Raw genomic sequence first — 71,557 nt, forward strand, 5'->3', positions numbered from 1 at the left:
TAACCTAGTCCCCAGGCTATAATCTAACCTCATCCCCAGGCTATAATCTAACCTCATCCCCAGGCTATAATCTAACCTCATCCCCAGGCTATAATCTAACCTCGTCCCCAGGCTATAATCTAACCTCGTCCCCAGGCTATAATCTAGCCTACATACATCTGATGTGTTGTGTATTGAAGTCCACAAGCGAAGGGAAAAGGTGAGAGGAGGAGAGCGCATAGATGGGAGAAGGAATACAACGTGGCTGCTGTGAAATTCATGTAATCATTCCGCCGATTCTGTTAAAAAAAGTTTCTTAAACGGAAGCAAATGGAACAAAACATACCTGCATTTTTCCAATAGAAACTCTTGTTTGCAACTGTTGGACTAATGATTACACCCTATTTCAGATAGCTGCAAGGCGGTATTGAATGTGTCACTGTCTGTCATCTCAAATTTTTCTCTCGACCTGTGTACACCTACATTATAAACTTTCATTCAAAGACTAGGTTGTAGCAACCTCATGATGGGTACAGGGAACATTCTAGTATCATGTAGTAACCTAAACCCATCACTGTTACATTGAACTGGGTGAAGGACAGTATCCTAAACCCATCACTGTTACATTGAACTGGGTGAATATGAAGGACAGTATCCTAAACCCATCACTGTTACATTGAACTGGGTGAATATGAAGGACAGTATCCTAAACCCATCACTGTTACATTGAACTGGGTGAATATGAAGGACAGTATCCTAAACCATCACTGTTACATTGAACTGGGTGAAGGACAGTATCCTAAACCCATCACTGTTACATTGAACTGGGTGAATGGAATATGAATGACAGTAAAATTATTGTCCTCACTCATCTTAAACGGCACTGACCGCCACTGGTGTGTGTGTGTGTGTTTTTGTTTGTATAATAATAATAAAATCATAATTTGGTGGGTGCTTGTATTTGTCCTTTTCACACATGTTCAAGTATGTATTAATATTCATGTGAGAATTGGATTTTTTATTTTTTGTTGCATGTGTGTGTTTTACTGTGACTCTGTGTCTGATTCTAGTCTGCTTAAAAGAACCGGTGGATTGAATGAGGATGTGGACTGGACCTGGTAAGAAACAAGATGGCAACTATGTTCTGTTTGCTGAGTCCATCTGTCTCTCTGTGTCTTTCTCTCTGTTTCTCTCTCTCTTTCTTCTACTTCTCTCTCTCTTTGCAGCTATGATGTTCTGTTTGCAGGGGAGATGCAGAGGCTTTGCTTTGCCCGACTCTTCTACCTGCAGCCTAAATACGCAGGTCTGTACCCTACCGATATTAGCTTCAATGCTACGCTAACCATAGGATCTAATACAACAATGCTAACCATACATGTCTCTAACCGTCCTGTCCCAGTGTTGGACGAGGCGACCAGTGCGTTGACGGGCAGAGGGGCAGAGGCTGTAAGCAGCTGGGAATGACCCTGGTCAGCCTGGGAATGACCCTGGTCAGCCTGGAGAAGGTACACAAGTTGACATAAGCTTTTTGGGGAGGTTATGAATGTGCTATAAAGAGTTATGAATGTGGTATGAAGAGTTATGAATGTGTTATGTAGTACTTGGGAATGTGATACGTTATGGGTTATGCATGTGTTATGTTCTGCTATGAATGTCTAATGTAAGGGTTACTTAATCATTATAATAAATATTTTAATTGTATGAATATGTTTTGTAAGGGTTATGTATGGGTTATGAATGTGTTATGTATGTGCTGTGAAGTGTTTTTAATGTGTTATGTATGTGTTATGAAGGGTTATGAATGTGTAATGTAGTATTATGAAGGATTATTAATTTGTTATGAAGGGTTATGAATGTATAATGTAGTATTATGAAGGATTATTAATGTGTTATGAATGTGTTATGAATTCCCCCCCCTCTGTGTTCCCCCCTTTTGAGACTGTGTGGAGGAGGGCGTTGGGAGCTTGCTACAAGCTTCACTCTGTCGATAGGCTGAGAGAGGACTGACCACTGCCAGTAACTTTACACACACATACATTGTAATATTGTTGTATAGGGGTATTATACATTTTGTGTTGTGGATATGTGGTGGTGTGACAGTGTTATATGATGTATTGTTGTATATGTTGTTTTATGTGTAATGTAAGTGTCTTAATGTGTTTGGACCCCAGGAAGAGTAGCTGCTGCCTTGGCAGGAACTAATGGACCCCAGGAAGAGTAGCTGCTGCCTTGGCAGGAACTAATGGACAACAGGAAGAGTAGCTGCTTCCTTGGCAGGAACTAATGGACACCAGAAAGAGTAGCTGCTGCTTTGGCAGGAACTAATGGACCCCAGGAAGAGTAGCTGCTGCCTTGGCAGGAACTAACATGTGTCTCTGATTAGGAATCACATCACATCAGCTCTCGTAAATGCATTTCTATCTGGAGCAGTCCTAACCTGTTGCCGAAACATGGTCCTGGTAGTAGTGTTGCTTCTGATAGAAACATAGCCCAGATGGTAGTGTTGCTTCTGATAGAAACATGGTCCAGGTAGTAGTGTTGCTTCTGATAGAAACATAGCCCAGATGGTAGTGCTGCTTCTGATAGAAACATGACCCAGGTTGTAGTGTTGCTTCTGATAGAAACATGGCCCAGATGGTAGTGTTGCTTCTGATAGAAACATGGTCCAGGTAGTAGTGTTGCTTCTGATAGAAACATGGCCCAGATGGTAGTGTTGCTTCTGATAGAAACATGGCCCAAGTGGTAGTGTTGCTTCTGATAGAAACATGGCCCAAGTGGTAGTGTTGCTTCTGATAGAAACATGGCCCAAGTGGTAGTATTGCTTCTGATAGAAACATGGCCTGAACATGGTTGCCATATTCTCAGAATATCAGAAATGTGTTTATTTACAGTAGCATGTCTGTATGTTCTCACATTTGCCATTTAAATCAATGATGATGCCAGTCATACCAACAACAACAAAAATACCCAACACACAGAGTCCCATCTTCAGTTCCAACTTTTAATGTGGAAAAATAGACAAATTGCAACAGAATCACTTGGGACCAGTGTTGGGGTGATATATTACAGTAATAACTTTTATTAGTAACGGAGTAATATAATGACTTACTGTTTTCAAATATTGTAATATTACTACAGCTATTTTGTGAAGTATCCTGTATATTACCTTTAGAAGAAAATCTTTACCGCCATGTTGTGTATATATATATATATTTTAAAGCCTCGTCTCATGCTAACTGAATTTATGCTGTAGGCTAACTCTTTTCCAATAGGCTATTGTAAAGCTGAAAAAAATCTAAGAAAGATGGCAGCTGTGTTGTTACCCCACTCAAAACATTTTCCTTGTTTAATTTTTTTCTCTCCATTATTTAGAATTCATCGAGGAGAAAGAGAACAGCATTGATCTCTTGGTCCAGAAACACCACATCAAACCTGGAATAGCATCTGTAGTTTTATATATATTTAATTTTTTTAACCTTTATTTAACCAGGCAAGTCAGTTAAGAACAAATTCTTATTTTCAATGACGGCCTACCGGGGAACAGTGGGTTAACTGCCTTGTTCAGGGGCAGAAAGACAGATTTTTACCTCGTCGGCTCGGGGGATTCGATCGGTTACAAGTCCAACGCTCTAACCACTAGGCTACCTGCCGCCCCCTATAGGTTGGTGCTGAAAGGCTCCAACCTGGTAACCAAAATATCAGCAAAACGGGAAGAGGAGAAATCTATACACATTATGATCATAATGATAATAATACATAATATTTCCAAGTGATATAACAACGTTTCCATATTAACAATCGAAATGTCTGATAAATGTAATTCAAAACAGCAATAATGACATTATTAGCAAGATTATTAATAAACTCAAATCTCTAGCCACTTTAATAAATGGATTTAATAAAAGGTATCACTAGTCACTTTAAATAACGCCACTTTATATAATGTTTACATATCCTACATTACTCATCTCATATGTATATACTGTATCTTGCCTATGCCACAAGGCCATCGCTCGTCCATATGTACATATTCTTATTAATCCCTTTACATTTGTGTGTATAAGGTAGTCGTTGTGAATTTGTTAGATTACTTGTTAGATATTACTGCACTGTCGGAACTAGAAGCACAAGCATTTCGCTACACCCCAATTAACATCTGCTAACCATGTGTATGTGACCAATACAATTGGATTTGATTTGATTAACATACTGTATATTGTTAAGAATATGAGAGCAAGGTTTCAAACCAAGGCCACCAGCATCAATGGTGAACGCCCCAAACACTGTCAAATCAAATCAAATTGTGTTTGTCACCATGCGCCGAATACAACAGGTGTAGACATGTACACCTGATAGACCTGATAGAATGTTCCCCTAACTAACGGAAAACTGCACACTCATAAGGGGAACATTATTGGGGGAACATAATTGTTAGCTGGGCCAGTGGAGGGAGAGAGGTGAGAGGGAACGAAAGGGGAAGAGAGGAAGAAAGGAGAGAGGAAAAGAGCAGAGAGAGGAAGGGAGGAGAGAGAGAGGAAGGGAGGAGAGAGAGAGGGAGAGAGAGAGAGAGGAAGGGAGGAGAGAGAGAGGAAGGGAGGAGAGAGGAAGGGAGGAGAGAGGAAGAGAGAGAGGAAGAGAGAGAGGAAGAGAGGAGAGAGGAAGAGAGGAGAGAGGAAGAGAGGAGAGAGGAAGAGAGAGAGGAAGAGAGGAGAGAGAGAGGAAGGGAGGAGAGAGAGAGGAAGGGAGGAGAGAGGAAGGGAGGAGAGAGGAAGAGAGAGAGGAAGAGAGGAGAGAGAGAGGAAGGGAGGAGAGAGGAAGAGAGGAGAGAGGAAGAGAGGAGAGAGGAAGAGAGGAGAGAGGAAGAGAGAGAGGAAGAGAGGAGAGAGAGAGGAAGGGAGGAGAGAGAGAGGAAGGGAGGAGAGAGAGAGGAAGGGAGGAGAGAGAGAGGAAGGGAGAGAGAGAGGAAGGGAGGAGAGAGGAAGAGAGAGAGGAAGAGAGAGGAAGAGAGGGAAAGAGTGGGGCGGGGGTCAGAGCAGTACTAAAACTCATGCCTCACACCCTCAACCAATCACTGCTTTGATCTGTTTCCAACACTGTGGGAATGGGAATAACCCTCTCATTCCCATTCCCTATAATATTGTACTATAAATGTCTTTATTAAATGCTTTAGGTTAAAATAATTAGTCTTTGACGATTTTTGAAACACGCTTTGTTGTCTCCGTACAATCAGCGCCTATACTGTGGGTCTCCCATACTCCTCAATTTTTAAAGTCACTAGCCTCCACTGGTTTACACAGATGACTGTCTTCAGCCATGTGAAAAACCTTCCATAGTAAAATCTACCTAGCTAGCAAGCTTCTCATCCAACTGGTGTAAGCTAGCTAGATACTGCTGCTAGCTAGATACTGCTGCTAGCTAGATACTGCTGCTAGCTAGATACTGCTGCTAGCTAGATACTGCTGCTAGCTGAGATTCGGCTGAAAGATGTTAGCATTGTCAGAAATGCTACAAAAAGGTAGCACATCGTTGGTTTAAATTAGTCAGAAATGTGCACGTGAGAGCGATAAAATTGTGAATTTAATCAAAACTGACCGGTGCGACTACAATCTCTCTCTCTCTCTCTCTCTCGCTCTGTGAGAACCTAGTCCCAACAACACTTACTCATCCACATGACTCCCACCAGCGTCCCCAACATCAGTATGTTCTGACTGGACCATGATGGGAAGAGAAGCCTCTGGATGCTGCAGAACCTCTGGACAAACCTCCAGTCTAGTTTGGGCCTGTGTGACCGGTAAAATAAACATATACCATATCAATAAACTGAGGAGGAGAATCTATTCATTTCAAAAAGTTGTTCCATTTTATTTACATTTTAAAATTCAAATCACTTAATGAATTGAGGGTCTTCAATTCTAATTGACCCCAACCCTGATACACACATATTAGGATGAAACATTTCTTAGCCTAATCGGTGTCTGGGAAACAACACAATCACATTGGTCTTTTGATGCTGTCAAAGATTAGGCTATTAGCTACGAGATAGCACCTTTGAGACTAATTGAATACTGGTAGGCAAACATTTCTCCATTTATAAATCTCACTCCTTTCACACCCCTCATAGGCAATGGTGGCATTTTCAGAAAATCACTTGTAAAAAAATACATATTTTTTTAATCACTTGTAGTTGATCAAATGTGCTCTATGGAAGATGGAATTGGCAGAAGAGAAGATAATATGTAGTACTCCATCCATGCATCTTTCTAGAGAGAGATGGCAACCCTAGAGATGTCGTATGTCCTTTTTCTTGCCTGGAATATCTGGTTTTCCTTTCAATGCGAACGGTGTAACGAGGAAATACCTTGTGCACAGTACACAGTATTTAGCCAGAGAGCAGTGTCCTGTATTCAGGTGACAGAAGCAGAAGGCCTCACCCTGTCAGTGTTTCACTGTCACTATATCATTTGTGATTTAACTCCTGTAAAAAAAAATTATAATAATAATTGCTATATAAAATGTCAGTATATAGGACTAGGCCCTAATATACAATATGTCTCCCCTTCCATAGCCTTCCCTGTAGCTCAGTTGGTAGAGCATGGTGTTTACAACACCAGGGTTGTGGGTTCGATTCCCACGGGGGGGCCAGCACAGGAAAAAAAAAAAAAAAAGTGTATGAAATTGTATGAAATGTATGCATTCACTACTGTAAGTCACTCTGGATAAGAGTGTCTGCTAAATGATTAAAAATGTAAAAATGAAAAAATGATGCGCTTTCTTGTGCTACGGCCACATTAATTTGAATATTCTAAACACAGGCTTGTCTGTTTAGATCTAACATGGAACCACCAGAGCTTATTACATTTACACATTTCCCCACAACCAATAAACTGTCTTCAAATGGTTTTCAAACATTTGTTATTTAATCAACATATTGTGTCAGAAATGTATATTGTAATAGTGTTGCAAAAGGTTAAGAGGAATTAATAAAGAAAAACTTCATATGAAATTGTGACAATTCGTCAGGCTATCCCCATTGAGCACAGATGTCAGTTCCATGTCTAGTTTTGATTGACATTTTCAACTAACGTGAATTCAACAAAGAAAAGTCACCGTATCATTGGATATAGGTTAAAAAAAAAAATTTAAATGTGTGGAAAAATACTAAATTCCCTTACGTTGAAGACTTTTTTTTTTCAAATACAATTAGATTTTTCACATTGATTCAACATCATCACATTGAATTTTTTTGTTGTTGAAATGACGTGGAAAAAACTTTCATTCAACCAGTTTTTTGTCGAGGAGATCATTCATCGGATGGTTTCCAAAACACACTAAGACTATCAGGCCAACTGGGCTAATAGGATATTTAAATCAATATTTTATATTGAACATGTTTTTTAGTCTAGTAAAAGGCTCAAGGTCACCTTTATGGTCTGTGTCTAGGAAACCGCCCTTAGATGTGTAATTTACATGTTTCCAGTAGCTGTGATAGCAGGTAATGGTTTTGCATATCCGTGGCACAGTGTAAACTGAGGTCAGTGACTGTCATAAAGTCCCAGAGACTTGGGAGAACATTGCACAGCACATTCCTAAAGACAAGGTTAGGAGGGTCAATTCAATTTAAACCCAATCAATTCAGGAAGTAAACTGAAAGTCCGATTCCAGTTTTACTAAATTTCCACTCTTAATTTCAGTTTGAAAAATTACTGAATTGATTTGGATATTAACACAAAAAAAAGTAGGCTACAGTACTTCACCTCGCAATTTAGGATTTCCTGAATTGCCAGACCTAAAATGGACCTGGGCCAATATTTATAAAGCATCTCAGAGTAGGGCGGCTGATCTAGGATCTGGTCTGCCTAATGAATGGACGGGGCGGCCGATCTAGGATCTGGTCTGCCTAATGGATGGACAGCGGCAGCTGATCTAGGATCTGGTCTGCATAATGAATGGACAGGGGGTGGCTAATCTAGGATCTGGTCTGCCTAATGAATGGACAGCGGCAGCTGATCTAGGATCTGGTCTGCCAAATGAATGGACAGCGGCAGCTGATCTAGGATCTGGTCTGCCTAATGAATGGACAGCGGCAGCTGATCTAGGGTCTGGTCTGCCTAATGGATGGGGGGGCTGATCTAGGATCTGGTCTGCCTAATGGATGGGGGGGCTGATCTAGGATCTGGTCTGCCTAATGGATGGGGGGGCTGATCTAATGAATGGGGGGGGGGGGGGGGGCTGATCCTAGATCAGCACTCCTACTCTAGGAGGCTTCATAGAAACATGCCCTGGAATAGACTTCAAGCCGAGCTCCTCATTTTTAAAATTTAATTTAACCTTTATTTAACTAGGCAAGTCAGTTAAGAACAAATTCTTATTTACAATGATGGCTTACCGGGGAACAGTGGGTTAAACTGCCTTGTTCAGGGGCAGAACGACAGATTTTTTTCCCTTGTCAGCTCAGGGATTCAATCCAGCAACCCAACGCTCTAACCACTAGGCTACCTGCCCCCCACCCCCATTAATATGTTTATTCATGTGAAAACCAACAGCAGAATTATAACCCCGGTACAGGTTTGTCCTGCTTACCAAATGATGCAGGGTACAATACACTGTATAACTCATTATTTGATCAGACATCATAAGCGTCCCAAAATGGCATCCCTAATCCCTATATAGTGCACTACATATGACCAGAACCCTATGAGCTCTGGTTGAAAGTAATGCACTATAAAGGGAACAGGGAGCTATTTGGGACACTTCCATAGTCTTCTCCATGTTTTTTTGTATCCTTTGCATAATGACCGACAAACAAAGAAGTGCCTGTTGGCTTGTGTACTGACCACTGTGCGAGTTTTGCAAGGGAAATATGACCCTCCGGGTTGGCATGCAAACTCACGGTCACGTTTAGATGTACACTTTCATGTGGGCATCATCGTGGAGGATGAGTCAGAGAACATAGTTTTCATTCTTTGACGGTTGGGCAGAACGTGTGCCGCTGTTTCCCGTGACCGTGGCTATAGGTGTTACAGCGAGAAACAGGTAAGGCTTCATCTCCTGTTACTTCAATAGTACATCTGTTATCTACATCCGACTGTATATCTGAATTCAATCAGCATAACGTGGCATCATGGGGCTGCATTGTTTGTAACATGCTATATTTTGTGGGGGGAAAAAATAGAGTTTTTGTGCCACAAAAATGCAAACATGGTAATATTTTGTGTCCATTACCAAATGAATCATTTTTAGTAAATAACAATTGAGGGTAAAAAGTTCATAACTATGAAAATCACTGAAAGGTTTTGATGAGAACGTCTAGTCAACAGCCACAGTAACGTCCAGTCAATGTGCACGACAGAGCCTGTGATGGATGCTAATGTATAATAACTGCTCACTTTTAAATGTTGTAGTGAACTACCAATTCGGTTTTTCATCTGAACACCAAGTGTTACCACATCCAAGGTTTATTTTTTTGTTGTAGCCGAAACAAACACCATGGAGCTGAAGAGTTGGGTGGCTCTGGGCTTCCTGGTCATTCTTCTCTGGAGTCCTACTTGTGAGTAGAAAACTAACTTAGCCTACTTAGAAAACTAACTTAGCCTTCTTAGAAAACTAACTTAAACTAACTCAGCGTAAATGTACTGTAGGTGTCATGTGTATTACTATCAGGGTTGGGGTCAGTACAAATTAAAGTCACTCAATTCAAGAAGTGATTTGAATTTAACATTTTAAAACTAGAACAACTTTTGAAATAAATAGCTTCTCCTCTTTAGTTGTTAATAAAAACATTTTTTTTAATCAAAATTTAATTAATTTCCTAAATTGACTGAATTCAATTCGAATTGACCCCAAACCTGATTACTGTATTACAATATCAAAAGGTATTGCTTGGCCTTCCTTTCAATGGGAAAGCAATCCAACAAGATCATGCATTGTAATTAATACAATGGTTTGAAAAAAGGTTCTATCTAGAACCTATAAAGGGGTTTTCAGTTTTTTTATCCAGGAACCCAAAAGAGTTGTACCTGGCTGGGACCCAAAATCAATCAATGAAATGCATTTATAAATCCCTTTTTACATCAGCAGATGTCACAAAGTGCTATACAGAAACCCAGGCTAAAACCCCAAAGAGCAAACAATGCAGATGTAGAAGCACGTGACTAGGAAAAACTCCCTAGAAAGAAACCTAGAGAGGAACCAGGCTCTGAGGGGTGGCCAGTCCTCTTCTGGCTGTGCCGGGTGGAGATTATAACAGTACATGGCCATTAAGGCTAGATTGTTCTTCAAGATGTTCAAACGTTCATAGATGACCAACAGGGTCAAATAATAATCACAATGGTTGTAGAGGGTGACACAGGTCAGTACCTCAGGAGTAAATGTCAGTTGGCTTTTCATAGACAAGCATTCAGCGGTCGAGACAAGAGAGGGAGGGTGTAACGGCGCTCATCAGAATGAGTGGACCAAAGCGCATTGTGGTAAGTGTTCATGATTTTATTCTCAAACAAAATAACATACGGGAAAAACGAAAGCATAAAGTTCTGTCAGGTACAGATAACAAAACAGAAAACAACCTCCCACAAACACAGGAAGAAAACAGGCTGCCTAAGTATGATTCCCAATCAGAGACAACGATAGACAGCTGCCTCTGATTGGGAACCACACTCGCCCAAAAACAAAGAAAGAGAAAACATAGATTATCCCACCCGAGTCACACCCTGACCTAACCAAACATAGAGAATAATGATCTCTATGGTCAGGGCGTGACAGAGGGAGAGAGAGATTGCTTTGTAAACATATTTCCCATGCCAATAAAGCCCATTGAATTTAATTGATTTGAGATAGAGTTCTCCAAAATGTCCTCCCATGGGGAACCCTTTTGGAATGCTTTTTTTTTTTTGTATTTGTGTATCTGTGTCTTATGTGTTCTTTTTTACAGGCCCAGGAAAAAATAAACAACCATCAGGTGACATCATGGATTGTCTGAATAAGGATAAGAATAGTTTGATAGTTGACGCTGGCTTCACAGGTACCCTGAAAAAATGTTGTGGTGAGTTTCATTACAGCTTGTGACGTATGGGATATATTTTAGATTGATAGGAGCCAGGAATGATTTACAATGATATTGAAAACCATATGTGAAATATGGAAGAACTTCCGTTTGGTCGAGCTGCAGTGGCGGGCAAGCCTGGTCGTTCCAGATTTGTTTGTTGTATAGCCAATTTCTATTACCCTGTTTCGGAATTAACCGATTTGACCATGCTCAACTTCGGGTGTCCAACCAATCCAGACTCCCGATGTTGTGTCCCAAAGCTAGAATTAACCATAGTTTGGTCAAAGCTAGTCTATCATCTCCCTTCCTCACCAATAGGAAACGCATCTAAAACCAACACAGCCATACTTCAAACGACGTGCAGTGTTTCATTCAACACTAGTGTAACATTCAACACTACTGTTACTAACTTTCAGAGTGAGTATGACTCCACATGCCATGAACAACAGTTTTGCATACTGCTTATTTGATACCAACATATTTACATCTGTGTCTAAAATTACTTTTTCACTTTTTGTTTTTCTTGGGTTGTTAGAAAACTGGAAGGATGTGGACTTTTGGATGCGGAAAGTAAATCAATCTCATTTCCTGTACATGGCGAAGAAGTACGTGAAGAAGAACAATCAATTGTCTGTGTGTGTGATGGTTGGATGGAATTGCAGCGAGACACTGGACTCACTCAGGACAAACACTACAGGTTAAAGATGCAGTCTTTTCCTATTCATGATGCAAATGTTCTGTAACACAGGGAACATCACCTTGTTCTTGTCAAAATAATAACAAGTGCATTTTGTTACAGGTTACAATAGGGAATGGTCTTCCGTCGAGTCTAACAAAAGTACGTTTTTAATTGTTTTCCATTGATCTTCCTGTCTATGTTCAGCATGTACATGTGTGCATATAGAAAGATAGCGGAATGCCTTTCGATCCAAGCCGTGTTATAGTTCACTATACAACCAGCAATTTCTTTAAAAAGGCTTTATCCCTGAAGTTCGCGGAGATCGCGTTCACTGTAAACCCACGCACGTGTTGCTTCAACCGTAATTTACCTGTAAAAGTCTGTTAAAGCGCACCATGCTATAACGCGCCTTACATTGAATCCCTTATTTTCCATCCACAGCCAACTGCAGTGTCTCCTGTTTCCGCACCGCTGAACATTGCAGTACATCGGCATATGATAAAGAGGTCTGCAAAAGTAAGAACCTGCTGTATGTTCTAACCTGCCGTGATTATGTAATTGTTGAGATGCAGGGCTCCCTTGGACTCAATGAGACTCCCCCGCTAAAATAAAGGTAACAAAAATATACACTGAACAAAAGATACAAACATAACATGTAAAGTGTTGGTCCCATGTTTCATGAGCTGAAATAAATTATCACAGAAATGTTCCATACGCACAAAAAAACATGTTTCTCTCAAATGTTGTGCACAAATTTGTTTACATCCCTGTTAGTGAGCATTTCTCCTTTGCCAAGATAATCCATCCACCTGACAGGTGTGGCATATAAATAAACTGATTAAAGAGCATGGTCATTACACAGGTGCACCTTGTGCTGGGGGACAATAAAAGGTAACTCTAAAATGTGCAGTTTTGTCACACAACACAATGCCACAGATGTCTCAAGTTTTGAGGGAGCGTGTAATGGGCATGCTCGCTGCAGGAATGTCCACAAGAGCTGTAGCAAGAGAATTTGCTGTGGGATTATTTAAGATACCCTTTCAAGAGGTAGGGTTTCCGGAAGTTAGGCAGGAACTCTGCTGTTCTAGCTTCAGTGGGGAAAGATGGTTCCACCCTTGGGGTGCCAGGACAGAGAAGAGCTTGGACTGGGCTGAGCGGGAGCTACCCTGCAGTATGGGTGGGAGGGCCAATAGACCAGAGGTGGCAGAATGGAGTGTTCGGGTTGGGGTGTAGGGTTTGAGCATAGCCTGAAGATAGGGAGGGGCAGTTCCTCTTGCTACTCCGTAGGCATGTACCATGGACTTGTAGTGGATGCAAGCTTTGACTGGAAGCCAGTGGAGTGTGTGGAGGAGCGGGGTGAGCAGTAGCGGTCTGTTGGTAAAATCAGTGAGGAAGCCAAGCCAGTAAAAAAGCCATATTACAACCTATGTTGTGATAATTGCGTTGTTTGCTCTATAACCCATTCGTTCATACGCTATCGTGATATCCAATAAGGTCTGTGACGACAAAAAAACAGTCACACGGTGGTGGAATAAATTCAACTACACATACAATTGTTTCATTACTAAACCGGACAACCACATCTGATCGGTGAAGTCCACAAGGCTAATATTGCATACAAAGTTATCACCTGCAGCATGTTCAAGCCAGTTTAATGTTTCTGACAGTTTACTAAACAACTACTGATTTAGAACCACAGAGTTACAGCAAGTCTATATATATATATATATATATATATATATGCGCTTAGTTTAAAAAAGTAATAGAAAAATGTAGATTTCTGCCTAAATAGACATTACCCAAAAGAAACTGCTATTCATGTGTCATTACATGATTTTGACATGCAAAAACGTGGTGTATTTGGAAAGAAGACACCTGGGAGATTATGAGGAAATGATCAGAAGATACAGTGAGGGGAAAAAAGTATTTGATCCCCAGCTGATTTTGTACGTTTGCCCACTAACAAAGAAATGATCAGTCTATAATTTTAATGGTAGGTCTATTTCAACAGTGAGAGACAGAATAACAACAAAAAAATCCAGAAAAACGCATGTCAAAAATGTTATAAAATGATTTGCATTTTAATGAGGGAAATAAGTATTTGACCCCTCTGCAAAACATGACTTAGTATTTGGTGGCAAAACCCTTGTTGGCAATCACAGAGGTCAGATGTTTCTTGTAGTTGGCCACCAGGTTTGCACACATCTCAGGAGGGATTTTGTCCCACTCCTCTTTGCAGATCTTCTCCAAGTCAAAGGTTTCGAGGCTGACGTTTGACAACTCAAACCTTCAGCTCCCTCCACATATTCTCTATGGGATTAAGGTCTGGAGACTGGCTAGGCCACTCCAGGACCTTAATGTGCTTCTTCTTGAGCCACTCCTTTGTTGCCTTGACCGTGTGTTTTGGGTCATTGTCATGCTGGAATACCCATCCACGACCCATTTTCAATGCCCTGGCTGAGGGAAGGAGGTTCTCACCCAAGATTTGACGGTACATGGCCCCGTCCATCGTCCCTTTGATGCGGTGAAGTTGTCCTGTCCCCTTAGCAGAAAAACACCCCCAAAGCATAATGTTTCCACCTCCATGTTTGACGGTGGGGATGGTGTTCTTGGGGTCATAGGCAGCATTCCTCCTCCTCCAAACCCGGCGAGTTGAGTTGATGCCAAAGAGCTCCATTTTGGTCTCATCTGACCACAACACTTTCACCCAGTTGTCCTCTGAATCATTCAGATGTTCATTGGCAAACTTCAGACGGGCATGTATGTGCTTTCTTGAGCAGGGGGACCTTGCGGGCGCTGCAAGATTTCAGTCCTTCACAGCGTAGTGTGTTACCAATTGTTTTCTTGGTGACTATGGTCCCAGCTGCCTTGAGATCATTGACAAGATCCTCCCGTGTAGTTCTTGGCTAATTCCTCACCGTTCTCATTATCATTGCAACTCCACGAGGTGAGATCTTGCATGGAGCCCCAGGCCGAGGGAGATTGACAGTTCTTTTGTGTTTCTTCCATTTGCGAATAATCGCACCAACTGTTGTCACCTTCTCACCAAGCTGCTTGTCTTGTAGCCCATTCCAGCCTTGTGTAGCTCTACAATCTTGTCCCTGACATCCTTGGAGAGTTCGTTGGTCTTGGCCATGGTGGAGAGTTTGGAATCTGATTGATTGATTGATTGCTTCTGTGGACAGGTGTCTTTTATACAGGTAACAAGCTGTATAAAAGACACCTGGGAGCCAGAAATCTTTCTAATTGAGAGGGGGTCAAATACTTATTTCCCTCATTTTGATATGCGTTTTTCTGGATTTTTTTGTTGTTATTCTGTCTCTCACTGTTCAAATAAACCTACCATTAAAATTATAGACTGATCATTTCTTTGTCAGTTGGCAAACGTACAAAATCAGCAGGGGATCAAATATTTTTTTCCCCTCACTGTAGATAGGAGTTACATAGTTCAGAATACACAAGATCAAACACACACTAAATAACCGTTTTTAATTTTTTATTTATCTTTTATTGACAAGCTATAAGTGAATTATTGATGTCTAGAGCTGGAAACACATCAGACGTCTTCCACAACATGTGAACAATATCAGAACAATGGGATTGATAGACCTAACAACTAGAAATGGGATTGATAGACCTAACAACTAGAAATGGGATTGATAGACCTAACAACTAGAAATGGGATTGATAGACCTAACAACTACAAATGGGATTGATAGACCTAACAATTAGAAATGGGATTGATAGACCTAACAACTAGAAATGGGATTGATAGACCTAACAACTAGAAATGGGATTGATAGACCTAACAACTAGAAATGGGATTGATAGACCTAACAACTAGAAATGGGATTGATAGACCTGACAACTAGAAATGGGATTGATAGACCTAACAACTAGAAATGGGATTGATAGACCTAACAACTAGAAATGGGATTGATAGACCTAACAACTAGAAATGGGATTGATAGACCTGACAACTAGAAATGGGATTGATAGACCTAACAACTAGAAATGGGATTGATAGACCTAACAACTAGAAATGGGATTGATAGACCTAACAACTAGAAATGGGATTGATAGACCTAACAACTAGAAATGGGATTGATAGACCTAACAACTAGAAATGGGATTGATAGACCTAACAACTAGAAATGGGATTGATAGACCTAACAACTAGAAATGGGATTGATAGACCTAACAACTAGAAATGGGATTGATAGACCTAACAACTAGAAATGGGATTGATAGACCTAACAACTAGAAATGGGATTGATAGACCTCACAACTAGAAATGGGATTGATAGACCTCACAACTAGAAATGGGATTGATAGACCTCACAACTAGAAATGGGATTGATAGACCTCACAACTAGAAATGGGATTGATAGACCTCACAACTAGAAATGGGATTGATAGACCTCACAACTAGAAATGGGATTGATAGACCTCACAACTAGAAATGGGATTGATAGACCTCACAACTAGAAATGGGATTGATAGACCTCACAACTAGAAATGGGATTGATAGACCTCACAACTAGAAATGGGATTGATAGACCTCACAACTAGAAATGGGATTGATAGACCTAACAACTAGAAATGGGATTGATAGACCTAACAACTAGAAATGGGATTGATAGACCTAACAACTAGAAATGGGATTGATAGACCTAACAACTAGAAATGGGATTGATAGACCTAACAACTAGAAATGGGATTGATAGACCTAACAACTAGAAATGGGATTGATAGACCTAACAACTAGAAATGGGATTGATAGACCTAACAACTAGAAATGGGATTGATAGACCTAACAACTAGAAATGGGATTGATAGACCTAACAACTAGAAATGGGATTGATAGACCTAACAACTAGAAATGGGATTGATAGACCTAACAACTAGAAATGGGATTGATAGACCTAACAACTAGACATGGGATTGATAGACCTAACTAGAAATGGGATTGATAGACCTAACAACTAGAAATGGGATTGATAGACCTAACAACTAGACATGGGATTGATAGACCTAACAACTAGACATGGGATTGATAGACCTAACAACTACAAATGGGATTGATAGACCTAACAATTAGAAATGGGATTGATAGACCTAACAATTAGAAATGGGATTGATAGACCTAACAACTAGAAATGGGATTGATAGACCTAATAACTAGAAATGGGATTGATAGACCTAACAACTAGAAATGGGATTGATAGACCTAACAACTAGAAATTGGATTGATAGACCTAACAACTAGAAATGGGATTGATAGACCTAACAACAAGAAATGGGATTGATAGACCTAACAACTAGAAAAGGGATTGATAGACCTAACAACTAGAAATGGGATTGATAGACCTAACAACTAGAAATGGGATTGATAGACCTAACAATTAGAAATGGGATTGATAGACCTAACAACTAGACATGGGATTGATAGACCTAACAACTAGAAATGGGATTGATAGACCTAACAACTAGAAATGGGATTGATAGACCTAACAACTAGAAATGGGATTGATAGACCTAACAACTAGAAATGGGATTGATAGACCTAACAACTAGAAATGGGATTGATAGACCTAACAACTAGAAAAGGGATTGATAGACCTAACAACTAGAAATGGGATTGATAGACCTAACAACTAGAAATGGGATTGATAGACCTAACAACTAGAAAAGGGATTGATAGACCTAACAACTAGAAATGGGATTGATAGACCTAACAACTAGAAATGGGATTGATAGACCTAACAACTAGACATGGGATTGATAGACCTAACAACTAGAAATGGGATTGATAGACCTAACAACTAGAAATGGGATTGATAGACCTAACAACTAGACATGGGATTGATAGACCTAACAACTAGAAATGGGATTGATAGACCTAACAACTAGAAAAGGGATTGATAGACCTAACAACTAGAAATGGGATTGATAGACCTAACAATTAGAAATGGGATTGATAGACCTAACAACTAGACATGGGATTGATAGACCTAACAACTAGAAATGGGATTGATAGACCTAACAACTAGAAATGGGATTGATAGACCTAACAACTAGAAATGGGATTGATAGACCTAACAACTAGAAATGGGATTGATAGACCTAATAACTAGAAATGGGATTGATAGACCTAACAACTAGACATGGGATTGATAGACCTAACTAGAAAAGGGATTGATAGACCTAACAACTAGAAATGGGATTGATAGACCTAACAACTAGAAAAGGGATTGATAGACCTAACAACTAGAAATGGGATTGATAGACCTAACAACTAGAAATGGGATTGATAGACCTAACAACTAGAAATGGGATTGATAGACCTAACAATTAGAAATGGGATTGATAGACCTAACAACTAGACATGGGATTGATAGACCTAACAACTAGACATGGGATTGATAGACCTAACAACTAGAAATGGGATTGATAGACCTAACAACTAGAAATGGGATTGATAGACCTAACAACTAGAAATGGGATTGATAGACCTAACAACTAGAAATGGGATTGATAGACCTAACAACTAGACATGGGATTGATAGACCGAACAACTAGACATGGGATTGATAGACCTAATAACTAGAAATGGGATTGATAGACCTAACAACTAGACATGGGATTGATAGACCTAACAACTAGAAATGGGATTGATAGACCTAACAACTAGAAAAGGGATTGATAGACCTAACAACTAGAAATGGGATTGATAGACCTAACAACTAGAAATGTGATTGATAGACCTAACAACTAGAAATGGGAAGATGTTTTAGTAAGTGGTGTCAGGTGTGGTGATGGGACGTTTCCAAAGTGGCAGCTAATTCCAGTCCTATTACATATACACAATACCTAAATGCTATTTGTTCTGTATAAAAACACAATTTCTACCATATCAACCTCACTCAAACATTGTGGTGGTGTTATGGGGTATCCAGGGTAAATTCAAGTGTCCTAATGTTATAATTGCACTGGTTTTGCACACTGGATGTGCCTAAAAGTTATTGTTCACTATAAAAAAACAAACTTTCTACAACACCAACCTCTCTCAAACATTGTGGTGGTGTCAGAGACATACAGGGAATATAGATGGGATGACTACGGCTGGGATGACTACAGCGCTTAAGCAGGCAACATCATATTTCTGATGCATAAAGATATAGTCACTCACTGGACATTCGATATTGCCATCAAGTCATACATCATCAATAGGCTAGATTTGTTCCTACCAATCTAACGATTCATTTGATAGCCCCCCATGTAATTATAGCTCAAACACAGACCAAATCTAAGCTTACCTTGTAAGAAGTTTGCTGTTTGGTGAAAACGTTGTGTGAAATAAACATTTTGACTCTCGTGGCTGGTGATCAATAACGGTAGGTCACAGGCAGACAAATAAGACATCCTCATGATCTGTGGAGTCCCGGCTTTCGGTGTGTATCAACATATTCCGTGTTTATTTTGTTAATGCTTCACAACGCTAACCGGAATGTAGGTGGTGGGGGGGGGGGGGGGCAATTATCTGGATAATTATCTTATATATTTATTTCATCAAGTGAGGCCAAATGCTACAGCGGCAACAAGTTATACTCTTTTGGTCCAGACAGCATCCGATACATGGGCCACACATACTGAGACAGAGAGGTGCTGTTTCACTGTCCAGACAGCATCAGAGAGGTGCTGTTTCACTGTCCAGACAGCATCAGATACATGGTCTACACATCCTGAGACAGAGAGATGCTGTTTCACTGTCCAGACAGCATCAGATACATGGTCTACACATACTGAGACAGAGACGTGCTGTTTCACTGTCCAGACAGCATCAGATACATGGTCTACACATACTGAGACAGAGAGGTGCTGTTTCACTGTCCAGACAGCATCCGATACATGAACTACACATACTGAGACAGAGACGTGCTGTTTCACTGTCCAGACAGCATCAGATACATGGTCTACACATACTGAGACAGAGAGGTGCTGTTTCACTGTCCAGACAGCATCCGATACATGAACTACACATACTGAGACAGAGGGGGCGCTGTTTCCCCTCGCTCTGATTATTTCTCCGGTGAGATTCAGCGACTCGCGAATTGACGAAAAATGATTAAAACACAAACTGAGATGTAAGATGAATTATTTTATAATTTTAATATATTTTATTGGTCAAAATATTTGAGGAAGCCTGGCTTCCCATGGCATCCATGAATACACGTACAGAGAATGACATGGGAGAACACCAGGCGATCTGCAACATTCTGTATTAATTGCAAGGGGTTTGATGGCACAAACGGGGAGCCCAGCCAACAGCGAGTTGCAGTTGTCCAGACGGGAGATGACAAGCGCCTGGATTAGGATCTATTCACTAATCACTATACTGTAATTCAAACACAGCAGCATGCTCTTGATGGAAGGTGTTGGTTTATAAAGGGTCAGTCTCTGCAGAGCTGTGGGGAAGTGGTAACACCACACCCCACCAGAGGCCAGGGTTCAATCCCTTCCCACTTGTTCTCCTTCTCCCCCTCTGATTTCCTTTCTGTCTAAATAAAGTGAGAACACCTCAAAAATATATGAAAGAGAAATGGTGTGTTTGTTTTTACATATCTTCTTAGACTCCAAAAAGCAAGATAAGTTCATCATCAACGTAACAGCACCAGGGAGCTTCTGTTTCAACTGTAATGAACCAATCAAAGAACCTGAGGAAGAGTTGCCTCCTCCAATGATCTTTGACACTGGAAATGGAGTTCACATCGATGGTGAAAAGGCTTCGTAAGAATTACTCAATCATATCTATTATTATTAGTAGTATTATTATTATGTCATTCATAGGGCCAGCTTCCTGGACAAAGATGACACCTAATCCAGGACTATAAAACATGTTCAATGGAGATTATCCATTGAAAGTGCTTCTAGGTCCAAGATTAGGTTTAATCGCTGGCCGGGAATCCACCCCTATAAATGTAAATTTTTAGAGAACTTATAACAGTATCCAAACAAGCACTTGCTGTCACACTTGCCAGGCTTGGAAATGTACTTATAGGGCAATATTTTCCCCTCGCAAGAAAAGCTGCCCTGTGAACTAACACAAAGAAACATTGTAAATAACTGACGCTTCAATCACCCCCTAGATTGAATTGCAGGAAGTGCGTGTATCGCGGTGTCACTAAATCTCTGGTTAAACTTCCTCCTCACGGATATTGTTACATTTACATTTTAGTCATTTAGCAGTCGCTCTTATCCAGAGCCACTTACAGTAGTGAATGCATACATTTTATTTAAAAAATTCCCCTACTGGTCCCCCGTGGGAATCGAACCCACAAGCCTAGCGTTGCAAACACCATGCTCTACCAACTGAGCCACACGGGACCAGTTGTTAAAGACCGTGGCTGTGTGAACTGTCCTAATATGTAGACTGTATTAAAGGGATATTGAAATCCCAGCCTGGAGGTCTGGAGCCTGCTGGTTTTCTGTTCTACCTGGTGTCCCAGGTCTAAAACAGTCTCTGATTAGAGGGGAAGAATGAAAATCAGCAGTGGAACTGCCTTCGAGGTCCAAATATGAATATCCCTGCTGTATTCTATAGATGTGTGACTGTCCTAATATGGACGCTGTACTCCTCTCCACAGGCAGGCCATGAAAGATATCGCCTCTCTGGTCAGTATGATGAATGAGTCCTCAGCTTCTGTGACGATGGGCTCGGTCACCGGGGTCATAGTGAAGCCCAAAGAAAGGATCGACATCGAGGAAGTCTCCTTTGGGTACTCTTCCAACTCCGGCATTAAGGTGGGTGTATTTCCTGTATTTCTGTATGAATGGATGGACAGAAAATGTAAAATGCTTTAATGTCCCATAGGCACATTTGCTTTGCAACATTAGGTATTAGTCACCTTTTTAAAGTTGGGCAGAGGTCAGACTTTCATATTTGAGGTCTGACAGGTGTGGTCAACTAGGGTATGGCTGTAGCTGTAGCTGGGTATGGCTGTAGCTGGGTATGGCTGTAGCTGGGTATGGTTGTAGCTGGGTATGGCTGTAGCTGGGTATGGCTGTAGCTGGGTATGGCTGTAGCTGGGTATGGCTGTAGCTGGGTATGGCTGTAGCTGGGTATGGCTGGAGCTGGGTATGGCTGTGGCTGTAGCTGGGTATGGCTGTGGTTGTAGCTGGTTATGGTTGTAGCTGGGTATGGCTGTAGCTGGGTATGGTTGTAGCTGGTTATGGTTGTAGCTGGGTATGGCTGTAGCTGTAGCTGGGTATGGCTGTAGCTGTAGCTGTAGCTGGGTATGGCTGTAGCTGTAGCTGTAGCTGGGTATGGCTGTAGCTGTAGCTGGGTATGGCTGTAGCTGTGGCTGTAGCTGGGTATGGCTGTAGCTGGGTATGGCTGTAGCTGTAGCTGGGTATGGCTGTGGCTGTAGCTGGGTATGGCTGTAGCTGGGTATGGCTGTGGCTGTAGCTGGGTATGGCTGTGGCTGTAGCTGGGTATGGCTGTGGCTGTGGCTGGGTATGGCTGTGGCTGGGTATGGCTGTGGCTGTAGCTGGGTATGGCTGTGGCTGTAGCTGGGTATGGCTGTGGCTGTTGCTGGGTATGGCTGTAGCTGGGTATGGCTGTGGCTGTAGCTGGGTATGCCTGTAGCTGGGTATGGCTGTGGCTGTGGCTGGGTATGGCTGTAGCTGTGGCTGGGTATGGCTGTGGTTGTAGCTGGGTATGGCTGTGGCTGGTTATGGTTGTAGCTGGTTATGGTTGTAGCTGGGTATGGTTGTAGCTGGTTATGGTTGTAGCTGGTTATGGTTGTAGCTGGGTATGGTTGTAGCTGGTTATGGTTGTAGCTGGTTATGGTTGTAGCTGGTTATGGTTGTAGCTGGTTATGGTTGTAGCTGGGTATGGCTGTAGCTGGGTATGGCTGTAGCTGGGTATGGCTGTAGCCGGGTATGGCTGTGGCCGGGTATGGCTGTGGCCGGGTATGGCTGTAGCTGGGTATGGCTGTAGCTGGTTATGGCTGTAGCTGGGTATGGCTGTAGCTGGGTATGGCTGTAGCTGGGTATGGCTGTGCCTGTGGCTGGGTATGGCTGTGGCTGTGGCTGGGTATGGCTGTAGCTGTGGCTGGGTATGGCTGTAGCTGGGTATGGCTGTGGTTGTAGCTGGGTATGGCTGTGGCTGGTTATGGTTGTAGCTGGTTATGGTTGTAGCTGGGTATGGTTGTAGCTGGTTATGGTTGAAGCTGGTTATGGTTGTAGCTGGGTATGGTTGTAGCTGGTTATGGTTGTAGCTGGGTATGGTTGTAGCTGGTTATGGTTGTAGCTGGGTATGGTTGTAGCTGGTTATGGTTGTAGCTGGTTATGGTTGTAGCTGGGTATGGCTGTAGCTGGGTATGGCTGTAGCTGGGTATGGCTGTAGCTGGGTATGGCTGTGGCCGGGTATGGCTGTGGCCGGGTATGGTTGTAGCTGGGTATGGCTGTAGCTGGTTATGGCTGTAGCTGGGTATGGCTGTAGCTGGGTATGGCTGTAGCTGGGTATGGCTGTGGCTGTAGCTGGGTATGGCTGTAGCTGGGTATGGCTGTGGCTGTAGCTGGGTATGGCTGTGGCTGTAGCTGGGTATGGCTGTGGCTGTAGCTGGATATGGCTGTGGCTGTAGCTGGGTATGGCTGTGGCTGTGGCTGGGTATGGCTGTGGCTGTGGCTGGGTATGGCTGTGGCTGTAGCTGGGTATGGCTGTGGCTGTAGCTGGGTATGGCTGTGGCTGTAGCTGGGTATGGCTGTAGCTGGGTATGGCTGTGGCTGTAGCTGGGTATGGCTGTAGCTGGGTATGGCTGTGGCTGTGGCTGGGTATGGCTGTGGCTGGTTATGGTTGTAGCTGGTTATGGTTGTAGCTGGTTATGGTTGTAGCTGGTTATGGTTGTAGCTGGGTATGGCTGTAGCTGGGTATGGCTGTGGTTGTAGCTGGGTATGGCTGTGGCTGGTTATGGTTGTAGCTGGTTATGGTTGTAGCTGGTTATGGTTGTAGCTGGGTATGGTTGTAGCTGGTTATGGTTGTAGCTGGTTATGGCTGTAGCTGGGTATGGCTGTAGCTGGGTATGGCTGTAGCCGGGTATGGCTGTAGCCGGGTATGGCTGTAGCCGGGTATGGCTGTAGCCGGGTATGGCTGTGGCCGGGTATGGCTGTGGCCGGGTATGGTTGTAGCTGGGTATGGCTGTAGCTGGGTATGGCTGTAGCTGTAGCTGGGTATGGCTGTGGCTGTGGCTGGGTATGGCTGTAGCTGGGTATGGCTGTGGTTGTAGCTGGGTATGGCTGTAGCTGGGTATGGCTGTGGCTGTAGCTGGGTATGGCTGTGGCTGTAGCTGGGTATGGCTGTGGCTGTAGCTGGGTATGGCTGTGGCTGTAGCTGGGTATGGCTGTAGCTGGGTATGGCTGTGGCTGTGGCTGGGTATGGCTGTAGCTGGGTATGGCTGTGGTTGTAGCTGGGTATGGCTGTGGCTGGTTATGGTTGTAGCTGGTTATGGTTGTAGCTGGGTATGGTTGTAGCTGGTTATGGTTGTAGCTGGTTATGGTTGTAGCTGGTTATGGTTGTAGCTGGGTATGGCTGTAGCTGGGTATGGTTGTAGCTGGGTATGGCTGTGGCTGGGTATGGCTGCAGCTGGGTATGGCTGTGGCCGGGTATGGCTGTAGCCGGGTATGGCTGTAGCCGGGTATGGCTGTAGCTGGGTATGGCTGTAGCTGGTTATGGCTGTAGCTGGGTATGGCTGTAGCTGGGTATGGCTGTAGCTGGGTATGGCTGTAGCTGGGTATGGCTGTGGCCGGGTATGGCTGTGGCCGGGTATGGTTGTAGCTGGTTATGGCTGTAGCTGGGTATGGCTGTAGCTGGGTATGGCTGTAGCTGTAGCTGGGTGTGGCTGTAGCTGGGTATGGCTGTAGCTGGGTATGGCTGTAGCTGGGTATGGCTGTAGCTGGGTATGGCTGTGGCTGTAGCTGGGTATGGCTGTAGCTGGGTATGGCTGTAGCTGGGTATGGCTGTAGCTGGGTATGGCTGTAGCTGGGTATGGCTGTGGCTGGGTATGGCTGTAGCTGGGTATGGCTGTGGCTGGGTATGGCTGTAGCTGGGTATGGCTGTAGCTGGGTATGGCTGTAGCTGGGTATGGCTATGGCTGTAGCTGGGTATGGCTGTGGCTGGGTATGGCTGTAGCTGGGTATGGCTGTAGCTGGGTATGGCTGTAGCTGGGTATGGCTGTAGCTGGGTATGGCTGTAGCTGTAGCTGGGTATGGCTGTAGCTGAAGCTGGGTATGGCTGTAGCTGGGTATGGCTGTAGCTGGGTATGGCTGTAGCTGGGTATGGTTGTAGCTGGGTATGGCTGTAGCTGGGTATGGCTGTGGCTGAAGCTGGGTGTGGCTGTAGCTGGGTATGGCTGTAGCTGGGTATGGCTGTGGCTGGGTATGGCTGTAGCTGGGTATGGCTGTGGCTGAAGCTGGGTATGGCTGTAGCTGGGTGTGGCTGTAGCTGGGTGTGGCTGTAGCTGGGTGTGGCTGTAGCTGGGTGTGGCTGTAGCTGGGTATGGCTGTAGCTGGGTATGGTTGTAGCTGGGTATCGCTGTAGCTGGGTGTGGCTGTAGCTGGGTGTGGCTGTAGCTGGGTATGGCTGTAGCTGTAGCTGGGTATGGTTGTAGCCGGGTATGGTTGTAGCTGGGTATGGTTGTAGCTGGGTATGGTTGTAGCTGGGTATGGCTGTGGTTGTAGCTGCGTATGGCTGTGGCTGGGTATGGTTGTAGCTGGGTATAGTTGTGGTATCAGTATTACATAGTATTAAGCCCAAACATAGTGAGGTCCACTGGAGGTTGGTGGCACCTTAATTGGGGATAGCTGGAGCAGAATCAGTGGAATGGTATCAAATCCATCAAACGCATGGTTTCCATTTGATGCCATTCCATTTGCTCCTTTCCAGTCATATTTTTATGAGCCGTCCTCCCCTCAACAGCCTCCTGTGGTCCAGATAAACTAACGTGTGTCGAGGGTTGCAAAAATATTGAAACTTTCCCCAAATTAGCTGGTCTTCCAGAAAACCCGGTTGGACGATCCTTGGAATCAGGAGGCAATAAGCAGGAAATCCGGAATCCTCCAACCTATAGATTTCTGGAAAATCTAGACATTTTGGTAAAGTTAGCAGATTTGTACAAGCCTCTGTGTGTCTGACTTTGTTCTCGTTTGTTGTTGTTCAGATTGTGGAAGATCGGAAGTCTCTGGGTGGCTTCTCTAGGTCTATATCAGTCACAAAGGAAGCATTTGAAAAGGCCTACAACTTAAGCAACGGCAGTGCATTTGCCGGTGTTTTCCGATTCCCCAACATGTCCAAGGTATGTCTAAGACTTCAATCGTCCTTTCACTGAATTAAGAAAATCAAAGGACAGTTGGTGTGCTGCCACTAGGGTCGCAGAATTCTGGTCCCAATTTTCCAGAAATCCTGGATTCCGGATTCCCTACATTCCACTTTCCTGGAGTTTTCCAACTGGTATTTCTGGAAAACCAGAGCATTTTGGGAAGGTTATTGGAATTTTGCAATCCTAGGGGTGCTATGGTTGTCATGCGCTCTCTTTATTCCAGGATGTAAACAACAGCACAGTTCTGCATAACGAAGTGGTAGCGATCGAGATGGGCTGTTTCATCGCCAATTTAACCGACAACATAAATCTTAATTTTCTAAACGTCCAGAAGGTAAATGACGATGCGCTTTACTAATGCCTGTTAAGGTACAAACAAGTATGTGGGATATAATGTGTACATTGGCCCTAAGAGGGAAAAGTAGTTTTGAAAATGTCCCATAGATGGACTACTGTAGGCTGAGGAACATGACACACAGACTAATCAAAAGGTTAAGTTCATACCTCTTGGTGTGGTAGCTGAGGGGGTTGGACTGACAGTCTGACAGATCACCAAGTACATTTACATGTTGCAGGAATTTGACCTGGTGAAATGGTACTGGCCTTCCCTGTAGCTCAGTTGGTAGAGCATGGTGTTTGCAACGCCAGGGTTGTGGGTTCGATTCCCACGGGGGGCCAGTAAAAAAAATATATATAAAAAATAAAAAATAATGTATGCATTCACTACTGTAAGTCGCTCTGGATAAGAGCGTCTGCTAAATGACTAAAATGTAAAATGTACTGCCACAATAAACAGAATATACAGGCAAAATAAGAGAGACTTTACACCGGAGCCTGGGTTGAATCTGAGTTGAGCTAACCCCCCAAATTTGCTGCATTTGGTGTGAAACACTTCTTCTAAATACTTTATGAGTACATCAGCTCTACCCATAATGCACTACTTTGTTTTCCACCAGGGGGGAGCCATTCCATCGTGCCAGTCATGGAACGGTGAAGGTATTTAGCTGCCATTACTTTTCCTAACTGATTTGCATACTATACAAGGTAAGGTTTGGAATGGCATACTTCCATTAAGTAAGCATAGCGAGTAGCTAGTAGACTGTAGTAAGCACTATACATGGCACATCATAGTATGTAGTATCCGATTCTCACCCTTTTTCCCCTTCATAGGGAGTCAACCCAACTGGACAGACTATGGCTGTTTGACCCTTGTGAAAGGGGACAACATAACCTGCAAGTGTACACACCTGACTTTCTTTGCTGTGCTAATGGTAAGGTTCCCTCGTTCTCTTATAGGGTGGCAAAATTCAGGTAACGTTCCCAAAATTCCCAGGTTTTCTACAAATCCTCATCTTCAAACCTGGATTTCTGGAAAACCTTGGGATTTGGGGAAAGTTACCAGAATTTTGCAACCCGATTCTTTTACCATTTACTGTATTGTTGGGAAGGGCTGTAAGTCAGCATTTCACTGTTAGTCTACACCTGTTGTTTACCAAGCATGTGACAAATAACATTGAATTTGATTTAGTAATGTTGCATATGCTCCAGATTGTTGCTTCTTTCATTTAAATTCTAAGCAGATCTATTTGAAATAGTAAAACAATAAAGATTTCTAATACATGAATCTGTTCATCACTAACCTGTGCTCCTTTTTCAGTCCCCTCCAAACCAGACTATCTCAGACGGCGATCTGAACTCTCTCACCTACATCACCTATGTGGGGTGTGGCGTGTCCATGTTCTTCCTGGGCGTGGTTCTCTTCATGCACTTCCTGATAAAGTAGGTAGCTCCGCCCACTGTCATTATGGCACTGGTCACTACTTCCTGATAAAGTAGGTAGCTCCGCCCACTGTCATTATGGCACTGGTCACTACTTCCTGCTAAGGTAGGTAGCTCTGCCCACTGTCATCATGGTACTGGTCACTACTTCCTGCTAAGGTAGGTAGCTCTGCCCACTGTCATTATGGTACTGGTCACTACTTCCTGATAAAGTAGGTAGCTCTGCCCACTGTCATTATGGTACTGGTCAACAAAGCTGTATCTGAAAACATACTAGCTGTCAAATCCTTGCTTTCCTCCATCCTTGTTTCCTCGATTCTTTTTCAAAGCGGATTGGAGGAGATCTGAGAGAGTGTGGATATTAAACAAAGCTCATGGCCAGCCAATCTCTACATGTAGCAATGGCCTCCATTGACCTGAAAACTGATTTTAAACTTAACCACACTGCTAACTTTGTGCCTAACCTTAAATTAAGACCAAAAAAAGGTTATTTTTGGTTTTCATAAAATGTTTTATGATATAGTCAATTCACGACTCAGGCCACCTACTGAGTGTCCCTTGACCTACTAACCCCTTGAACTTTGACCCACTAACTTGTAACCTGTATGTGACCTACAGGAAGGCAAAGTCGAGCAATACCACCCAGATCCTGATCCAACTGTTTCTGTCCATGTTCATGCTCAACGTCACCTTCCTGACCAATGGGTGGGTGGCCAGTCTGCAGAGCCCAGTGGGCTGCCAGGTGATGGCTGCAGCCATGCATTACTCTATGCTGGCCACCTTCACCTGGTTTGCCGTGGAGGCCTTCCACCTATGTCAGCAGCTCTACAAGTCAGGCTCCGACCCCATACCGCGCTACATCATGAAAGTCTGCATCGCCGGGTGGGGTGAGTGGTCTGATACTCAGGTTGCGATAGCTACTGGAGGTTTTGAAGGAGATAAAGTTAGGTAAGGCCATTTTCGGGATGTTATGGATTATGATGTATTGATAGTGTAGTGACTTTGGGGGAGGGATTTGAAGCCTTGAACCTGTGCCTGAGGGTCCAACTGAGTCAATTGAGTGTCAGTATTTTTTTGCAAATGGTTAAAGAATTGAATATACTACTTACCTTTTTTGTTTGATCTATGTCCTCTGCCTTAGTGCTGCCCGGCACGGTAGTGATCACCCTCCTCAGTCTGGGTAAATACGGAAAACAGATCATCAACACTGACGGAGGGAAGGAAGTGTACATGTGGGTCTCAATTATGTAATACTTGATTAACATTGTCTTTTCAGAGGAAAATAACTCGCAGTCTCAGACTCAATCCAGGCTTAACCCTGTGCTTATTATTCCACTGTGAAGGTCCTGGATCCTAGACATAATGAACATCAGCCACTCTACATATACCCTAACTCAATAACAACTACACTATATATACCCTAACTCAATAACAACTACACTATATATACCCTAACTCAATAACAACTACACTATATATACCCTAACTCTATAGCAACTACACTACATATACCCTAACTCAATAACAACTACACTATATATACCCTAACTCTATAGCAACTACACTATATATACCCTTACTCTATAGCAACTACACTATATATACCCTAACTCTATAGCAACTACACTATATATACCCTAACTCTATAGCAACTACACTATATATACCCTAACTCAATAACAACTACACTATATATACCCTAACTCAATAACAACTACACTATATATACCCTAACGCTATAGCAACTACACTATATATACCCTAACCCTATAGCAACTACTCTACATATACATAACTAAGAACTACACAGTGATGTAACTCTCCTCTGTCTCTATACCAACTGCATGGTGATGTAACTCTCCTCTGTCTCTATACCAACTGCATGGTGATGTAACTCTTCTCTGTCTCTATACCAACTGCATAGTGATGTAACTCTCCTCTGTCTCTATACCAACTGCATGGTGATGTAACTCTCCTCCCCTCTATACCAACTGCATGGTGATGTAACTCTCCTCTGTCTCTATACCAACTGCATGGTGATGTAACTCTCCTCTGTCTCTATACCAACTGCATAGTGATGTAACTCTCCTCCCCTCTATACCAACTGCATGGTGATGTAACTCTCCTCTGTCTCTATACCAACTGCATAGTGATGTAACTCTCCTCTGTCTCTATACCAACTGCATAGTGATGTAACTCTCCTCCCCTCTATACCAACTGCATAGTGATGTAACTCTCCTCTGTCTCTATACCAACTGCATAGTGATGTAACTTTCCTCTGTCTCTATACCAACTGCATAGTGATGTAACTCTCCTCCCCTCTATACCAACTGCATAGTGATGTAACTCTCCTCTGTCTCTATACCAATTGCATAGTGATGCAACTCTCCTCTGTCTCTATACCAACTGCATAGTGATGTAACTCTCCTCCGTCTCTAGGTGCTGGATCCTGGACATTAACGTTCACTACATAGTAAACATAGGCTACTATGCGCTGGTCTTCCTCTTCACGTTCACCACCTTCATCGTGGTTCTGAGCTGGCTGGTCCACCTTAAGGGCACCAAGAACAAGGTTGTTATAGTTACCAACGCATAGACATTAACATCCCATAATTCTGCATAAATGCGGATGAATTGTTAACCTAAGGGGACCGGCGATCGAGCAAAAAAAGATTGGGAAATATATGGTAGCAGCACAGAAACTTTGCCATTAATAATACACTGTAGGCCATCTAGCTAACGCTTTTATCCAAAGTGCCTTAATCATGTGTATGGGTGTCTCCAACCTAGGAACGGAGGACCACAAAAAATAGGAAAATAAACAGTGAATTTCAGCTAACTTCTCAGGAAACACATAACTGTTTTACTGTCATTCTATCCATTGAAAAGTTATTTTTTATATATATATATCTACAGCCACTTTATTCATTGATTTCCTGACTGCTGTCATATTATCAATGCTCATCCTGTAGAATCTTTAGCTATCTTAGCGATGGCCACAATAATTTGTCATTTAAAAAAAATATTTGGCACGTGAATACAATGTTGTCCTAAGTAACCACAGATCGTACATCAGCAGATGATAATTCTAAACTCAGCAAAAAAATAAACGTCCTCTCACTGTCAACTGCGTTTATTTTCAGCAAATTTAACGTGTAAATATTTGTATAACCATAAGATTCAACAACTGAGACAAACTGAACAAGTTCCACAGACATGTGACTAACAGAAATGGAATAATGTGTCCCTGAACAAGGGGGGGGGGGTCAAAATCAAAAGTAACAGTCAGTATCTGGTGTGGCCACCAGCTGCATTAAGTCCTGCAGTGCATCTCTTCCTCATGGACTGCACCAGATTTGCCAGTTCTTGCTGTGAGATGTTACCCCACTCTTCCACCAAGGCACCTGCAAGTTCCCAGACATTTCTGGGGGGAATGGCCCTAGCTCTCACCCTCCGATCCAACAGGTCCCAGACGTGCTCAAGGGATTGAGATCCGGGCTCTTCGCTGGCCATGGCAGAACACTGACATTCCTGTCTTGCAGGAAATCACGCACAGAATGAGCAGTATAGCTGGTGGCATTGTCATGCTGGAGGGTCATGTCAGGATGAGCCTGCAGGAAGGGTACCACATGAGGGAGGAGGATGTCTTCCCTGTAACACACAGCGTTGAGATTGCATGCAATGACAACAAGCTCAGTCCAATGATGCTGTGATATACTGTCCCAGACCATGACAGACCCTCCACCTCCAAATCGATCCCACTCCAGAGTACAGGCCTCGGTGTACAGACCTCACACCTGGTGAGACAAAACCGTGACTCGTCAGTGAAGAGCACTTTTTGCCAGTCCTGTCTGGTCCAGCGACGGTGGGTTTGTGCCCATAGACGATGTTGTTGCCGGTGATGTCTGGTGAGGACCTGCCTTACAACAGGCCTACAAGCCCTCAGTCCAGCCTCTCTCAGCCTATTGCGGACAGTCTGAGCACTGATGGAGGGATTGTGCATTCCTGGTGTAACTCCGGCAGTTGTTGTTGCCATCCTGTACCTGTCCCGCAGGTGTGATGTTCGGATATACCGATCTTGTGCAGGTGTCGTTACACGTGGTCTGCGACTGCGAGGACGATCAGCTGTCCGTCCTGTCTCCCTGTAGCGCTGTCTTAGGCGTCTCACAGTACGGACATTGCAATTTATTGCCCTGGCCACATCTGCAGTCCTCATGCCTCCTTGCAGCATGCCTAAGGCACGGTCACGCAGATGAGCAGGGACCCTGGGCATCTTTCTTTTGGTGTTTTTCAGAGTCAGTTGAAATGCCTCTTTTGTGTTCTAAGTTTTCATAACTGTGACCATAATTGCCTTCCGCTGTTAGTGTCTTAACGACCGTTCCACAGGTGCATGTTTATGGTTCATTGAACAAGCATGGGAAACAGTATTTAAACCCTTTACAATGAAGATCTGAAATTATTTTGATTTTTATGAATTATCTTTGAAAGACAGGGTCCTGAAAAAGGGACGTTTCTTTTTTTGCTGAGTTCAGTTCTATTTAAAGTCAGACAGAGTAAACCCCAGCTAAAACAGATGACAAATTGTTTCATTTTTGGTGTAAGGACTCTATGACATTAGGTTCTATATCTATAGTCAGTAACCTTGTGATCCTGACCCTAGACCAAGCCGGGCACGGACCAGGCCCAGCAGCAGGGGACAGGCACCAAGGACATAGTGACTGTGATGGGGCTGTGCTGTCTACTGGGAATCACCTGGAGTTTTGCCTTCTTCGCCCACGGGGTCCTCAAGGTTCCCTCCTTCTACATCTTCACCATCCTCAACTCATTCCAAGGTAGGTTAAGACAGATATGAGATCAACTAATACTACAATTTATAAACCGATCAAAAAAAAAAAGGTATGCTTGAGATATTTGGATTGTAATATCATTAATCTTTTACATATGGACACACGCGCACTATTGGTATGAGTAGTAACCAGTCTCCCACCGTCTCTCGCTAGGTTTCTTCCTGTTCCTCTACTACTACAACACCAGTAGAGTAATTGGGGAGACCACCAAGGACAACAAAACCATTAGCAAAAGCTCCACAATGTCCGTCACAGTCAACACCACCTTGGAGAACCCTTACTTTGACCTAGGTCAACACCACCCTGGAGAACCCTTAACAAGCAAAACTAATCCCCAATCCTAGACAGTGGAGGCTGGCGAGAGGAGGACGGCTCATAATAAATGGCCAGAATGGAGAAAATGTGTTTGATACCATAAAAAAAAATGTATTTGTTCCAGCTGTAAATATGAGCCCGTACTCTGATGTAAAGTGCCACCAGCTACCACTGGCAGTGATACTGGAAGTCAGAGAGAAATTATACTATATTCTTAATAGAATTATAGTTCTCAGAAAAAGAAAAAAGAACCTCTGAGCGTATGGACATTTTGCAGCTTTTAACTTGTATTGTAGAGTAGACCTAGCTGACTGTACTCCACACGACCTGATAATCCATAGATTGTTACTGATTTTTTATCCCAGAATTTGGTAAATATGTATATTTTTTTATGTTTTAAAAAGAGATGAATCACAATTTTTTTGCTTTCTTAAATCTAAATAAATCTGTGAACTATGATTATATTACATGGAGCTTAAATAAAATGAATGCGTTTGCATTTAGTGTGTGTCTCGTATGTACAGTTGAATAAATCATTAAATTAAATTCAACTTAATAAAAATGAATAGCATCAGAAAAAACTAGCACTAAAGTTGTCACATTGATATAGCTTTATTCTCGTGTGTGTATATATATATATATATATATATTTATCATACTAAAAATTAACACAAGTAAAAAAAAAAAAAATCCAACAAAGAAACTGTACAAAAACATTTAAATTACAGAACAGTCTACTGTCCAAAAAAGGCACTAAATTCTGAAATGGGCAAAATAGTAATTCAGAAGATAACTATTGGAGATTGAATGGTGTTGTATCAATCTATCTTATTTTGAAAGAGCTATATTGAAAGTTATTTACTGGGGACAGGAGACATGGAGGGAAGTGTAGCTATGTCTGAACCTTTACCCTGACACGGCACAAACAACCCCTTCACAGGGGCAGACTGGGAAAAGCAAATCAGCCCTGGCATTTCTAACACACTGGCCCATTCCCCCCTCCCCCCCTGATTTCTCCCATTATGAGCCAAATAATCATTTTCCGCAATGACCCCCAATTTAGTCAGGCCCACTGGGCTAAAGATGGACCAACTTATCTGACATTGGCCTGAATTGGTTCAAAACACCAGTCGATCACATAAAATTGTAATTTTGTTTTACTTGAATACTGCTAGAACGTTCTAGCATACAGGACCTGTACCACAGCACCCCTTCAGGTCGGGAGGTGCTACTACAGGAAAGTACATAACAGGACAATCCACTTGCAATAGAGGGGTGCTTTGCTTTCACACAATACACTATCTTGTCATCTCAAAAACACACATGGAAACTGTTCTTCATGAGAAGGGGATAAACAATGGAATAAAAAAAACAATTGGAGAAACCAAAAGAAACAAAATCAAGAACCGTTGATTGATTTCACAATAAAAGCATTATGTTAATTTCCAAACATATCATCCTTGTCATAGTGTTACACTGTAAGAACATAAAAACAAAATATAAATACAATTGCATTTTTTTCCTTTAACCTCTTTTCTTCAAGGACAACAAACCCAGCACAGAGTTAGGGCTAGAGTCTAGCAGAACTTCAACTCAGGAGCAGCAGAATTCAATATATATATAACACCAGCCAGATTAAATACACTTTTCACACTATAGGGCCCGAACCAAACCAAACTGTGCTGGCTTAGATATTTGCCTTTAACATTGTCCTTTTCCAGCACGGTTCCAGCAACTACAGTGGATGCCAAACCTGGCCAGAGCAGCACATCGCTGCTTTGCTCTGCTTGAATCAGAAATGTGAAAAGGATCAACCAGTCTTTTAAAAGCACATATTTCTTTAACACCACTAAGAGGCAGCCATCTTAGAGTAAGTAACAATAGGTAGAGATAAAATGTTGACAAGTTTTATCTTTACGAAGTAGTAGCTAAGCCGAGAGGGTTTCTAAACTTGTCGGCAGGTCGGTAAACCACAGTATTCTCTTATCTCTAAACAACACATGGTACTGTCAGGTCTATCATAGACTATATCAACTGTTCTCTCTATGGAGCCCATACAGTACCCACTCACTTACAGGTAACTGTCAAAATAAAAGGAAATGCCTACAAAGTGCCTTAATAGGGCGTTGGGCCACCAGAACAGCTTCAATGCAACGTGGCATAGAGTCTAGCGTCTGGAACTCTATTGGAGGGATACGACACCATTCTTCCACCAGAAATTCCATCATTTGGTGTTTTGTTGATGGTGGTGGAATAACACCTTCTCAGGCGACGCTCCAGAACATCACATAAGTGATCAATTGTGGTTGAGATCTGGTTTACATTGTTTTCATGCTCATCCAATCAATCAGTGACCACTCGTACCCTGTGGATGGGGACATTGTCATCCTATGGGGGCATAGCCATGGTAGCCATAGTAACAGCCCGCACAGCATTTTTATACATGACCAATAGGCCTGAGATGTTAATTGCTTAATTAATTCAGGAGCCACACCTGTATGGAAACACCTGCTTTGTTTCCCTCATTAGCAGTAGTTACTTGTAATATCCACTGTCTGCCAGTTGATCTAAAGGCGGTCTCAATCCCAGAGGGCCGAGTGTCTTCAGGTTCACTCCTCCTTTGTACGTGATGTATCAATTAAGGTTATTGATTAGTTAGTAACTCCCTTCACCTGGTTAACTTGAAAGAAAATAACAAAAACCAGTACACACGTCCCTCCAGGAATTGAGTTTATAACAGGAGTTAAAAACAGAAGTCGGCCAACGGTGGGGTGAGATATACAATAGCTTTGTACTGTTGTACATATTTCACACATTGCCTCCAATGGGATTAACGTATCCCATCAATGGACTGATCTTAGTGCTCTACGAAGCTTTTAGGAAGATCCCCCGCTGTTAATTACTGTAGCTAATTCACTTTGGAGAAACTGAACCCTTTTACAGGGCTCTCTGGTCAGTTTGAAAAGCTCAGACAGCACATATTATCCACTGAAATCATACGGTTAAACTGACCAAGAGTTGGCAATGTACGTTATCTGGAGTGTATTCATTAGTCACACTGTAGCAAAATGTTTTGCAACAGAAACCATTCACCCCAAAACAGTATACAGTTTGCAATAAAAACAAGTTTCTTTTTGGACAAATTCAGGTAGGTTCCTCCCCGTTGTGCTCTGTTTCCGTCCGTTTGGTTTCATAGTGAATGTGACCCTAAGCTAACATTCATCTGGTGGCGGATGATACGGCTGGCTTTCAGATTGCTTCAGATTCATGTGCAGGTGGCAAAAAGCATTGTCCGTTCATTTCTGCTGGCCGTTCCATTCAAAACAACACATGGGCAGTGGTAACAAAATACATGGGCAGTGGTAACAAAATACATGGGCAGTGGTAACAAAACACATGGGCAGTGGTAACAAAACACATGGGCAGTGGTAACAAAACACATGGGCAGTGGTAACAAAATACATGGGCAGTGGTAACAAAACACATGGGCAGTGGTAACAAAACACATGGGCAGTGGTAACAAAACACATGGGCAGTGGTAACAAAACACATGGGCAGTGGTAACAAAACACATGGGCAGTGGTAACAAAACACATGGGCAGTGGTAACAAAACACATGGGCAGTGGTAACAAAACACATGGGCAGTGGTAACAAAACACATGGGCAGTGGTAACAAAACACATGGGCAGTGGTAACAAAACACATGGGCAGTGGTAACAAAACACATGGGCAGTGGTAACAAAACAAAACAAATAATAATGTTAAAAACAATGTCAATGTTTACAAACAAATCGTTACGATTCCAGTAGGAATGAAAGCTCTAGAGTGCAGGATACATGGAACAGTACAGAACAGTCTAGTCCAATCAGAACAGTCCAATCCACAAGCAGATAGTTCTCAACTGACTGTTCTGTGGCAGGGTGACGGACTAAATCCATCCATTCATCTCCCTCTCCCACCATCTCTCTCCCTCTCCCCCCCACCATCTCTCTCCCTCCCTCTCCCCCCCACCATATCTCTCTCCCTCCCTCTCCCCCCCACTATATCTCTCCCTCTCCATATCTCTCCCTCACCATCTCTCTCCCTCACCATCTCTCTCCCTCTCCCCCACCATCTCTCTCCCTCTCCATCTCTCTCCCTCTCCCCCACCATCTCTCTCCCTCTCCCCCACCATCTCTCTCCCTCTCCCCCACCATCTCTCTCCCTCTCCCCCACCATCTCTCCCTTAGTAAAAGGCCACTGCTGCTCTACCAATGCATTGCACAAGGAAAGGGGTTCAGGGTAACACGGTGATGAAGGAGAATGAGAACCATAGAAATATAATCACTTCTATTCTAGAATAGAATCATGTCTCTGATGAGAACCATATATACACACTGCTACTGCTCCCAGGCAGGGTTGAGGTTAGTGGTGTTGAGATCAGAGCTAGTGGCATCATGTTGGGGAAAGATCTAGAAAACCAGCCTGTGATGAGGACAGGACAGGGTACACTGGGGCTGTGACGAGGACAGGACAGGGTACACGGGGACACGTCCAGTAACCCCCTCCCCTTGTTCAGTCATCCATCCAGTAACCCCCTCCCCTCTTCCCCCTCCCCTTGTTCATCCATCCAGTAACCCCCTCCCCTCTGCCCCTCCCCTTGTTCAGTCATCCATCCAGTAACCCCCTCCCCTCTCCCCCCTCCCCTTGTTCAGTCATCATCCAGTAACCCCCTCCCCTCTCCCCCCTCCCCTTGTTCAGTCATCATCCAGTAACCCCCCCCCCCTCTCCCCCCTCACCTTGTTCAGTCATCATCCAGTAACCCCCTCTCCTCTTCCCCCTCCCCTTGTTCAGTCATCATCCAGTAACCCCCTCCCCTCTCCTTGTTCAGTCATCATCCAGTAACCCCCTCCCCTCTCCCCCCTCCCCTTGTTCAGTCATCATCCAGTAACCCCCTCCCCTCCCTCACCTTGTTCAGTCATCATCCAGTAACCCCCTCTCCTCTTCCCCCTCCCCTTGTTCAGTCATCATCCAGTAACCCCCTCCCCTCTTCCCCCTCCCCTTGTTCAGTCATCCAGTAACCCCCTCCCCTCTCCCCCCTCCCCTTGTTCAGTCATCATCCAGTAACCCCCTCCCCTCTCCTTGTTCAGTCATCATCCAGTAACCCCCTCCCCTCTCCCCCCTCCCCTTGTTCAGTCATCATCCAGTAACCCCCTCCCCTCCCTCACCTTGTTCAGTCATCATCCAGTAACCCCCTCCCCTCTTCCCCCTCCCCTTGTTCAGTCATCATCCAGTAACCCCCTCCCCTCTTCCCCCTCCCCTTGTTCAGTCATCCAGTAACCCCCTCCCCTCTTCCCCCTCCCCTTGTTCAATCATCCAGTAACCCTCCCCCCTCCCCCCTCCCCTTCTTCAGTCATCATCCAGTAACCCCTCCCCTCTTCCCCCTCCCCTTGTTCAGTCATCATCCAGTAACCCCCTCCCCTCTTCCCCCTCCCCTTGTTCAGTCATCATCCAGTAACCCCCTCCCCTCTTCCCCCTCCCCTTGTTCAGTCATCATCCAGTAACCCCCTCCCCTCTCCTTGTTCAGTCATCATCCAGTAACCCCCTCCCCTCTCCCCTTGTTCAGTCATCCATCCAGTAACCCCCTCCCCTCTTCCCCCTCCCCTTGTTCAGTCATCCAGTAACCCCCTCCCCTCCCTCACCTTGTTCAGTCATCATCCAGTAACCCCCTCCCCTCTTCCCCCTCCCCTTGTTCAGTCATCATCCAGTAACCCCCTCCCCTCTTCCCCCTCCCCTTGTTCAGTCATCATCCAGTAACCCCCTCCCCTCTCCTTGTTCAGTCATCATCCAGTAACCCCCTCCCCTCTCCCCTTGTTCAGTCATCCAGTAACCCCCTCTCCTCTTCCCCCTCCTCTTCTTCAGTCATCATCCAGTAACCCCCTCCCCTCTCCTTGTTCAGTCATCATCCAGGGCCTCTGTCTTGATGTCGCTGGGCACCCCTCCGGTCCGGGACAGAGCCAGGATGGTGTGGTTGACTGCTGCCATCTCCACGGCCAGAGAGATGGGGTCCTGGTGGTCTCCATGGCCTGGACCATCATCCTAGGAGGAGGAGGGGAGAGATCATCCATATGGAAAGAGTAGTCACTCTCCATTTTAAAGTAGCCACTCTCCATTTTAAAGTAGCCACTCTCCATTTTAAAGTAGCCACTCTCCATTTTAAAGTAGCCACTCTCCATTTTAAAGTAGTCACTCTCTTGTTCTATTAGTGTACTAGCAGTCCGTACATCAACTAAAATGGAGCACACCACCACCTACTGTGCTGCAGTGTATTGTCCTAACATGTACAAAGCCAAGGTTACCGCCACCTGCAGTGTATCGTCTTAGTTATGGAAACTTTGCTCAGGAGTATAATTCATTGGCTGACCCATCCTGACGACCTGGATGGAATCCTGTGACCCTTCCTTAACCCATAGCAAAGATGATCAATTATATTGACAAGATAGTTAAGTGACTGCCCTAATGGAGAGATCAGGTGGGGCCATTCTAGCCAATGAGAGGGCGGATACGTGTGAACAGACACAACGCCAATATAAAGTAGTATTTTTCAAAAGTTGCCGAAATGTCACGTATGTCCACTTATATCAGTACATTTGTAACAACCTAACCATGACAGCTTCTATTAAATCAAATAAGCCTCACGTAGAAAATTAGAAATACACATTTTTGTTGACTAAATTCAACAATCATGGACCTCCGTACAACAATTTCTCACTTCGTGGTCAGATTTTTTTGTGGACAGATTTTGGGCGGTGTAAACTCTCTCGCTTCGCCTCGTCCTCTCTGCCCATAGCAGAGAGGAAGCAGGGGCGGCAGGTAGCCTAGAGGTTAGAGCGTTGGGCCAGTAACCGAAAGGTTGCTAGATCAAATCCCTGAGCTGACAAGGAAAATAAGAATGTGTTCTTTACCGACTTGACTAGTTAAATTTATTAAAAAATAAATAAATAGGTTGACTGCTCCTACTGTTTTTCTTTGGTACTGCAGTTTAACTGACAGTTTAACTGACATTTAACTGACATGGACACAGAAAAGTAAGATTGCAAAATTCTTAATAAGACACTTCAGTCATGGCCTTTGTGCAAAAAATAAAAACATCCATTGAATTATTCAAATAATTGTCGCTGCTCCCTGTGCGCGCTGAGTGCATGTGTGCATGTGATGTTGGTCCGTACAACCCGGATAGAGACAATGCATGAATCGGCGTACGCAAACCTGAGTAGATTTCCTTGAAAACAACGGGCGGACATCTTGTACGCAGTCTCCAGTTCTTATTATACCTCAGTGGTCCCACCCATGTGACTACTTCAAAATGGAGATAGCCCTAGTAGTGACTACGGTAATCTGAGCATATTGACTGGGGGAAAATGCTGCCCATCTAACATGGGACTCTGGTTAAGGAGGGGAACAAGCAGAGATGTAGTTAACCAATAATACGAGGCCATGTGTTATGACATTTCTATCATGGCTGTGACGTGGTCATAGCTACGAGGCGAAGCCGTGGTAAAAATGTCATGACACATGGACTTGTGTATTATTGCTTTTATACAACGGGTTAACAGAATTAAAAAAGGAAGATTCTTTCCCAAACCATACATTTTTCAACAAAACACAACGCTACATTCACAAACACTGGTTGTCAAGTGCAATTTTAGGAGTTCTCTGGTCGTTAGTTCTATTCCTATTGACTGCCATGTAAAGCAAAACAACACAAGCGCTGGTTGATAGTTCCAGAACTTTGCAGGTTGCTATCGGAAACCAAAATGGTTGCTATGGAAGCTCTTCCCCCACTTGCTAGCTAGCCAACTACACAGCTAACACAATCACTTCAGACTGAAGCTAGAAGACAGCAAACACAATCACTTCAGACTGAAGCTAGCAAGACAGCAAACACAATCACTTCAGACTGATGCTAGCAAGACGGCAAACTAGCTGCATTTCGTTTCATTTTACCGTTTTTATTTTTTTTTATTGACATTTCTTTATAAAAATGACGCTGATTCATGATTGACTGGCTGAAACACTGTCTCGTCACAACTCCCAACACCTTCATTATTATAGGACACAGTGGAGATTGAATTTTAATATTTCAACAATGTTGCAAATGTCGGAGATAATGTCAAGACGGTTTTTACAGTGGAGATCAAGTTTATAAATTTCATGGCTGGGCATATGAAACTGTGGTCCCTGGTCCTGGATGCATACCTGTGTGGGTGAAGTGGGCTCCAGCCTGTAGAAGCCAAAGGGTCTGGCCATGGGTCTCTTGTCGAAGTAAGGCAGGTCACAGGCCTGTTCTGTGTAGTCGCCTCCATCGATGTCGTCGCTGTTGGAGTGTCCTCCAGGACTCTGGACGTCTATCCCATGGCTCTCCAAGATCGTGGCTTCTTGAGAAAACAGAATATATTTCATGTGTAGCCTAGCATGTTGTGCTAAATCTTGACTTATTATAGGGTAAACATTATAATAAGCCGCCTAATATTTGCAGCCATAGGTGATAATATCTTTCTAGGATCTGATCAGTCGTCAGTATTGCGGAATAATTATAATGTAAGAGTTGAATGGAGAACACTGATCCGAGAACAGTTCTTCCTTTCTCTCCATACAGTATCAACACATGCCTCAACGACTCACTTCCGAAACATTTTCTCTGCGTGGTGTTTTGGGAAACTTATGTTACGTCTTTGGGGACGTTGTAGGAAAGACGTATTGTTTAAAACACTCCTAAGCCGAAGTTCCATCACTATCGAGAAACCGAGCCCTGGATCTTTGTCTTTATTATAACAGATACCCAGCGTCCCCAATCCCACATTACCAATATTAGCCCAGCATCCCCTCAATATTAGCCCAGTGTCCCCAATCCCACGTTACCAATATTAGCCCAGTGTCCCCTCAATATTAGCCCAGTGTCCCCAATCCCACGTTACCAATATTAGCCCAGTGTCCCCTCAATATTAGCCCAGTGTCCCCAATCCCACGTCCCCAATCCCACGTCCCCAATATTAGCCCAGTGTCCCCTCAATATTAGCCCAGTGTCCCCAATCCCACGTCCCCAATCCCGTTACCAATATTAGCCCAGCGTCACCTCAATATTAGCCCAGCGTCACCCCAATATTAGCCCAGCCTCCCCAATATTAGCCCAGCCTCCCCAATATTAGCCCAGCCTCCCCAATATTAGCCCAGCCTCCCCAATATTAGCCCAGCCTCCCCAATATTAGCCCAGCCTCCCCAATATTAGCCCAGCCTCCCCAATATTAGCCCAGCGTTACCAATATTAGCCCGTCTCTTGATCTCTTTGCGTCGGTTGGCAAACCAGTTGTAGACTTTGAGGGATGTGACTCTCTCCAGGTCCGAAAGCTTCTTCCCTGGAATAAAACATTCCACAGATTATTATTGCATATAGTAAATTATATTCCTTAGGGAAAAGTATGCTGATTTGTATTTTTTATTATTTTTTTTAAATAAGAATTTAGCAGACGCTCTTATCCAGAGCAACTCACAATCAGTGCATTCAGCTTAAGGTAGCTAGGTAAGACAAATAACCAACCTCATACCACAGTCATTGTAAGTAAAACTTTACTCAACAAAGTAGCTATCAGCAAAATCAGGTCCTAGTAAGAAAAGAGGTGCTTGTGTTAGGACAAGCCAGTACAACAGTAAGGTAGACAGAAGGAAATACCTGGTTTCTGGATGACAGCGTTGCAGGCGTTGGCGATCTCCTCTCTCTTGGCTTCGTCAGGGTACTGGTTGTCATTGAAGTAGCTGAGGAGAAGAGGCGGTTGTCATGGCAAAACACCGATTCAGGTAGTATTCCAAATGGTACCCTATTCCCACCGCTCTCCTCGCCCCCCCCCTTCTCAAAACCCATTGGATGAGATGAGGTCACCCTTGACCTTCTCATCTAATGGGTTATGAGAAGAGAGGCCGCAAGGCTGAGATACTACCCTATGTAGTGCACTACTTTTGACAAGTGCCCTCTCCTCACATCTCCTGCCCTCTTTCCCCCTCACCCCCTCATCCTAACCTCTCCATCACAGCTAGGCATTCCTTCCTCCAGGTAAAGCGACTCCCACGCCGAAGACGGAAGCTCCCGGGGCCGGTGCTTATAGGGGGCGGGGTCTGTCTCCACTCCATCTCCTCCAGAGCCATGGGGGCAGGGCACATGTTTAGAGTGGCACCTGGAGGAGCCAATAGAGAGAAAGCATTAAGTTAAGCCTTTATAACATGTCTCGTATTCACTAGACACCAAATGGAACCAAACAGGCTGAAATTGTTTTAGTTTAGAGACAGAGAGCGAGCGAGGGAGACAGAGAGAGAGCGAGCGACAGAGAGAGATGTACCTGGGGTGGTCTTCTCTAGCTGGTACCATCGGTAGAAAGCCCTCTTCTTCTGTTCGCTGAGGTCAGAGCCGTGCTGGAGCAACCAATGAGAGATCCTGCTCTGACTGATTCCTGGAACCACACAGACAGGCACCACAGTTAAAAACAGCAGTCCTACCAGCCAATAAAACACACACCTTCCACTGAGACTTAGCTACAATTCTCTTCGCTGTAAGCTATCACTGTACTGCATATAGAAATACACACTAAAGTTTTCTAACACCTAGTCATTCAAGTGTTTTTCCTCATTTTTCCTATTTTCTACATTGTAGAATAATGAAGACATCAAAACTATGAAATAACACATTTGGAATCACGTAGTAAACAAAAAAAAAAAGTGTTAAACAAATCAAAATATATTTTATATTTGAGATTCTTCAAATAGCCACCCTTTACCTTGATGACAGCTTTGCACACACTTGGCATTCTCTCAACCAGCTTCACCTGGAATGCTTTTCCAACAGTCTTGAAGGAGTTCCCACCTATGCTGAGCACTTGTTGGCTGCTTTTCATTCATTCTGCGGTCCAACTCATCCCAAACCATCTCATTGGATTGCAGTCAGGTGATTGTGACCAGGTCATCTGATGCAGCACTCCATCACTCTCCTTCTTGGTCAAATAGCCCTTACACAGCCTGGAGGTGTGTGTTGGGTCATTGTCCTGTTGAAAAACAAATGATAGTCCCACTAAGCCCAAACCAGATGGGATGGCGTATCGCTGCAGAATGCTGTGGTAGTCATGCTGGTTAAGTGTACTTTGAATTCAAAATAAATCACTGAGTGTCACCAGCAAAGCACCCCCACACCACCTCCTCCATGCTTCACGGTGGGAACCACACATGCAGAGATCATCCGTTCACCTACTCTGCGTCTCACAAAGACAGCGGTTGGAACCAAAAATCTCAAATTTGGACTCATCAGACCAAAGGACAGATTTCCACCAGTCTAGTGTCCATTGCTCGTGTGTCTTGGCCCAAGCAAGTCTCTTCTTCTTATTGGTGTCCTTTAGTAGTGGTTTCATTGCAATAATTAGACCATGAAGGCCTGATTCACACAGTCTCCTCTGAACAGTTGATGTTGAGATGTGTCTGTTACTTTTTATTTGGGCTGCAATCTGAGGTGCAGTTAACTATAATGAACTTATCCTCTGCAGCAGAGGCAACTCTGGGTCTTCCTTTCATGTGGGGATCCTCATGAGATCCAGTTTCATCATAGCGCTTGATGGTTTGCACTTGAAGAAACTTTCAAAGTTCTTCACATTTTCCACATTGCCTGACCTTCATGTCTTAAAGTAATGACGGACTGTCATTTGTCTTTGCTTATTTGAGATGTTCTTGCCATAATATGGACTTGGTCTTTTACCAAATAGGGCTATCTTCTGTATACCACCCCTACCTTGTCACAACAACTGATTGGTTCAAACACATTAAGGAAAAAAAAAAATCCACAAATTCACTTTTAACAAGGCACACCTGTTAATTGAAATGCATTCCAGGTGACTATCTCATGAAGCTGGTTGAGAGAATGCCAAGAGTGTGCAAAGCTGTCATGAAGGCAAAGGGTGGCTACTTTAAAGAATCATATATAAAATATATTTTGATTTGTTTAACACTTTTGTGGTTATTACATGATTCCATAGCATTGATGTCTTCACTATTATTCTACAATGTAGAAAATAGTAAAAATAAAGAAAAATCCTGGAATGATCCTGGAACTTTTGACTGGTACTGTACACACACACAGGGGAGAACAAGTATTTGATAACCTGCAAAATCGGCAGTGTTTCCTACTTACAAAGCATGGAGAGGTCTAATTATTATCATAGGTACACTTCAACTGTGAGAGACGGAATCTAAAACAAAAATCCAGAAAATCACATTGTATGATTTTTAAGTAATTCATTTGCATTTTATCGCATGACATAAGTATTTGATACATCAGAAAAGCAGAACTTAATATTTGGTACAGAAACCTTTGTTTGCCATTACAGAGATCATACGTTTCCTGTAGTTCTTGACCAGGTTTGCACACACTGCAGCAGGGATTTTGGCCCACTCCTCCATACAGACCTTCTCCAGATCCTTCAGGTTTCGGGGCTGTCGCTGGGTAATACGGACTTTCAGCTCCCTCCAAAGATTTTCTATTGGATTCAGGTCTGGAGACTGGCTAGGCCACTCCAGGACCTTGAGATGCTTCTTACGGAGCCACTCCTTAGTTGCCCTGGCTGTGTGTTTCGGGTCATTGTCATGCTGGAAGACCCAGCCACGACCCATCTTCAATGCTCTTACTGAGGGAAGATGGTTATTGGCCAAGATCTCACGATACATGGCCCCATCCATCCTCCCCTCAATACAGTGCAGTCGTCCTGTCCCCTTTTGCAGAAAAGCATCCCCAAAGAATGATGTTTCCACCTCCATGCTTCACGGTTGGGATTGTGTTCTGGGGTTGTACTCATCCTTCTTCTTCCTCCAAACACGGCAAGTGGAGTTTAGACCAAAAAGCTCTATATTTGTGTCATCAGACCATATGACCTTCTCCCATTCCTCCTCTGGATCATCCAGATGGTCATTGGCAAACTTCAGACGGGCCTGGACATGCGCTGGCTTGAGCAAGGGGACCTTGCGTGCGCTGCAGGATTTTAATCCATGACGGCGTAGTGTGTTACTAATGGTTTTCTTTGAGACTGTGGTCCCAGCTCTCTTCAGGTCATTGACCAGGTCCTGCCGTGTAGTTCTGGGCTGATCCCTCACCTTCCTCATGATCATTGATGCCCCACTAGGTGAGATCTTGCATGGAGCCCCAGACTGAGGGTGATTGACCGTCATCTTGAACTTCTTCCATTTTCTAATAATTGCGCCAACAGTTGTTGCCTTCTCACCAAGCTGCTTGCCTATTGTCCTATAGCCCCTCCCAGCCTTGTGCAGGTCTACAATTTAATCCCTGATGTCCTTACACAGCTCTCTGGTCTTGGCCATTGTGGAGAGGTTGGAGTCTGTTTGATTGAGTGTGTGGACAGGTCTTTTATACAGGTAACGAGTTCAAACAGGTGCAGTTAACACAGGTAATGAGTGGAGAACAGGAGGGCTTCTTAAAGAAAATCTAACAGGTCTGTGAGAGCTGGAATTCTTACTGGTTGGTAGGTGATCAAATACTTATGTCATGCAATAAAATGCAAATGAATTACTTAAAAATCATACAATGTGATTTTCTGGATTTTTGTTTTAGATTCCGTCTCACAGTTGAAGTGTAGCTATGATAAAAATGACAGACCTCTACATGCTTTGTAAGTAGGAAAACCTGCAAAATCGGCAGTGTATCAAATACTTGTTCTCCCCACTGTGTGTGTGAGTGAGTGAGTGAGTGTGTATATATACATATATATATATAAAACACACTACTGTTCAAAGGTCACTTAGAAATGTCCTTGTTTGACAGAAAAGCACATTTTTTGTCCATTAAAATATCAAATTGATCAGAAATATAGTGTAGACATTGTTACTGTTGTAAATGACTTTTGTAGCTGACATGGCTGATTTTTAATGGAATATCTACATAGGCGTAATTGCAAAAAACCTTTTGCAATTATGTTAGCACAGCTGAAAACTGTTGTGCTGATTAAAGAAGCAATAAAACTGGCCTTATTTAGACTAGTTGAGTATCAACACTTGTGGAATCGATTACAGGCTCAAAATGGCCAGAAACCGAAGCACTTTCTAAGTGACCCCAAACTTTTGAACGGCAGTGTGAGTGTGCGTACACACACACACACACACACACCCCTAATGTAGCTATCACTGTACTGCCCATATACTGAAATAGATGTCTGATGAAAAAGGCTATTCAATTCAATCCTGTCTGTTAGAAAGTTGATTGCTGTGTCAGGCTTGTAGTGCGAGGGGTTGTCAATTATAGTGGAAGCTTCACGGTCTTACTGACCTGGGCCGCCCCAGAATGTGTCCTCACTGACCTGGGCCACCCCAGAATGTGTCCTCACTGACCTGGGCCACCCCAGAATGTGTCCTCACTGACCTGGGCCACCCCAGAATGTGTCCTCACTGACCTGGGCCACCCCAGAATGTGTCCTCACTGACCTGGGCCACCCCAGAATGTGTCCTCACTGACCTGGGCCGCCACAGAATGTGTGTGTGTGTGTGTGTGTGTGTGTGTGTGTGTGTCCTCACTGACCTGTGACCTGAGCCACCACAGCCTGAGAGATTCTCCTGTTTCCCAGAAAGGACTTGATCTCTTCCTTGACGATACTGCTGTCCCTCCTGCACACACACACACACAAACATAGTTATGTTTGCTTTGTAAAACATGGACCAGTGTGTTTCTACTACCATGTAGTTGGGTGTCCAATCAAAAGTGCATCTTTTGACCAACCTCTAAGAAAACAAAATGGGCCAAACCCGATGTCTCTGTCATAATCCCTTCAAATGTTATTGGAGTTTAACCCTTGTAGGAAGTCAAGAATTAGGGAAACTAAATCAACGGAGGCCAGAGGAGAAAAAAAAGGTGGATAAACGTGAGTTCATTTGAATTGCGTCAGCTAGGCTAGACGCTGTGAGAAAACTGAGGCTACTGGTCACCTGACAGGGTCACTGTTAAACTGGTCATCTCCATTCCTGAGGACATAAAACTAGAGGTAAGACAGATACTCAGTATTTGAGTTTACACTTTTCTATATTAATTCCTGTTCTTCTTCAACGATTTCTCACAAAAACAAGCACATCTGTTAAATGTCAACGGCGCAATGAGCTTTTTATTTTCCAAGCGGTTTAACGTTTAACTCGGCTCGTGTCACGCTAATTTAACTTTAAAGACGACGACCGCAAAATGAAAAAACCTGCCAAGTTACGAGAAACCTGCACCGTTATGTCAACAGAGCTTGGTGCTTATTATGGGATGTATTAGGTTACAAAACCCCCTTTTTTTTTGTTGCTGATACAATGTGAATGACATGTTAGAGAAAGATCCCATGGAAGGATTCAGAACATGAAGAATCTATTTTCCTCTTGTTGAAATGGATTTTGTAACATAAGGAAGTCAAATTTCATCTCCAAAGCCCGTTTTTCTGGGCAGAGCTGGCGGACACCCCACGTATGGACACCCTACTTACGGGCAGAGCGGGCGGACACCCTACGTGCGGGCAGAGCGGGCGGACACCCTACGTGCGGGCAGAGCGGGCGGACACCCCACGTGTGTGCGGTCACCCCACGTGCGGGCAGAGCGGGCGGACACCCCCCCACGTGCGGGCGGACACCCCCCCACGTGCGGGCGGACACCCCCCCCACGTGCGGGCGGACACCCCCCCCACGTGCGGGCGGACACCCCCCCCACGTGCGGGCGGACACCCCCCCCACGTGCGGGCGGACACCCCCCCCACGTGCGGGCGGACACCCCCCCCACGTGCGGGCGGACACCCCCCCCACGTGCGGGCGGACACCCCCCCCACGTGCGGGCGGACACCCCCCCCACGTGCGGGCGGACACCCCCCCCACGTGCGGGCGGACACCCCCCCCACGTGCGGGCGGACACCCCCCCCACGTGCGGGCGGACACCCCCCAGACTGATCTGACCAGATGGAAGACGAGGTGTACAGCCGTCGCTGTCCTGCAGGTGCTCACTATTTCACTACTCTTCCTATTTCCCAGATCCAATGAGTCACGCCGCCACCTCCCTTATCTAGCTAAAATTAGCGAGACCCACAAAGAAAGACTGCTGCTTATCGACACTACGAGGCTACGTCCCAAATAGCACCCTATTGCCTATATAGTGCACTACTTTAAACCAGAGCACTGTGGAACTTGTTCAAAAGCAGTGCACTATATAGGGATTAGGATGACATCTGGGACTGGCTCTAAATCAGGAGGGAGGAGGATGGGTGGTGAGTGGAGGAGGAGGGCGGGTGGTGAGTGGAGGAGGAGGAGGGCGGGTGGTGAGTGGAGGAGGGTGGATGGTTGATGAGTGGAGGAGGAGGGCGGGTGGTGAGTGGAGGAGGAGGAGGGCGGGTGGTGAGTGGAGGAGGAGGAGGGCGGGTGGTGAGTGGAGGAGGGTGGAGGAGGAGGATGAGGGTGCCAACTTCTAAACCCAGCAGAGCTGAGAAAACAGGCACATTAACGGGCGATCTGCAGTTAAAAGTACAAAAATGGATGGACCAATAGTAGATTCCTCCTTGAAGATAATATCCGTAGTATAGATGATAACGTGGAGGTGTGGAACACAGCACCATCCAACCACACAGCAGCACTCTGCAACATGAGACTGATCCCGGGGAGTGTTTCTGAACGCTGCTTCCCCTACAGGACATTATGGAATACAATGAGGAGGCAGACATGGTAGCAGGGCTTTTAACATTCTAGTTACTGTACATCACAGCTATGCATTCATCCTGTTATCCTTGTAACATAACAGACGCATACATCCAGAGTCCTACGGCAGGACGACTGTTCACATCCCAGACTTAATAACAGTTAGTAAATAGTTAAAGTGGTCGCCTAAATGTTTTCATGCTTTTTAAGTGTGTGAAAGACAGTGCATCTGTGACTGACACAGTCCTGGTGGACTGGTGTATAAACTGACACAGTCCTGGTGGACTGGTGTATAAACGGATACAGTCCTGGTGATGTTGGACTGGTGTATAAACTGACACAGTCCTGGTGGACTGGTGTATAAACTGACACAGTCCTGGTGATGTTGGACTGGTGTATAAACTGACACAGTCCTGGTGGACTGGTGGTGGACTGGTGGTGGACTGGTGGTGGACTGGTGTATAAACTGACACAGTCCTGGTGGTGGTGGACTGGTGTATAAACTGACACAGTCCTGGTGATGGTGGTGGACTGGTGTATAAACTGACATATTGAATATGATATCTCACAGACTGGGTACCAGTCTGTTTAGCCATCATCACACTTCTTGTCATACCAAATAGGACGAAAAACTGCAAAGTTCAGTATTTCAGGGATATAAAAATAGTTCTATTGACCCCACCGTGACATCATCACTGACCTCATGAGCTCCTCCACCTTGTCATCGATGTCCAGCTCCTCCTCCGTGGCCTCGAACCCGAACGGCCTGACGGCAGCAGCGCTATTCATTGGGTACCGAGGCGGCGAGAGCTTCCCGTTGGGCGTTGCCGCCAGGCTGTCCCGCCCCCCGTTCTGCACCATGGCGACCAGCGACACCGGGGACGAGAGGATGGCAGAGGGCGGGGGCGGGCCGGGTGGTGGGGAGGTGTCGTAGCTGTTGCTAGGCGAGGGGGAGAGCCCGCCACGTGGAGGGAGGTACTGTGTCTGTGTGGCGGTAGAGTTGGTGGAGGATGAGGCCAGGGCGGTGTTGGTAACATTACTGCTCCCAATACCACTGGCGCCATTATTATTATTATTACTACTACAGGAAGAGGATGTTGTTGAGGAGGTGGTGGCGGCAGAAACAGAGGCAGTGTTGTTGTTGTTTGTGGTGGTGGTGCTATTGGGGTCGGACACAGAGCTATTTGCTGCTCCTCCTCCTCCGTAGGAGGTGCGACGGCCGAACTTGTCCCCGTGCTCGCGGTCCAGCCGGTCTAGGGTGTCCATGCCATGGAGGATCTCTTGCTTGGTCATGCCCGTACGCCGCAGCCTCTGGAGCAGGTCGATCTGCTCGATGGTGAAGCGAGGTTCGTCTGTGTAATGAGACATTCTGGAGGAGAGGAGGAGGGGGAGGAAGGGACAGAGGTGGGGGGAGAGGGAGAGGAGGAAGGGACAGAGGTGGGGGGAGAGGAAGAGGGGGAGGAAGGGACAGAGGTGGGGGGGAGAGGGAGGAGGAAGAGGAGCGTGAGAGAGAAGGAATGAAAAAGTAAGAGAGGGGGAGTAGCGGTATGAAGGGAGAAAATAAACGAGGGAGCTTCTTTCGGGAACAGCAGGCAATTCATGTAAAGTCACCTTGAAAGCAGCAGCAGATGCTATCTCATAATCATTCTACTGCTTTAAGACCAATAATACATGCACTTCCCCCGCTGCATGGTTCTCCATAAGCATTTCACTGTGTTATAGAAATCAATATCATCATAACCAGGCTGCGGCACATTTTCCATTTTATGAAGCATTGGCTGGTAATGCATTCAATTCTGACCACTAGATCCATGCTTGCACTTTACATTGGATTTAACTTTCAGTTCTAGAACCACCCTACGACAGTGATCTATAGCCTAATTCCAGCTTCTCAAACCTGACAACTGATCTGGATTTACTTTTAAATGTAAAAAAAAGTTAACTGCCATTTTCATAGTCTGCTGCCAGGGTTAAGTAAACCATCACACCATTAAAACCTGTCCGCTGCTGGCTACAGTCCTAAACAAATTTCAAATCATGTTGCCTGACTAACTTTTATCATCTATAGCCCATCAACAAGTGATCATCTATAGCCCATCAACAATTCTGAAAAAGGTGTCAAGGTGTTGTCTTTGAACAATTTGTTACAGGGATTCTTCCCTGTCTCTTAGTTGACAGTTAACCTAGACCAGCTGAGGCTCAATCACTGCTATTGTATTCATTACCTACCCACCTGAGCAGGAGATATTTACACAGTTAACTGTTAACTAGACCGTAGGTTAACTAACAAAGCTGGGTTAAGCAGAAGGAGCACAAAGTTAACAAAAAGGTTAACTTCTAGTTAGACCACAAGACATGGTGTGTGTGTGTGTGTGTGTGTGTGTGTGTGAGAGAGAGAGAGACTGTTATACAACTGTAATTTATCCTCAGTTCTGATCAGTGATGTGTATAAACCCATCCTTGGTTGACCTGATCCTTCAGTTGTCTCCTCTGACAGATGGCATAGACCTGGCTAGCAAACACCACCCTGGTCACTACCCACGGTCCTTGGTTTCTGCCCTTCTTTATGCGGTCTAGCATTTCAACTGTGGTGCTGCATGTTTGTTAGGCTCTTTAGGTCTGTAAAAATCTCTCATCAATGGCACCACCTACAAAATAAGCTTTTTACAACTATATCTTGATTTAGTCATATCGGTGCGTAAAGTAGCTGCATATTTTCTGTGGAGTTACTGCACATCTGCGTAAAGCCCAGATTGAAACGCTAAATAATTCACACAGATAGGAACTTGTTTCACATTAGTCATTCTGCAATGTATTATCGTTAGTTAGCTACTTTACTGGCAAATTAGGTAAACAAAAGGCCGTTGGTAGAGAAAAGAAAAGCTGTTGTTGCTACCGTAGTGAAAACAGAGCTAATACTGGCTAGTTGTTAGCCATTCTAGACAGACCTATCGAGTAAAAATAGACTGGCAAAACGACGTTAGCTAGCTACTCCTTGCTAGTTTATTGGCAAGCTAACAAACTCAAAATAACGCATTTGACTTTTAGCTAACTAGTTAAATCAGACAACGGTTTGTTTAATTTCACGGGGTGGTTATTTTGACCAGATAGACAACTGCTAATCCACCATTGAAAATAAATGTATAGGCTAGCTAGCTGATTGTTAAATCAAGTAGCTAAACGTTTGATCGCTAAAAAATATATATTAAAATCTTACCTTATATCGCTAGCTATCTCGATGTGCCTCCGTACACTTGACCCTTTAATATTGCACCACCACAAAACAGCGGGAGAAAACCGCTTATTAACAGAAGAAACAGCTTTCAATCACAAGCGGACTGTTTGCCTTTGTCTGACTGACAACAGCCATATTGATAGAAACACCTTGACGATGGTGACATGGGAGTTGTAGTTTAAAATGTTGGTCAGCGCGATAACAAGAAACTTTGACACATGCAAACTACATGTCCCACCGACAAAATGGAGCATTATAGGTTCCTAGACATATGGAAGCGTAGTTAAATATGTCATGAAATTCAGTTGTAAATAAAACATGGTAAAGATGTACAGTATACAGTTTATTGTAACACAATATTGATATAAAAAATAAGAGATTAAAAAGAGTTTAAAAATGTATGTCTAGTTTCCATCTAGAAATAAATGGAACATTCATAGTCAGATCAGACTGAATGCGTGTATAAAACATTTGAAAAGTCATTAAAAACAAGCCCAATGTGCAATGTCTTAAACCCCCTAAATACATTACATAAATATCAAAATCGGCACACAAAACAGAACCCATCCATGCACAGCAACTATACTGAACAAAAATATAAACGCAAATTGCAACAATTTTAAAAAAATGAGTCGTTCATATAAGAAAATGTGTCAATTGAAATAAATTGCTTAGACCCCACAGTATACAGATTTCACATTACTGGGCAGGAGCGCCAACATGGGTGGGCTTAGGAGGCCATAGGCCCCACCCACTCAGAAATAGTTGTTTTTTCCCCCCTAACAAAAAGGTTTTATTACAGACAGAAATACTCCTTAGTGGGCCTCCCGAGTGGCGCAGTGGTCTAAAGGCACTTGAGTCGTCACTACAGACCCGGGTTCGATCCCAGGCTGTGTCGCAGCCGGCCGCAACTGAGACGGTACACATGAGACGGTACACAATTGGCCCGGGTTAGGGGAGGGGTTAGCCCTTGTCCTTGTCCCATCGCGCTCTAGCGACTCCTGTGGTGGGCCGGGCCCATGCACGCTGACACGGTCGCCAGTTGTACGGCGTTTTCTCTGACACGTTGTTGCGGCTGGCTTCCGGGTTAAGCGAGCAGTATGTCAAGAAGCAGTGCGGCTTGGCAGGGTCGTGTGTCAGAGGACGCATGGTTCTCGACCTTCACCTCTCTCAAGTCTGCATGGCAGTTGCAGCGATGGGACAAGACTGTAACTACCAATTGGGGAGAAAAGGAGGTAAAAAGTATATATAAAAAAAGTTTCATCAGCTGTCCAGGTGGCCTCAGACGATCCCGCAGGTGAAGAAGCTGGATGTGGATGTCCTGGGCTGGCGTGGTTACATGCGGTTGTGAGGTGGGTTGGACATACTGCTAAATTCTTTAAAACGACATTGGAGGTGGCTTATGGTAGAGAAATGAACATTAAATTCTCTGGCAAGAGCTCTGGTGGACATTCCTGCAGTCAGCATGCCAATTGCACGCTCCTCAAAACTTGAGACATCTGTGGAATTGTGTGACAAAACTGCACATTTTAGAGTGGCCTTTTATCCCCAGCACCGGTCACGCTGTTTAATCAGCTTCTTGATATGCCATACCTGTCAGGTGGATGGATTACCTTGGCAAAGGAAAAATACTCACTAATAGGGATGTAAAATTTGTGCACAAAATTTGAGAATAATAAGCTTTTTGTACATATGGATAATTTCTGGGACCATGTTAAGAAACATGGGACCAACACTTCACATGTTGCGTTATATTTTTGTTCAGTACACATAAAACACATACAGGTTGCATTTTACCTGTCCCACACTATCCCAAAACCTTATTTTTACATTTATGTCATTTAGCAGACGCCCTTATCCAGAGCAACTTACAGTAGTGAATGCATACATTTCAATTCATTTCATACATTTCATTTTTATCCCCCCCCCGTACTGGCCCCCCTGTGGGAATCGAACCCACAACCCTGGCGTTGCAAACACCATGCTCTACCAACTGAGCCACAGGGAGGCCTTATAACATAACATCCAAACATAAAATGCTCCAATCAAGCAGTTTAAGTAAAGTTCATACATCCAGAATATTTCCTGTTAGCTAAAAACAGATAACATATTGTTCTGCCATACTGTTCTACTAACATAAGTAATAACCAGGGTTGGGGCTAATTCCATTTCAATTTCAGTCAATTCAGAAAGTAAACCAAATTCCTAATTGAAAAAGCATTGAATAGAATTGGAATTTGTGTATTTTCTGAATTGAAATGGAATTGACCACAACCCTGGTAAACAATATATGGCACGTGTTATTTGAGAACCTGAGAGACCAAATCAGGACAAAAAAAATACATTCAGATGATATGAAAGAAAGCTCTGAGGTGAAGTTTCCCCTTGGTGAGGGGTTCTCAAACTGTTTGGGGCCCGGGACCACTTTTGTGATAGAAAATTCAACAAGGACCTGCTCATAATCAGAAGACATCTCCAGTGTGTTAAAAACAGCCTACAAGGAGTTTTAGTTTTACTATGACGCCTGCAGTGCATAGCTGAACAAACCAAGTCTAGGGCCCGGAGAAAGAACATTTAAAAAGGCTCGCCTCTTGGCATCAGAGAATTTTTTTTGCAGTTTTCAAACTATTATCCTGGAATTCTACACATTTTGCCACGAGGCAAAGAGCAAATTTTGCCATTTTAGAACTTAAATCACAGTGCATTTATGTAAAAAAAAAAAAAAAAAAAAAAAAAAAAAGATAACTGGAATACTGTGGATACCAATATCCCTGTGAGCCTCCAGGGAGCCTCCAGGGTTAAGAACATAAATTACAGATTACTACTATTACATTGTATTGTATTAATCACTTTAAACTTATTCCACGGATAACTTGGCCAAAAGTTGTTCAATCTTTTGTTAGTAATATCCCCCCCCCCCCCAAAAAAAGTAAAAAGTTCTAGCTGCAGACCCCTTGCAGTAGTCTGCAGATCCTACTTTGAGAACCCCTGCCCTAGGTCATGTGTCAAACTCATTCCAAAGAGTGCTGGGTGTGTGCAGGTTTTCGCCGCCTCCCTTGTACTTGATTGATGAATTAAAGCTAAGACACAGCGGTAGGCTTGTCAAACGTTTGCCTGACAGTACTTAGCACCTCCGAACAGTGTCGGCAGTCAATCTCTCTTTTGTGTTCACACAGCAAAGACCTTTGAAGTCGTTAGCCACTCAGCCTTGTTAAAATACTCCAAACCAGAAGGTGGCAGTAGCGTTGTTTGGCAATGCATATCTGTGCGTATTGCCTATGGTCTAGATTCCAAGCTATCTGCGCAAATGTTGCTATTTCGTAGGAAGTAGGGTCGGGAAGTATCCAGATGTTCATACCGTTTCTGTACCATACCAGGGTACACGGTATTACCGAATGTGCACACAAGGGTGCGCCATAAAAAAAAAAACATACAAAAAAAATGCTCAAAACAATTTAAGCAACAGGGATCTTGATCCATCCAGGAGGATCAATGGCTCTGCTGTAAACAAGAAGTTTGACCTTGACGTCTAGCAACTTAGCTGGCAAGTTAGCAAACCATTGGTATTGAAAATCATACCAACGGTATTTCGAAATACTCCGATATAGTAGAAAGTCTTTGTTGATACTAACCAGATGGCCACAGCTAGATAACTACCTGGCAAGATGACAAAGAAACCATTTCTTTCACTCTCCATAATCCTATACTGCCAGTCCCTAGCCAAATGTTTAGTTTGCTAGCACAACATAACTAGTTAGCTAAGGACACTGCACTAACTCGGCAGCTAACACAAGTAGCTGTTACATGGAAACTAGCTAATCCATTGTGATTGAATTATAATGTCAATACTAGCTACAGTGGTAAGCTTGTTTGGAGGAAGTATTTAGTGTTGTGTGCATTGCGTCTGTGCACTTAGCTAGCTACCCTCTCATAGCCTACATTGCATATGAAGTGTGACTGGCTCATCCGTGGATGTACGGAGAAAATGCCCTATTTTAAAAAAATGTTTTGTTGGCTCTCCCACTTGGGGGTTGGTGCTCTCTGATTGGTTCAAAGTCAAATTGTTGGCCACTGACGGGCATTGCGATTCTACAAATAGAATCGGTAGGTTCGTCGATACCAGGTCGGCATGCAGCAGGTAGCCCTTTTGTTCTAGCAAGGGAAGGAACGGCCTCCCGCTGTTATAATTACCTATAGCAGTCTATCGGCAGCCAGATTCTCGGTGTGTTTCATGCTTTAAGGTCACTGATTAGTAAGGAACTCCCCTCACCTGGTTGTCTTAGTCTTAATTGAAAGGAAAAACCAAAAAACCAGCAGACACAAGGGCCCTCTATGGAATGAGTTTGACACCCCTGCCCTAGGTACAGATCTAGGATCAGCTTCCCCTCTCCCCCAATACTTACCCTAACCATTAGTGGGGAAAATGCTAAACTGACCCAAGATCAGTGTCTCGGGGCAACTTCACAAAACTGGCTCCGGGATGAAGTTACCCCCTAGGTAGAGATCTAGAATCTGCATCCCCTCCCCCCCAATACTAACTTTATCCATGAGTGGGGAAAAAGTCTAAATTGACCCAAGATCAGTGACTAGGGGTAACTTAATCCTACTCCTTGATGCAGCCAGCACCATGAACTGGGCCTCTCCTCTATCTGTCCATCAGTGACTGAACATTTAAAATGAGCACAAGGTGCACCTCTTAGGTCTTGATATGTTGCTGTGGTTTTCGGTTGCACCTCTACTAGTTGGTTGTGGCTTTGCGTAGTGTCTAGTACCCACCAGGTTGGGGTCAATCTCGTTTCAATTCCAGCAATTCGGGAAGTAAACTGAAATTCGAATTTTAAATTTTCCTCAATGCATCTCTAGAGAAGTGTTCAGGGGAAATTGAAAATTAGAATTCCAGTTTCCTTCTTGAATTGAAATGAAATTGACCCCAACCCCGCTACTCTCTCCTCTCAGCTGTTCCAGGATTTACGGTTGTCTCCTTTGCGTCCGGCCCCTGCCCCCTCTCCCTTGGCCAGGGCAGTGAGGGCAGCCAGGTTAGGGCTGGACCCTGATAAGTTAGCACTGCGACGCTTCTGCTGCTGTCGCCGCTTCTCCTTAGCCCCGCCCCCGACTCCTCCACGGCTCACCCTATCAGGACGCACCAACACCCCGTAACCAGGGTTACAGTGGAAGTAGTGCTTTCCACCCACAGACCCGTCGTTTTTCCCTGGATAGAGAAAGAGCCAGTGAGACATCCAACACTGGGTACGTTAATTTACTCAAAATATATCACACACACACAAACACACAAGACTTAGCTAGCCGTCACAAGAACTACAGCAGAATCGTAAAGTTAAAACTAAATACAAATCAGAACATATCACATGGTAACCTCTTCTACCTACCTGCAGGTAAGTCCAGCTCCACTCCGACCCAGGTTCCGTCTGCGAAATCCGTGGGTCCCACGTAGCGCACTGTGCCACTTTTATTAGTTCCTACAGTCACAAACTCCCCCTCCTTCAGCCAATCAGGCACCTTTGTGGCTGTGTCAGTGACTCCTTCATCTGAGTCAGAGAGGATCTCCAGAGGAAGAGAGAGATCAGCACTAAGACCACTGTTCCTGGCCTGGCTCTCATCCTTATAAGTAAGTGCAGGTTCAGGCTGGTCTGCCGGTGCTAGCTTGTATGTTGGTGCTAGCTTGTATGTTGGTGCTAGCTGGTCTAGAGGTGCTAGCTGGTCTAGAGGTGCTAGGTGGTCTAGAGGTGCTAGGTGGTCTAGAGGTGCTAGCTGGTCTAGAGGTGCTAGCTGGTCTAGAGGTGCTGACTCAGCTGTTGCCCCACGCTGTTCCCGAGGTGGCTTTGGCTCCACTGGTGGTTCTTCTAACTGGACTGGGTCTTTTATGTGGACTGGTGATTCTGACTGGTCTAATACTACAGACAGTTTTTCTGTTGACTTGTCTTGTGAAGACTGTGTCAGTTGTTCTTGTACAGACTTGACTGGCTGGATTGGTGGTTCAGACTCATTAGATACTACAGACTGTTCTTGTGTAGACTGTTTCAGTGACTCTGGCTGGATTGATACTTCAGACGGTAGTAGTCTGTAGTATTCTTGTGTAAACTTGTGTGTCAGTGACTCTGGTGGAGTCATTTCTTCAGATTCTCCTGAGGATTCATAGGGTTCTGATATGAGAAGAGGTTCTACGGAGGTTCCATGTGGTTCCAATGGGAGAGAAGATTCTGCTCGGAGTGTATCAATATCAGTCCTGTCTGCCTGGGGAGTACTAATATCAGTCCTATGTTTCTCTGAAGCTTCCAGGTCAGTAGCAGTGGCCTGAGGTATCTGAGAAGCATCCCCCTCTTCCTCCTGGCCGGCCATGTTAGACTCCTGATGAAGACACCGACCGATGTCGGACTCGAACGACTTGTGCGTCGCCTCACAGCCATCTGGATTAAGATTGGCTGACAGAGTGAGGTCCCCACAAATCAGGTAAGCCTCTGACAGGGTTGCCGTGGAGACGCTGGTGGACATGTAGCCGCTGGATGCCTCGCTGACTGGACTGGGGGCGGGGTCTTCTATCTCAGGGATGATGGGAGGGATGATAGCTTGGGGGAGGGGCATGGTTTTCGCAGCCTCTGATTGGCACATTGGGGGGATGATTTCCCCAATGGGAACCTGTGGAATTAACCAAACAGACAAGCAGTGAATGGTGATGAGCATATTACCGTGCTTCTCAATACTTACTAGGGACAGACGATCAAGTAACTTACCAAGTGACGACTAAGTTTAGTATCCAAGTCCTCTTCAATACTTGCTGACTGCACTACGATGCGAGGTAGGCTCTGAGGGAGAGGCTAAAAGATGAGAACATATGTTAAAAGTTTGATCGGAGATGTTTCAGAGTATATGACAGTTAAATCAATCATAGATGTCATTAAAGAAATCAAGCTCTCTTCCAGCCTCTGATCTAGGGACAGTATCTAGATTCCTGTCCCTTTTCTATTAAATCATCCTCCATTCTGACCTGCTCAAAACCCTGGGAATGAAATAAAGAATGATAAAGGCCATTACCAATAGGTAGCCTAGTGTTTAGAGCATTGGACTAGTAACCGAAAGGTTTGCAAGATCGAATCCCCGATTCTGTCGTTCTGCCCCTGAACAAGGCAGTTAACGTTGAAAATAAGAATTTGTTCTTAACTAACTTGCCTAGTTACAGCTAAACATTCCAAAGCCCTGTCTCCTCAGATAAGGAGGAAGTGGAGGACAGCTACAGACATGGGTTCAGATGAGAAAAGACACAAAGCAGATCAGCTGCAACAGCACAATCAGAGTTCTAGTGGAATTCTGGAATCATAGTCAGAAATGAGAGGTGATTGTTATCTGATGTTTTGCTTGTAAGATGCTATTTTCAGCAGCAGGAGAAGAACCTACTGAGGTTATAGTCAGCAGGTCAAACAGAACTACCCTGTCATCCTCTGGCTCAGCCGATAACACCTGGAACACAACCACTGTCATATACATCTCTCCTGTCCACTCCACCACTCCTTCACACTGCTGGAGAATATTCCCATACAGAGATTAATCAGAGGTACTGTAAATTATACCTTAGTATAAGAATATTTTGAAGATAAATACACAACGCAGAGTACTAATGGTCAATAGGGAAAATGGAAAATAGTTCAACAGCTGTTTAGAATGTGTGGACTGTCAGTCCTGAACTCAGAGCTACGTTTTCGTTGGTCTGTACATTGAGTCTGGAGCAGGATACTTGTTATTTGGCCATTGGCCCAGTTGTACTGCAAGGAGGTCTGATTGGTCAACCCCAGGCTGGGGGGGGGGGGGGGGGGGTGTATAAATGTCATCCTGTTCCTTTGTTCTGTGGAGAAAAACTGAGGACAGGGAAGACTGAACATCTACTTTCCAGCATAATATCTATTATTTGTCCTTTTCAAATAAATCTATTTTTCTCCCCCTGATTTGCTTTGGGGTTTGTGTTATTGAAGAATAACATAAAGTGCTAACACTAGTGTAACAGATGGCCGCTCCACATAGAGCAGGTTACTAAATGTGTGAGATAATGTGAATGTTGGTTATATACATATATAGTGTTTATGGGCAGCATTTGTTTTTTGATGCTCTGAATGAAGCATATGCTATAAATAAGAACTGACCACAAAGCAGATGTTACTGTTAAAGTGTAGCAAATATGTTCAGCAGTAGTGTAAATACTTGCTGGCAGATAGGGGTCTGGTCTATGAACTGACCAGAGATCAGTAGTGTTATTAGTTTAGTACTTTACCTGCTGTGGGACATGGGTCAGGTCTCTCTTCTCCTCCCTGGTTGGGAACAGGGACTTTAGCAGTTTAGGGACAGGAGGAACCAGAGCCTTGACTGGGGAGAAATAAGAGGTAGCACGAGCACACCGTGAGAGACCTGGAGAGGGTAAGCAGAGGAAAGAGGAATAGAAAGAAGAGGAGGAGGAGAGGAAGAAGAGGAAGAGGGTACGAGAAGGGAGGACGAGGACGAGAAGGAAGGGGGTACGGGGAGGGAGGAAGAGGAAGAGGACGGGGAGGAAAAAGAAACAGAGGACAGACCTGATAGATTAACCAACAGATGAAACCACAGAAACAGAGGACAGACCTGATAGATTAACCAACAGATGAAACCACAGAAACAGAGGACAGACCTGATAGATTAACCAACAGATGAAACCACAGAAACAGAGGACAGACCTGATAGATTAACCAACAGATGAAACCACAGAAACAGAGGACAGATCTGATAGATTAACCAACAGATGAAACCACTGAAACAGAGGACAGATCTGATAGATTAACCAACAGATGAAACCACAGAAACAGAGGACAGACCTGATAGATTAACCAACAGATGAAACCACAGAAACAGAGGACAGACCTGATAGATTAACCAACAGATGAAACCACAGAAACAGAAGTGACAGTTCTAAATGAGGAAAAGGTTAGCAACAGCGATCATTAGCCCTGACGTAACAGAGGCATTTGTTTGTTGTTCTCACTAGTCTCAGGGTGGATGTTCTGGGCCAGAGGCAGAGCGGAGCTAGGCAGGGTGCGTCTGGAGTTGGACGGTGGAGAGAACACTGACAGGTCCTGGTTACTCTCTGACCAGCCCTGAGGAGACGAGAAGCAGACATTATCTACATATATTGTTAGATATTTTTACTGTATTGTTGTAACAAAAAAAAAATAGTAATTGTTCAAACTGTTTATCTTATGTTGCAATTCTGCTTCATAGTCAAATGAAACTATAGGTGAAACTAGGGGCTGGAAATATGGGCTGTGTGCATGGGGACGTCTATATGCATTTCAAACTGTAGGCTCAGTCACTGGTATACTTTTATTTACAAAGGCATTTTGGGTTTACTACCTTTTTATTTGGGCATTTTTATTGTTCAGAAATGTGGTGGGTCGTCTCTTCGTTCGCTGGACTTTATCCTGCTAACTGTTCCAAACCGAACTGAATTTGGTAAAAAGGGCTTTTATGTGCTCTGCGCCATCGTCTTGGAAAGCCTTACAAAATACTTTTAAACTGGAAGAACTTGTCCCGATTTGGTGTTTTTAAATCACTGATGAATGATCTTGAGACTGATTCCCTGACATGTCAATGTTTTTAATTTGCTGTTTTTGATTTTGTTATACTCTTGTGAATTCTATGGTTTTTACTAGATTACTTGTAGTTTTTCATGTTGTTTGTCTGTAATTTTTGTAATGACTTGGTGCTGCCTATCTTGGCCAGGACGCTCTTGAAAAAGAGATTTTAAATCTCAATGAGCCCTTCCTGGTTAAATAAAAACTGAAAATATAGCTGCGAGCAGCATTGAACGGGGTTCACAGAATGACAAAAAGGACACAAGATCAGTTGGATAACAAAACAAGTACTATAATGTAGGAACTATTTCACATTGTTCGTCGGCATAATATAAACCTAACAATCGTTTACATGAGACAAAGTCCACTTGATCAAGAGTTATTGTTCTAGTATTACACCCCCCATCCCCACTAGAATAGAACACAGTAGGGGTTGGCAATAGGTTTTGCAGAACAGAACAGAAGCCCAATTCAGCTTGTATAATAGGCCAAATCCGTGCCATTATTTTAGACCAAAGTTATTCATGGCCTCTAGTTTCTGTGTGTCAAATTAGGAAAAATAAGTTACCAATCTATGCTCGAGTTATTTGACCATGTCAAGAACAATTATTAAACTAGAGAATAACTATAGCTTTGCTGTGAACCCCTAATAACACACAACAATAAGGAAGTTGGTTAAAGTCTCACCTTGTTGTCATTTAGCCTGTGATTGGAGGACAGATCCTGTCTGCTCCAGGATCCTGACAGCTAAAATAAGGGGATTGAAACCAGGATGAGATCAGCATGGAACATGTTACTAGGACAGGTTGTTGTAGGTGTTACTGGTTAACTAACTAACTAACTAACTAACTGACTCAGTTGTTCAATCAGTTACAGGCAGGATGTTATGGGTTTGAGTAATCAGTGAAGGATAGGGAGACCGTGTGATGTAGATTCTTACCCGGTTCACGTTAGGAGAGCTGAGAGCACGACTTGGAGACTTGGCCTTGACAGACAACTTCTCCTTTACTGCTACTTCCTGCACAGACACACAAAGACAAAAGACACAGACAGACACAAAGACACAGACAGACACAGACACGGTTTATGTTACGTAAGAGTTGAGTATATGTATTATTGCGTGTGTGCGTGATGTCTGTGTGTGTGTGTGTGTGTGTGTGTGTGTGTGTGATGTCTGTGTGTGTGTGTGTGGACCTGTCGTAGTCGGTCCAGGGTGAGTATATTCTCCACAGCCAGGACACTGCGGAGGTACTTCTCTATGGCAGCCTCACTGTCCGCTGAATGGACATCCTGAACATCTACACTGGCTGCTAGTCTGGCCAGCATCTCTCTGTCCTCTGGACCCTGGACATGCTGGAGGAGGAGGAGGAGATGAGACTTAGATCAGTGTTGGCCTTTTGGAAGAGAGAACCACAAGCTATTGTCCTTCATGTGTCAGGGACCTGCAAACAACAGTCTTTCTTCCTAGGAGGACCACTTCCAGTAAAACTAGCACTCACTAGCAGAGGGGCTGGTCAGCTCACTAGCAGAGGGGCTGGTCAGCTCACTAGCAGAGGGGCTGGTCAGCTCACTAGCAGAGAGGCTGGTCAGCTCACTAGCAGAGAGGCTGGTCAGCTCACCAGTAGAGAGGCTGGTCAGCTCACTAGCAGAGAGGCTGGTCAGCTCACCAGCAGAGAGGCTGGTCAGCTCACCAGCAGAGAGGCTGGTCAGCTCACTAGCAGAGAGGCTGGTCAGCTCACTAGCAGAGAGGCTGGTCAGCTCACTAGCAGAGAGGCTGGTCAGCTCACTAGCAGAGAGGCTGGTCAGCTCACTAGCAGAGAGGCTGGTCAGCTCACTAGCAGAGAGGCTGGTCAGCTCACTAGCAGAGAGTCTGGTCAGCTCACTAGCAGAGAGTCTGGTCAGCAACATCCCACAGACCAGCACTGGTTCACAGACCGGAAGTTGCAAACCACTGCCATAGATAATGCATACAGAGCTTGGCAAACTGAGATAAGCTATTCTATGGGTGCCACGTTCGCACCGATAGTTCCTCTCTCACCCCAGGGATGTTGGAGACGATCTCGAAGGTGACTCCACAACCAGGGATGGTGCTGCGATGAGACATTATCTTCAACAGACTCTGACTCCAACCCTGATACATAACCATGATATTAACATCCAACTATAGCCAATGTCCTTACATCGTACAAAACCATTGCTAAAAGGCTGGATACTAATGATTATACCCAGAAATGAATAAAGATTTTTTTTTTAAAAACGAATGCTAAAAACATGTACCGCTGTATTATACAGGAGGAGCAAGTTACTGAGCAGGTTCCTGACCTGTAGTCCGGTGTGTGTGTGTGTGTGTGTGTGTCTCCCTCCTACCTGTCGTCCGGCTAGGTTGACACAGATGCGTTTTCGGAGGACCAGGTGCATGTTAGCAGGGTGAGAGAGCTGAACTACGACCCTGACGATCAGGTACACCCTTAGGCCAGGGGACACGCTGCGACTCAGCTGGGGACAGTTATGTACCGTCGAGTCCCACGACGCCTCTGCACCAACCTGGGAGGTAAGAGAAGGGGTATAAAAGTGTGTACTTGGTGTAAGGGAAATGTTAATGTTTGCTCTATTCTTATAACTAATTTCTATATTCTATTCATGTGCTGTTCTATAAACCAAATTCTGTGTTCTTGCAAGTGGCCGACTGTACAAATCACGCCTATCAGTAGCTGCAATTTGGCAGTACGCCCAGACGTTGTTTTGAGAACGAATGACCGTTATTTGAGGACAAAGGAAAGATATCTCAGTTTCAAGGTCTCAGCTTAGAAAGAAGAAAGAGGTCTTGGTCGGTCACATGTCATGAACCAATATTGGTCGGTCACATGAATGAAACAAAACGGTAATGATTAATTAATTATACAAATATAACTTGTCTGTGTATAACCGTATACACTACCGGTCAAAAGTTTTAGAACACCTACACATTCCAAGGTTTTTCTTTATTTTTACTATTTTCTACATTGTAGAATAATAGTGGAGACATCATAACTATGAAATAACACGTATGGAATCATGTAGTAATCAAAAAAGTGTAAACAAATAAAAAAAAAATATATTTGAGATTCTTCAAAGTAGCCACCGTTTGCCTTGATGACAGCTTTGCACAGTCTTGGTATTCTCTAAACCAGCTTCACCTAGAATTATTTTCCAACAGTCTTAAAGGAATTCCCACATATGCTGAGCACTTGATGGCTGCTTTCCTTCACTCTGCGGTCCGACTCATCCCAAACCATCTGATGCAGCACTCCATCACTTTCCTTCTTGGTAAAAAGGCCCTTACACAGCCTGGAGGTGTGTTGGGTCATTGTCCTGTTGAAAAACAAATTATAGTCCCACTAAACCCAAACCAGATGGGATGGTGTATCGCTACAGAATGCTGTGGTAGCCACACTGGTTAAGTGTGCCTTGAATTCAAAAGAAATCACAGTGTCACCAGCAAAGCACCCCGACACCTCCTCCTCCATGCTTCACGGTGGGAAAAACACATGCGGAGATCATCTGTTCATCTACACCACGTCTCACAAAGACACAGCGGTTGGAACCAAAAATCTCCAATTTGGACTTCAGACCAAAGGACAATTTTCCACCGGTCTAATATCCATTGCTTTTGTTTCTTGGCCCACGCAAGTCTCTTCTTATTGGTATCTTTTAGTAGTGGATTCTTTGCAGCAATTCGACCATGAAGGCTTGATTCACACAGTCTCCTCTGAACAGTTGATGTTGAGATGTATCGGTTACTTGAACTCTGAAGCATTTATTTGGGCTGCAATTTCTGAGGCTGGTAACTCTAATGAACTTATCCTCTGGTAACTCTGGGTCTTCCATTCCTGTGGCGGTCCTCATGAGAGCCAGTTTCATCATAGCGCTTGATGGTTTTTGCAACTGCACTTGAAGAAACTTCTTTAAATTTTCCGGATTGACTGACCTTCATGTCTTAAAGTAATGATGGACTGTCGTTTCTATTTGCTTATTTGAGCTGTTCTTGCCATAATATGGACTTGGTCTTTTACCAAATAGGGCTATCTTCTGTATACCACCCCTACCTTGTCACAACAACTGATTGGTTCAAACACATTAAGGAAAAGAAATTCCACAAATTCACTTTTAACAAGGCACACCTGTTAATTGAAATGCATTCCAGGTGACTACCTCATGAAGCTGGTTGAGAGAATGCCAAGAGTGTGCAAAGCTGTCATCAAGGCAAAGGGTGGCAATTTGAAGTATCTCAAATATGAAATATATTTTGATTTGTTTAACACGTTTTTTTGGTTACTACATGATTCTTTTGATGTCTTCACTATTATTCTACAATGTAGAAAATAGTAAAAATAAAGAAAAACCCTTGAATGAGTAGGTGTTCTAAAACTTTTGACTGGCAGTGTATAAGACAACTGTTGAGACTGCCCCGGCAGAGTTTTCTGACAGACATGTTCTATGGTGCATTGAGTTGGTTGGAACCTCTCCAGCACGCTGACAAATAAACAATGATTCATTTAAGATCGACTTCGAGTGTCCTTGTGTGTAAGAATTTCCACAACATTGGTTTGCTAGAGTAGGGCTCCAGGGATATAAAAGTGTATACTTGGTTTGCTAGAACAAGCATTGGAGTCTTGAAAAGCAGTGGTTCTCAAAATATTGTCCTGTGACCATCACAAAAAACCTAACAAGTCAAAACCAGTGTTTTAATTCAACCTTTCTTTAACCAGGTTAGTCTCACTGAGAGACCTGGACCAAGACAGCAGCATCAACAGGTCAGTTCCAGACAGACACATGACGTCCACCAGACAGACAGTCACATGACGTCCACCAGACAGGCAGTCACATGACGTCCACCAGACAGGCAGTCACATGACGTCCACCAGACAGGCAGTCACATGACGTCCACCAGACAGGCAGTCACATGACGTCCACCAGACAGGCAGTCACATGACGTCCACCAGACAGGCAGTCACATGACGTCCACCAGACAGGCAGTCACATGACGTCCACCAGACACAGTCACATGACGTCCACCAGACACAGTCACATGACTGTGTCTGTAGGTGAATGCACCAATTTGTAAGTCGCTCTGGATAAGAGCGTCTGCTAAATGACTTAAATGTAAATGTAAATGTAACATGACATCCACCAGACAGACAGTCACATGACATCCAGACAGACAGTCACATGACATCCAGACAGAAAGTCACATGACATCCAGACAAAGTCACATGACATCCACCAGACAGACATACTGTACATCAATATAAAAGTAGCATCAGTTAACAACATGTACAACACAAAAGTCTGAAAAAACAGAGCGCAATATGTCAAAAGACACGGCCGTTACAGTATTGAGATCAGGGTGGGGAATTGCCAGGGACCTCGAGATACAATATTACCGAGATAACTAGGCGCAATTCTCACGATTCTATACGTCTTCAGATTTGATACTGCGATTTTATTACAATTTGATGTTACAAACATATTGCTCACCCTATGTCTGTTGCAGAGGGACAAGGAAAAGTATGAGAAAACGTGTTTCCATCAGTTGAGGAAATAAAAAATAACAAATGCTGAAAACATGCTCCCTATTTACAAAGAAGACGGAGGTTAAGCTATAACATAAAAAATACCAGAATTTTGGCCCAGGTACAGCCGACTAGCGCAAAGTAACGCTACATACAGTAGCAAAACAATAATGAAATCGATATGCACTACCGTTCAAAAGTTTGGGGTCACTTAGAAATGTCCTTCTTTTTGAAAGCAGCTTCATTAAATAGTACCCGCAAAACACCAGTCTCAACGTCAACAGTGAAGAGGCGACTCCGGGATGCTGGCCTTCTAGGCAGAGTTCCTCTGTCCAGTGTCTGTGGTCTTTTGCCCATCTTAATCTTTTATTTTTATTGGCCAGTCTGAGATATGGATTTTTCTTTGCAACTCTGCCTAGAAGGCCAGCATCCCGGAGTCGCCTCTTCACTGTTGACGTTGAGACTGGTGTTTTGCGGGTACTATTTAATGAAGCTGCCAGTTGAGGACTTGAGGCGTCTGTTTCTAAAAACTAGACACTCTAATGTACTTGTCCTCTTGCTCAGTTGTGCACCGGGGCCTCCCACTCCTCTTTCTATTCTGGTTAGAGCCAGTTTGAGCTGTTCTGTGAAGGGAGTAGTACACAGTGTTGTACGAGATCTTCAGTTTCTTGGCAATTTCTCGCATGGAATAAACTTCATTTCTCAGAACAAGAATAGAACAATGAGTTTCAGAAGAAAGTTCTTTTTTTGAGCCTGTAATCGAACCCACAAATGCTGATGCTCCAGATACTCAACTAATGTAAAGAAGCCAGTTTTATTGCTTCTTTAATTCAGAACAGTTTTTAGCTGTGCTAACATAATTGCAAAAGGGTTTTCTAATGATCAATTAGCCTTTTAAAATGATAAACTTGGATTAGCTAACACAACGTGCCATTGGAACACAGGAGTGATGGTTGCTGATAATGGGCCTCTGTACGCCTATGTAGATATTCCATTTTTTTTTTTTTTTTTTTTTTAAATCTGCCGTTTCCAGCTGCAATAGTCATTTACAACATTAATGTCTACACTGTATTTCTGATCAATTTGATTCTATTTTAAAATGGACAAAACAATTGCTTTTCTTTCAAAAACAAAGACATTTCTAAGTGACCCCAAACTTTTGAACGGTAGTATGTATGTATGTATGTATGTATGTATGTATGTATGTATGTATGTATGTATGTATGTATGTATGTATGTATGTATGTATGTATGTATGTATGTATGTATGTATGTATGTATGTATGTATGTATGTATGTATGTATGTATGTATGTATGTATGTATGTATGTATGTATGTATGTATATATATATATATATATATATATTAAAAAAAATTATACTTGGGAGTCAAATATCCATATAATATCATCCACAAACAATACTGCAATATGTAGCTGTATGGTTTTCTCCCCCATCACTAATCAAAATGCCTCAAGTAAGACATTATCTTTCCTTCCATAAGGCAACACAACTAGTGCCATCGGGTGACAACTAAAACCAACTACATACCAACAACCTGTTCATCTATTTGTCCTTTGAACTCCTCTAAGGGCCACCAGGTCCTGTAGTTTTAGCTTGGCTTGGAGGGAATTCCAAGGCCAGTCGGCAGAGTAGTGAAAACACTTTTTCCCCCCGTCATAGTCTGTTCTAATGTTCATGACTGTTAGCATAAAACAAGACTGGGATCTGAGCTTGTATGTGTTTTAGAAGAGAGGATTGATAAAAAGGTGTTAAGTGTGAGGTTGGGAGTGACAAGCCCACAATGCAGTGTGATTGTCTCTCTATGGTCCTCACCTCTCCATCGTAGTGCTTGACTATGTGCAGGTCAAAGAACGCATCCTCATCCTCCTGGTTCAGCATGGCATCTAGACCCCCAGCCAGTGGAGCAGACAGGTTGTCCTGGAAATCATCAGCTGGAGGGCGAGAAGAGAGAGAGGGGGGGAGTGAGATAGAGTGTATGTTAAATGTTTACTGTTAATTTGTATTGTTCATTTCACTTTTGTATATTAATCTACCTCACTTGCTTTGGCAATGTTAACATATGTTTCCCATGTCAATAAAACCCCTTGAATTGAATTGAGGTTGTGAGTTCAGAGGCAAAAATATTATTTATATCAGTGACGAAGATGAAGGAAAGAGAAAGTAAACAATAGAACATACCACTGATGATGGTGAAGATGGGGGAGGACAGAAGGAACAATGGAACATACCACTGATGATGGTGAAGATGGGGGAGGACAGAAGGAACATACCACTGATGATGGTGAAGATGGGGGAGGACAGAAGGAACATACCACTGATGATGGTGAAGATGGGGGAGGACAGAAGGAACAACGGAACACACCACTGATGATGGTGAAGATGGGGGAGGACAGAAGGAACAACGGAACATACCACTGATGATGGTGAAGATGGGGGAGGACAGAAGGAACATACCACTGAAGATGGGGGAGGACAGAAGGAACAACGGAACATACCACTGAGGTCCAGGAAGAGAACAGGAATGTGTGCCTCCATCCCAGGAACAGGAACTCTGTGGGGAAATAGGCAAATCAGAACACTGAGCGCACACAGCTCCAACACGCACGCTAGTGATGCGCGTGTTCACTCACAACCCGCAGTCCCTGCGGTAGCCTAGTGGTTACAGCGTTGGGCCAGTAACTGAAAAGTTGCTGGATCGAATCCCCAAGCTGACAAGGTAAACATCTGTTGTTCTGCCCCTGAGCAAGGCAGTTAATCGACATCCACGGGGCCCGGGGAACAGTGGGTTAAGGCAGCCCCCCACACCTCTCTGATTTCAGTTGTACAACTGACTAGGTATCCCCCCTTTCCCTTTATCTGCGGGGTGGGCAGGTTTAAGGTCATGAAATATTGTGGCGGGCGGGTTAAACAAAAGACAAGTCACATCTATAGGCTACTTTTGAGGGGCGGCAGGTAGCCTTGTGGTTAGAGTGTTGGGCCAGTAACCGAATGGTTGCTGGATCAAATCCCCGAGCTGACAAGGTAAAAATCTGTCGTTCTGCCCCTGAACAAGGCAGTTAACCCACAGTTCCCCGGAAAGGCCGTCATTGCAAATAAGAATTTGTTCTTAACTGACTCGCCTAGTTAAATAAAGGTTAATAAAAAAAAAGGGAGGTTCTTTCGTTGTTCTTATCTGGCATTAGGACGTAAGCCTCAGATTCCGGGCCTAACTGTACAAGCGCCAAATACACACCAACTGACAAAGAAAAAGAACATTGATCCACTGAGACAAAAAGGACAACGTCAGAGTTTAATTGAATAAGAGAAAAGCGGGAGAGTTGAAAATCAATAGGAGGAACGATCAGAACAGTAGTCTAACGTTGGGAAAGCTGTTGTGTGTGATGATTGTGAGGCGCTATACAAA

At 43.9% G+C, this 71,557-nt stretch overlaps 3 protein-coding genes across 5 annotated transcripts in view; 1 reads left to right on the top strand and 2 right to left on the bottom strand.

Moving 5' to 3' along the window:
• The first annotated feature begins 8,883 nt into the window (after nt 1-8,883).
• Nucleotides 8,884-33,517, top strand: LOC115152831 (adhesion G-protein coupled receptor G2). 2 transcript variants are annotated; one of them, XM_029697729.1, is made up of 20 exons: nt 8,884-9,012; nt 9,452-9,526; nt 10,368-10,445; nt 10,907-11,017; nt 11,339-11,437; nt 11,556-11,717; nt 11,820-11,858; nt 12,141-12,215; nt 20,333-20,489; nt 21,347-21,503; nt 25,919-26,053; nt 26,301-26,411; nt 27,034-27,073; nt 27,248-27,348; nt 27,735-27,856; nt 28,475-28,743; nt 28,998-29,088; nt 30,296-30,428; nt 32,517-32,688; nt 32,857-33,517. In XM_029697729.1, the coding sequence occupies exons 2-20, from the start codon at nt 9,466-9,468 to the stop codon at nt 33,045-33,047; spliced, it is 2,304 nt and encodes a 767-aa protein (XP_029553589.1). In that variant the 5' UTR covers nt 8,884-9,012; nt 9,452-9,465; the 3' UTR covers nt 33,048-33,517. The 2 variants fall into 2 exon arrangements, with proteins under 2 accessions (XP_029553589.1, XP_029553671.1); XM_029697811.1 differs by lacking the exon at nt 10,368-10,445.
• Nucleotides 33,518-38,895: 5,378 nt separating this feature from the next.
• hmbox1b (homeobox containing 1 b) lies at nt 38,896-54,137 on the bottom strand. Of its 2 annotated transcripts, none has more exons than XM_029697930.1 (9): nt 52,956-54,137; nt 50,439-51,107; nt 47,613-47,698; nt 43,390-43,500; nt 43,074-43,227; nt 42,729-42,811; nt 42,319-42,414; nt 41,258-41,436; nt 38,896-39,097 (listed from the first exon to the last, which is right to left on the bottom strand). In XM_029697930.1, the coding sequence occupies exons 2-9, from the start codon at nt 51,104-51,106 to the stop codon at nt 38,954-38,956; spliced, it is 1,521 nt and encodes a 506-aa protein (XP_029553790.1). In that variant the 5' UTR covers nt 51,107; nt 52,956-54,137; the 3' UTR covers nt 38,896-38,953. The 2 variants fall into 2 exon arrangements, with proteins under 2 accessions (XP_029553790.1, XP_029553872.1); XM_029698012.1 differs by having other exon boundaries at nt 38,908-39,097; nt 41,258-41,433.
• A 572-nt stretch (nt 54,138-54,709) lies between these two features.
• LOC115153057 (kinesin-like protein KIF13B) overlaps nt 54,710-71,557 on the bottom strand; it is a 96,194-nt gene continuing 79,346 nt past the window's right edge. Inside the window, exons 30-41 of the mRNA XM_029698135.1 lie at nt 70,650-70,705; nt 69,967-70,085; nt 64,946-65,122; nt 64,617-64,709; nt 63,773-63,931; nt 63,519-63,596; nt 63,266-63,325; nt 61,990-62,101; nt 61,252-61,385; nt 59,723-59,806; nt 58,361-59,627; nt 54,710-58,182 (exon numbers count right to left, since the gene is read on the bottom strand). Coding sequence (XP_029553995.1) covers nt 57,926-58,182; nt 58,361-59,627; nt 59,723-59,806; nt 61,252-61,385; nt 61,990-62,101; nt 63,266-63,325; nt 63,519-63,596; nt 63,773-63,931; nt 64,617-64,709; nt 64,946-65,122; nt 69,967-70,085; nt 70,650-70,705 — 2,596 coding nt within the window. The 3' untranslated portion in view covers nt 54,710-57,925. The remainder of the gene's footprint in view (nt 58,183-58,360; nt 59,628-59,722; nt 59,807-61,251; nt 61,386-61,989; nt 62,102-63,265; nt 63,326-63,518; nt 63,597-63,772; nt 63,932-64,616; nt 64,710-64,945; nt 65,123-69,966; nt 70,086-70,649; nt 70,706-71,557) is intronic.

The sequence above is a fragment of the Salmo trutta genome, chromosome 1 (assembly GCF_901001165.1).
Source record: "Salmo trutta chromosome 1, fSalTru1.1, whole genome shotgun sequence".
NCBI lineage: Eukaryota > Metazoa > Chordata > Actinopteri > Salmoniformes > Salmonidae > Salmo > Salmo trutta.

Excerpts from the sequence above, each read along its gene's own strand:
- hmbox1b (XM_029697930.1), bottom strand. The coding sequence starts at position 51,106 with ATGTCTCATTACACAGACGAACCTCGCTTCACCATCGAGCAGATCGAC. Across the intron at positions 47,699-50,438 it reads AAGGTGGAGGAGCTCATGAG|GAGGGACAGCAGTATCGTCA; the intron begins GTCAGTGATGAT and ends GTGTGTGTGCAG. Across the intron at positions 39,098-41,257 it reads AGCCCACTTCACCCACACAG|GATGATGGTCCAGGCCATGG; the intron begins GTATGCATCCAG and ends TCCTCCTCCTAG.
- LOC115152831 (XM_029697729.1), top strand. The coding sequence starts at position 9,466 with ATGGAGCTGAAGAGTTGGGTGGCTCTGGGCTTCCTGGTCATTCTTCTC. Across the intron at positions 11,018-11,338 it reads TACCCTGAAAAAATGTTGTG|GAAACGCATCTAAAACCAAC; the intron begins GTGAGTTTCATT and ends CCTCACCAATAG. Across the intron at positions 11,718-11,819 it reads ACTCAGGACAAACACTACAG|GTTACAATAGGGAATGGTCT; the intron begins GTTAAAGATGCA and ends ATTTTGTTACAG.